The 66,068-nt window shown below is 45.7% G+C and overlaps 2 protein-coding genes across 5 annotated transcripts; both read right to left on the bottom strand.

Annotated features, from left to right (window-relative positions):
* Positions 1-23,099: 23,099 nt before the first annotated feature.
* NSFL1C (NSFL1 cofactor) lies at positions 23,100-43,525 on the bottom strand. Of its 3 annotated transcripts, XM_022592818.3 has the most exons (9): positions 43,298-43,525; positions 40,749-40,846; positions 34,784-34,858; positions 32,110-32,275; positions 31,406-31,498; positions 30,077-30,186; positions 29,535-29,672; positions 24,649-24,813; positions 23,100-23,501 (listed from the first exon to the last, which is right to left on the bottom strand). In XM_022592818.3, the coding sequence occupies exons 1-9, from the start codon at positions 43,400-43,402 to the stop codon at positions 23,339-23,341; spliced, it is 1,113 nt and encodes a 370-aa protein (XP_022448526.1). In that variant the 5' UTR covers positions 43,403-43,525; the 3' UTR covers positions 23,100-23,338. The 3 variants fall into 3 exon arrangements, with proteins under 3 accessions (XP_022448526.1, XP_022448527.1, XP_089752771.1); XM_022592819.3 differs by lacking the exon at positions 34,784-34,858 and having other exon boundaries at positions 43,298-43,524; XM_089896645.1 differs by lacking the exons at positions 40,749-40,846; positions 43,298-43,525 and adding an exon at positions 39,767-39,871.
* Positions 43,526-43,638: 113 nt separating this feature from the next.
* On the bottom strand, positions 43,639-60,352 carry SIRPB2 (signal regulatory protein beta 2). Of its 2 annotated transcripts, XM_022592823.3 has the most exons (5): positions 60,003-60,352; positions 53,359-53,724; positions 51,940-52,281; positions 51,340-51,405; positions 43,639-50,269 (listed from the first exon to the last, which is right to left on the bottom strand). In XM_022592823.3, exons 1-5 carry the CDS (start codon positions 60,187-60,189, stop codon positions 50,172-50,174), a joined length of 1,059 nt encoding a protein of 352 aa, XP_022448531.1. In that variant the 5' UTR covers positions 60,190-60,352; the 3' UTR covers positions 43,639-50,171. The 2 variants fall into 2 exon arrangements, with proteins under 2 accessions (XP_022448531.1, XP_089752772.1); XM_089896646.1 differs by lacking the exon at positions 43,639-50,269 and having other exon boundaries at positions 51,300-51,609; positions 60,003-60,216.
* Positions 60,353-66,068: the final 5,716 nt, after the last annotated feature.

The raw sequence follows: 66,068 nt of genomic DNA, 5'->3' as shown, positions 1-66,068 counted from the left end.
ACTCTTCTCAGCATCTGTGTCCCCTCTTTCCCTAGAATCTCAGGGAGCCTTGTGACTGCTTTGGCAATTTTCGCATTATTTAGGATATGGGCTGTAACGGAAACCAAATTAACAGTGGCTGAAATGAGGCAGAAGTTGGTGTCTCTCTCTTATAACAGTCTAGAGGCAGGTAGGACAGCTTGGCTTCACAGGCTGTCCAGGAACCCGTGCTCTTTCTACTTGTGCTTCTCCATTCTTAAGATCCTACTGTCATACGCATGGTCCAAGACAGCTCTCCAACATATTTGCATTCCAACCAGTGGAAAGGGGGAAAGGTGGAATATGATGGCATATCCCCCTCTCTTTAAGTGCATGACCTAGAAGTTACATACATCTCTTCCACTTACACCTCATTAGCAACAACCTATTGTATGGCCAAATGTAGCTGCATGGAAGGCTGAGGAATATAATCTTCATTTTGGGTGGCCATTTGCCCAACGGAAAATCAGGCATTCTGTGCCTACTGAAGAAGAGAAAAATGAATATTAAGAGACAAAGTTTAAAAGGGAGATCCCAGCACTTGCCAGGACACTATGCCACGCATACCCTCTTCACTGTACCACTACCTAGAGAAAGTCAGACTGCAGAGAGTTCTTGGGTCCAATATAAGACTTTGTTTACCTTTTCCTGTGGGGATTCACCAAGAACCTCATGTTTGCACCACCTCTTCTTCACTGCTTTGAGGAAAGGAAAGAAAACATGTGGTGCCCATTTGAGCCACCAGTGTTGATGTACTGGGTAGGCCTGAGGTGAATTGAACCCCAGAACTGATGCATGCTGTGCAACACAAGGGACACTTATTAAACATTTGTAAGATTTTTATAATAACTGGAAGAGTTCGTTTCCAAATTGGTTTTGATTCTATGTTCATAATCTATAGCCTTAGTTATTAATTTTTCCACAAAAATGTGGTTTATTTTCTTACGTGACTTAATTTGTTATTGTCGATTAACAACAAAATTGTTAATTTGTTAGTTGTTATTTTAAGCCTAGTTATTAGTTAATAAAAATGTTAAGTGTTCAAATCTTTTAAAATCACCTATTTAGCAACCAGAAGAACTTAGAAATAGTGAGTGACCCTAAGAGGTGGGACTGGGAGAAAGAACAGGAGATTTCACTTTTCCTTTAATATCATTCTTAACGGATTGACTTTATTTTTACTCTGTGTGTGTATTATTTTTATGGTTTATAAAGGAGACAGGGAGTAATTTGAATCTCAAAGTGTAAGCATCCCTGATGACAGGGTAAGTGATTCCTTCCTTGCAGCTCCAAAATCTGAAAAACGGGGCTTAGATTTCTTTGGGTTTATCTTGTTTGTGTTTCATTCAGCTCCTTGACTATGTGTTTATATCTTTCTACAAATATGAAAAGTTTTCAGCCATTATTTCTTTTAAAAATTTTTTCTGTACCACTCTATTTCTCCTGTTCTTCTCAGATTCTGATGACACAATCATTAGCTCTTCTGGAATTATCCTACAGGTCCCTGAAATTCTGTTCATTTTTCCAATCTTTTTTCTCTCTGATGTTCAGATTGGATAATTTTTATTTTTCTGTCTTCACTGACTTGTTTCTCTGCCATCTCTATTCTGCTACACACCCATCCAAGGAGTTTTAAAATCTTTGGTTATTTTTATTTTTCAGTTCTAAGATTTCCATTTTGTTCTTTATATGTTCTATTTATTTGTTTAAACTTTCTATCTTTCTATTTGTTTCTAGATGGTTTGCTGTACTTGCTGAAGCATTTTTATAGTAGCTGCTTTAAAGACTTTGTCAGATAATTCCAACAGCTGTGTTGTCTCAGCATTGGCATCTGTTGATTGTCTTCCCATAAAATTTGAGATTTCCATGTTTCTTCATATGTCAAGTGATTTGGAATATACCCTGGACATTTTGAATATCATATTGAGTCTTTTAAAAATCCTATAAAGAATGTTGATATTTCTGTTTTAGCAGGAAATTGACCAGATTGGGCTTAGGCTGTGAGTTTCAACCAGCCTTCTGTGGCTTTAATGTTATTTTTATTTCCAGAGCCTTTCCAATGTCATTTGGATCTTTCCCGGGTATGCAACACTCAGTGGTCTATCTGGGACTTGGGCAGTAGTTTATCCTGTAATAAATTCTCAAAGTCCGTGTGAGCTGTTTAGTACTTAACTCACACATGCAAAACAGGGGGAGGAGCCCAGAAGTTCATAAACAGTGCTATTGGGTAGCTTTCCTGAACTCTTCCCTGTGATTGCCTCAATAATGTTTGGTTCACTGGGGCTTCCCTTTTTGGTCCTCTAACCAGAAGTCTGGGATGTTATTTACCCTGTTATGTCAGTCAATTCCCATGACTGCACCTGTATTCAGGACCAAGCAGTGAGTGAAGAGAGAGAAAGAAAAAGCAGCAGGAGTTTGCCCTATGCTCTCGGGGCCATCTCTCCTCTGACTGGAGAGGAAGGTTCCCATCTTTCAGAGTTTTAGGCTCCTGCAGGTGCAGGCCATCGTTGCTGTTGCTTTAGCTGCCACCCTCATCATAGGATTTCCTGGGGGCTGCAGTGAACGTGAACAGAAAAAAGAAAGAAAAAGCTGGGAGATTGCCCTTATGCTGAGAATTAGGAGACATTTTCTTGCTCCTCAAATCAGAATTAGAGGGCTTCTCCTAGAGCTTCTCTGTCTGCCCTGGTGTATACTTCCAGTCTTTTGTTTGTTTTTTTGTTTTTGGTTGTGCAGCGAGGCTTGTGGGATCTTAGTTCTCCGACCAGGGATCAAACCTGGGCCCTTGGCAGTGAAAGTGTAGAGTCCTAACCACGGGACCTTCAGGGAATTCCTATACTTCTAGTTTTCAAGCTGCACTGAGTCCAGGCTGGTTAACTCACGGCTGGATTGGTAGTACCTCAATTTCTGGTCTGGTTCCTCAAACTACCTGCTACTACTTATTCTTCAGAGTTCTTAAATAGCTACTCTCTGCATTCTGTATGGGTTTTATAGTTGCATTCATTGGAATAAATAAAGTGCAGTGTGCTTACTCTGTCCTACCTGAGCCAGACCCAGTCCTGTTTGATTCTAGAAAGAGCTTTTTCCAGAGACAGAGAGGGAGAGTGATAAAGCAAGTGTAAAATGTTAACAGTTGGGGAATCTGAATGACTATAATGTGAAGTCTTCATACCAATTTTGCAACTTTTTTGTAAGTTTGAAATTATTTTCAAAAAAAATGTTAAACTGGATAAATGTGGCTGGTATGGAAAGTCCTCATTAAAAATGGTAATAAAAAATTACAACAACAACAGAACCATTTCTTTTTATTTAAAACAATCAGTCTGGGGGTAAATATTGAGACAACTCCTCAAAGCTATTTCTTGCCTCCCTATCCCCCTTCCCAAGATGGGGTCTGGGAAGGTAAAGGCTGAAGATCCTCTTGGAACTAGAGGCAGGGCATGCTGCCTTGGATGTTCATGTGTAGTACCCATGGAGAGGTGGCCAGTCTGATGTTCCTCTGGACATCTATGGCTAAAGATGTTTCTGGTTGTCTCTTGACCCCGAATGCAGTCCAATTTGAGCAGGGCTTGATGGGGAAAGCTAGTCTGTGTTCCATGCATTGTCATCTGGGGCAGCTTGAAGGCTGAGGCTGAAATCTTCAAAAGGTTCACTCACTCATATGTCTGGTAGTTGATGTAGACTGTTGCTGGGATCTCAGCTTGGTCTCTTGGCCAGGGTCTTAGTCAGCTTGAGCTACCGTAACAAAATATCATAGACCGGGTGGCTTAAAAAACATACATTTATTTCTCATAGTTCTGGAGGCTGGGAGATCTAAGATCAAGGTGCTAGCCAATTCTGTTCTTGGTGAGGGCCCTCTTCCTGGCTTGCAGACGGGCTGCCTTTCTGCTGTATCCTCACATGGTGGAGAGAGGAAGCTCTGGTGTCTCCTCCTTTTTTAATAAGGCATTAATCCTTTCGTGGGGGCTCCACCCTCATAACCTCATCTAAACCTAATTACCTTCCAGAGGACCCCCTCCAAACACCATCACATCAGGGGTTAGGGCTTCAACATATGAATTTCAGAGAGGACACGGATACTCAATCCATGACAGCCAGAATACCTATGTATGGACTTTCTATATGGCTGTTTGGCTTCCTCACAGCATGGTGGCTGGGTTCCTATAGGGAGTGTCCCAAGAGAACCAGGTGGAAGCTATATCACATTTTATGACCTAATCTTGGAACTCACATCACATTACTTACTCCATAGTTAACCCCCTTCCTCAGATTAAAGGAAAGGGAAATTAGACCCCACTTCTCAATGGGAGGAGTGTCAAAGTCACATCATTAAGAAGAACATGTCGGATGGTGGATCTTGTTCTGGCCCTTTTGGGATGTGCAATCTGCCACAAAGATCTCAATGATTATTAAAATACTGAAATACCTCCAAAACAGTTACTACATAGCAGCAGGGCCCCAGCCTGACCAGATGTGTGGGAAACTTCAGGAAACATTGTATGCCTCACCTAAGATGTAGGGCTTTACTTCCTGGTGTGACTTTTCTCCAGTGCTTTTGATTTCCCCCTTATCCTAACTAACACTGCCCTCCCCAAGATTTGTGAGGAAGCCAGGACACACAGACATCTACCCACCTGCCTCCCACCCTTAGTGACCCCCACCCTTCTCCCATAGTGGAATCTTTCTTCCCCTCTAGCAAGGCAACAGGTAGCTGACCTGATTGCAAGAAATGCAGTGATAGGTGCTTTGCATATAGTGGTTTATACAATCCCCATCCAAATATCACTTTTACCAAAAGGAAAGCTGAGGCTTAGTGACATTGGGTAAGTTGCCTATAGGTAGCCTGAAAAGTGGCCTCCCAAAGAAATCAGGTCGTAATGCCTGGAAACTGTAAATGTTACCTTACATGAAAACAGAACGTTCGCAGGTTAGGCTAATGTTCTTGAGATGGGGAGATTATCCTGGATTATCAGGGTGGGCCCTAAATGTAATCGCATGTATGTGAGAGGCAAGCAGAGGGAGACTTCACACACACACACACACACACACACACACACACACACACACACGAAGGGGATGGGATCATGGAGCTGAGAGATTTGAAGATGCTGGCTTTGAAAACAGGAGTGATGCAGTCACAAGCCAAGGAATATTAGCCACCAGAAGCTGGAAGAGCCAAAGAACGGTTTCTCCCCTAGAGCCTCCAGAAGAAGCATGCCCCTGTCGACACCTTGGTTTTACCCCAGTGATACTGATTTTGGACTTCTGGCCTCCAGAACTGAGAGAATAAATTCCTGTTGTTTCAAGCCACCAAGTCTGTGGCCATTTGCTACCACAGCCTCAGGAAACTAATACATCACATAAGGCCAGAAATGTGCCCAGGTCTGTCTGGCCCCAACAGCTCCGCTGCTTCCCGTGTACCGTGGAGCCACAGTGGAGAAAACAAATGCTCCCCTCCGCCATGGTGGCACTAATGGAGGTGGAGTGGGTGTGGAGAACCCACTTGGAACCATTATTTGGCTTGGGGAGCACGGTGTGCTTCTAAAAAATTATTGTTAAGTAGATCGACTTTGCTACATGTGGTAGTCTGAAAAATGCTCAGGCTTCTGAATCACTGGGGATCCTAATGTGGGTCCCCAGGATGGTGGGCAGGGACAACCCAGGGTGAGGGATGCGCCACAGATGCTCCTCAGAGGGGACAGTCATGCTGACCTGAAAGTAATACGGTCAGACAGGCTAATAGATTCCAAGTGTTAGGTTAGCGTGGATTTAGCAGATGGGAACACATCAAGCCCTGATGGATGGCAGTTGTTTATTGTTTACGTAAACAGCAGAAGCAAGATCAGCCATGCTGTCAGCTCCCTGCCTCCCTTGTCCACAGGATGACTTTGAAATGAAAAGGGCCAGACGACGTGCACCAGGACCGACGGGGTTTTACAGCCTGAGCTGTACCCTGCGGGGAGGAGGGCGCGCGGAAGCCCCACCTCATCAGAACCAGGGTAGTCAAGACAGCAGAACGGGCCTCGTGGCAGCTCCTCACAAGACTGCCTGACTTCCCACGTTCCGGCAGATCTCGCGGGTTCCACCAAGGCTTAGGTCAGCTGTGGTTAAGCCTTTCCTCTGTGGTCTAGGTGGATACGTGCAATGCTGTCGGGGCACCAGCACAGAGCATTTCCCTACAAATATGAGCCCTTCACAGGGAACAAGGAACCCTGTGAAAGTTTTCAGGGTGAAGTGGGAAGAGCTGTGGGCAGGGGGGTGGGAGTTCTGGGTTCTAGATCCAGCACTGCCAGTGACTTGACGTGTGACTTGGGTAAGTCCATCCCCCTCTGTGGGCTTCTGTAAAGAGAAGGGGTTTGTAGATGACCGCCAAGGCCCAGGAAGGCTGTAACGATCTGTGACTCTAGAACAGTTCCTGGCACATAGTAGAGGCTCAAATGTGAGTTGCTGAATGAAGTATAAGGGCGTGATCAGTGAGGGGGCAGGGGAAATGGTATGCATTGAGGCCTCCCTTCTGTTGGTGGAGAGATGGGGGCAACAGAGGAAGAGGCAGAATGTGTTCACCCCTCTAAAAAGCCCAGTGGTGCCCGAACACTCTTGGGAAGGGCTTAGGGACATTCCTCAGCCAGTGTGGGCTGCTGTCGATTACAGGAGAGCCGAAGTCTAGTCCACAGTTAATTTCCAAACTCTCTGTGAAAGACACAAGTTGCAGAAAGTTGACATCACTCTTGACAGTTCCTCGGAGACTGCCCTGTTGGAGGTGTCTGGCTCTCACTGAGTCCTCCAGGACCACTTTATCCTTCAGCCGCCTCTTCCTTGGATGAGCTCCAGACGAGTGTACTGTGTTTGTGTGAAAGGCAGACCCGGTCACCCCCAGTGCATAAATTCCCTCCCTCTAAGAGGTGAGGAATGGAACCTGCCTCTCCCCTGATGCCCTTTTGGGGAATTCTCCACTGTCTTTATGAATTAGTATAGTAAAATGCACTGATCTTAAGTGTACAGATAGAGTTTTGAAAAATGTATACACAGTTGTAGCCAACACCCCAAACAAGATATGGACCATTGCCATCTCCTTCGAAAGTTCCCTTATGGCCACTTTCCTGTCAACCACCCCACAAGAGGCAATCACTGCTCTGATTTTTATGCCTGCAGATTAGTTCTAGAACAGCACTGTTCCATAGAGCTTTCTGCAATGATGGAAATATTCTATAACTGATACACACACACACATTTACAGTATACACTGGCCACATATGGTTATTAGGCGCTTAAAATGTGGCAAGTGCAACTGAAGACTGAATTTTTTATTCTATTTAATTTTAATTAGTCTAAATGTATAGTGGATAACACTGTATTCTTTGTTTCAACATAATGCCCTTGAGATTTGTTCATGTTGTCATGTGCCTCAGGAGTAAGTTTAAAAATTTTTTTGAAATTTATTTATTTTTTATTTTTTTTGCGGTACGCGGGCCTCTCACTGTTGTGGCCTCTCCCGTTGCGGAGCACAGGCTCCGGACGCGCAGGCTCAGCGGCCATGGCTCACGGGCCCAGCCGCTCCGCGACATGTGGGAATCTTCCCAGACCGGGGCACGAACCCGTGTCCCCTGCACCGGCAGGTGGACTCTCAACCACTGTGCCACCAGGGAAGCCCTGAAATTTATTTTTAATTGTGGTAAAATATACATAACATAAGATTTACCATTTTAACCAGTTTTAAGTGTGCACTTCAGTGGCATTATGTACGTTCACATTGTTGTACAACCATTATCCACATCCACCTCCAGAACTTTTTTTAAAACTGAAACTCTGTACCCATTAAACAAAACTCCCTGTTCTCCCCTCTCCCCAGTCCCTGGCAACCACCATTCTATTTTCTGTTGTTCAGCAAGTTTTTCTTACTGCTGAGTTAGCCTTTTACTGCTGAGTTAGCCTATCTTTCCCTCCCTCTCCTTCTCCCTCTTCCTCTCTCTCTCTCTCTGCTTTGTGTATGAGTTCAATCCCTGACAGTTAAACGTGTGCGTGATACAATTCAACCACAGCCCTTGGGTTTTGCACGTTCTCCGTGATTAGAGGAGGCTTGTGGTGGCAGAGCCATGGCTCCTATTCCTCTGATTCCCACACTCTGGGTGCCCTGCTGGGTAGCTGGTACTGATACGATGTCTGCTGTTTGTGAGCTCCTGATGGGGAACTTGGGTAAGGGCACCCACACTGGCTGAATTCCCATGGGGTGTCCAAATCGCACGCATGTCCTCTCCATCATGTCAGCAAGTTCTCCGATAGACCAGGGTCTTCTTAACCCAGCTCGTCAGTACAGAACAGGGCCTAGATCTCAGACTGTGGTGTGCTCTCCTGGCCAGGCTGTGAGCTTCCCGGAGCACTGGGGAGGGTGCTGAGCATGTCGGGGTGCCAGGGGAAGAACGCAGGATTTGAGCGGGACTCCGCATTGCTTCTGTGCTCCTGTGTGACACTGGGCAGGTGACCTTACTCTGAGTGCCAGCTTCCTTCTCTGTGACAGGAGAACAGTAGGCGCTCTCATGCACCATTTGTGGGGACATATATATTAGAATGGCCTTGCAAGAAAGCAGTTCGGCCACACAAATCAATAGCCTTAAATATGTGCTTACCAGACTTGTGGTCGGACAAGTTGACATTGACCAATTTCTCCCTGCTCCTGCCTGTTGAGGAAGACCATAAAGCAAGGGGCAACCAGAGGAGCAACTCTGACAGGTAGTAGAGGAAGGTGAACCGGTTTGGAACCCCAGCACTGGAGGAACAACACAGAGGCAGGGCACCTTATGTCCCCCTACCCAACAGAGGAAGGTGACCTGGACCTATCATTTCCCGACTCCCAACCTAGCAACAGAAGGCAGCCCAACAGAAGGCAGCCCAGGTAGGCAGCCCTGGATGAAAGGGCAGCCCCTCTGCCAACATCAGGCGATCCCAACACCACTGGCAAGGGGGGTTGATGGGGAGTCCCACTAACAATAAGCACGCAGGGGAAGCACCCCCCTTCCCCACAGGGAGACATGGGGTGAGCAGGCGGGGCAGGCAGGAGGGATCCTGCCACAGCAAGCAACCACAGCAGGTCTGACACTTCCCTCCCCAGCAAGAGACACACAGCAGCCAGGCCCAAGGAAACCCCTTCCCCCCTCTTGGCAGCATAAGCTGAGGCCACTGGGAAACCCAGGAGCACCAGATAAACCAAGCAGAATAAAATAATACCACCAGAGGCTCTGAAAATGAAACTGTCAATGGAACCACAGCCTGCAAAAGTAGTCCAGGACCTGCACGTTCAGCCTAAACAGGGTGATTGGCTGCTAAAATAAAGACTATAACTAGGACCCAGAGTTTCCGAACATACTAGACAAGCAACTGACTCCAACGCTGAGTTGAATCCGATGTTAGAATTATCTGACAAGGATTTTAAAGCAGCCATCATAAAAATGTTTCAGTAATCAATTACAGAAACAAGGGGGGGAGGAAATAGAAAAAATCTCAGCAAGGTAATAGACCTTATAAAAAAGAGGCTTCAGTAGAAACTCATGTTTAATTTAATATAGATACAGATGGTTACCGATAGAAACATTTATAGGTATGTGTATATTATGGGTTAGTATGCATGCATGTATTTCTTTGCTCTGTTAGCTGAGATGGCCTAAAAGAAAGACACCCAAAGAGCAAAGAGCATACCTAACACCCGGATCTTGGTTTCTAATACCATTCTCCAATAAAAGAAATTGGGGCTCCTTGGATAAACGGTTGGTTCTCGAATGAGGGTAGAAATATACAGGATGAGGCTGGAGCATCTTGTAGTGATAGAAAGTTGAAAAGTGCTCAGGCACCCCCCACTCCCCGGAGAATCTGGCAAAGGGGGCTGGGAGGGGCCAGGTGCGTGAGAGTGGGGTATCCTAGAAGCCCCAAGGGGCCAGTGGGCCCAGGAGGACAAAGGCTCAGAGCAGTGGCCATTGGACTTGGCAGTAGAGGTGTTGATGAATTTGACCGAGCAGAAAGGTGGGACAAAATGATCATCACACCTGGGCTGCACCATCTTCACCAGGGCCAAGTGGCTCTGGCCAGGCTGGGCTCCACTCTGCCACCCTACTGGGGCTCAACCAGGTTCAGGGGTGGATGAAGCCTCATTTAATACTTTGGTGACAATTCTCCTCTGTCTGGATGTCACCACAGCCTCATGCTCACAGTCCCCAGGTCAGGAGAGGCATCTGGGGGTGCCATCAGGAACGCATGGCTTCCTCTAAGCAACAAGAGGAAGGAATGAGAGGCACACTTGGGCCTGGGTGCTCAGTCCCACCTCCGCACCTCTGTTTGTACATGACTCTCGCCTGGAGGGTCTTTTCTCCCCATCTCCCGCCTCTTCAAATCCCACTGCCTCTTTGAGTCCTGACTCAAGGCCTGCTTTCTCTCGAATGCCCTCTCTGCCCCCACTGATCTCTCCGTCTGCCCTGAAAAACTTTTGTGACACAGGGTCATCTCCTATGTGTCCTTCCCGACTTCCTAACTCAGCTGCCACCTCGTTGACGGAGGAAATAGTGACTACTTCTTCTGCCTCCCTACAGAGCCTAGTGATGCTAACAAAAACCACAATAATAATTGCTAACAATTATTGAACAGTTCCTATTATATTAACTCATTTCATCCCTGCAACATCTCTCAAAGGTGGGCTCTATGATTCGTCCCACTTTACAGGTGAGAGGACTGAGGCTCAGAAAAGTTAAGAAGCTGCCCAAGCCACACAGCTCATACATGGAGCCAAGAAATAGGCCAGCTGTTAGGAACCAATGGGAAAAGGTGTACGATGCACTTAGAACTGTGCCTGGGGTATAGAAAGTGCTCAGCCACCCAGAGAGCATTTACTGAGTGCCTACCATGTGCCAGGCGCTGTGCTGGGTGCTGCGGATTCAGCTGTGAGCAAAGCAAAGTCCCTGCTCTCCTGGTGCTCATAAGCTGTTCCTGCCTAAGCCCTCCCACTGCTGTTCCCTGGACCTGGAACATTCTTCCTCCAGGTACCTGCATGACTCGCCCCCTTGCCTCCTTCAGCTCTCTGCTCAAATGTCACCTTATCAGTGAGGCTTCCCCCTGAACTCACCACTTAAAATTGCAGCTTGATCTCCCCTTCCCTGCTTCCCCACAGCACACACTTCGGGTCCCTCCTGTGCTCTGCTTACCACTCACCTATGTGTAATGTCTGTTTCCCCCACAGACATCAGTTCTGCGTGGGTGGAGCTTGTTGTGTCTGTCTTTTCCCTGCTTCAGCCCCAGTGCACAGAACTGTGCCCGGCACACAGTAGGGCCTCAATAAATACATGCTGAATGGATGATTAATGTGACAGGTGGAGGAAATTGTTATGAAGCAAAACGAAGCTGGTTGAAGCTGGGGGTCGAGGAGGCCACTTCCAGGAGGTGACGTTTGAAGAGACCTGGATACAGTGTGTGTGTGTGTGTGTGTGTGTGTGTGTGTGTGTATGTGTCTATGTGGAGAACAGGCCATGTAAAGATCTGGGCGGAGTGTGTTCCAGGCAGAGAGAAAAGCATGTGCAAAGGTGGGAGGGTGCTGGGTGCATCTGAGGAACAGCAGGGAGGCCCAGCGTGGGGGGCAGGGCTGGGGGGGCCCTCAGTCCCCCTCTCTGTGCCCCAGTTTCGTCATCTGCAAAACTGAGGAGACAATGGTACACCCTTCATAAGGTTGTTGTCAGGATTTAATTTCTCATTCTGCTGTGGAAAATTTTCATTTAAGCACTCAGAAGAGTGTTTGGCAGGAAGTAAGCACTCAGTGAATATTAGCTGTCATCATAGAAAAATGTCGGGGAGGATCTGCATTAAATGACACATTGCCCCTATCTTGGATGGTGATAGTGGATTATGGAGGCCAGTAACTTTACCTGTGTTTTTTTTTATGTTTCAAATGATTAGGTATACCCAGAAAAAATAGCTATTAATATATTTCCTTAAAAAAAGCGTCCTTGTGCAGTGGGGGCATTCTCAGATAGCTTAGGTTTGGAAGAAATAGGGATGATGGTTGTGGAAATGGAGGGTGGAGGAGGGGGAGATGGAGGAAGGAGGGGGAGGGGGAGATGGTGGAGGAGGGGGAGGTACAGATAATTGTGGGGATGGTGGTAAAAGTGATGGCTGCTGGGGGAGGAGTGGTGGAAGACGGTGGTGCAGGCAGTGGTGCATGTGGCTTGGAGCGCTTCATCTTGTGACCACTTGGAAATAGATACCTTGTAGTGGGATCCTCCGACCTCTCTAAGGAGGGAGCATATTTCACTTTCCATAGAGAGACTACATTGAGTTTCTTTGTGAAACATCAGTTTCCTGTGTCCACCCCCTTGATTGTGGTACAGATGGGCCCCAGTGGCCCACACCGGAACCACCTGGCAATGGCCCGCTGAGTTACTATAACTCAGCCCGCCCTTGACCTAACTTCTCCGAAAGCAAAGGGCTGTGGCCCCGGAGGACATCTATTCCACCCCTTCTCATTCACTGACCTTCCTGAGGCCCAGCTCCAGAGCCCTGACCACTGAGAAAGGCAGGATCTGTCCCCACTCTGCCCCCAACCAGCTAGACCTGCCAGGTTCCATAAAGCCACCAGGGCTCCAGTGACAAATCTCAGAGGCACAAGGCTGTGTTTCTCTTGACCAGATAGGTTCCCAGTGAGTAGAATTCCTCCTGGATTGAGCTCCAGGTTGGGCTTTGTGAAATGAAAGATTCCAGATCTTTCTTGTGAATCCAGACCCCTCCAGCCACTTCTCTGCATGACGTTTTTCCTGCACATCTTGCAGGCACTGCAAAAGCTGAGCTTCTCATACTCCCACAGGCCTGTGTCTCCCACCAGCTTCTCCATGTCTCTGATGGCACCACCATAAGCAGCGGCCAGAAGCGGGGCACCCTCCTGGCTTCTCATGCCCCCTTCACCAATTGAGAAAATCCTACTCCCTCCCCACCCCTCAAATCACCCACTTCTCCCCACCCCACTGCCAGCTCCGCAGGCCAGGTTCCATCACTCTCTCATCTCCCACCCTGCCGATTGCAAACCCCTCCATGCTTTTCGCTTTTTCATTTTAAAGTCGTTTACTCATGTGTAACATACATATAGATAACTGCAAAATCAAAAGTGTGCATCTTGTTGAATTTTCACAAACTGAATACACTTGAGAAACCATCACCCAAACAAGAAATAGCATATGGCCAGCCTCTAAGTAAGAAGTCCCCTTGGGCCCTTTCCTTGGCTCCTTTTCTTTTCCCAAGGGTACCCTCTATCCTGACTTCCAACACCACAGATTAGTTTTATATAAATGGAATCATGGGGTATTTGCTCTTTTGTGTCTGGATTATTTTGATTAGCTTTATGTTTGTGAAATTCATCAGTTATTTGCAGGTAGCAGCCATCGGTTCACTTGCACTGTTCAGAGTATTCCACTGTGTAAACATACCACGTTTATTTATATATTCTACCATTAATGGAAACTTTGGCTGTTTCTGTAAAAAAATTAATAAACAGAAACCGCAACTAAACAGAGTGGGGAGACCAGTAGGGGGAGCTCTCACACCCTGCAATGACAGCAGAGCCCAACAGGAAGAAGGACTCCTCTTCTCTCCTGGCAAGGACTCAGCCAAGGAAAAGCCATTGACTCTTTGTTTACTACAGCCCTCCAACTTCCTTTTCCCCTCTATAAAAGCGATCTCCTTTCCTTGCAGTGCAGGGACTTGCACGTGGCTCACCATGGTTGCAGACCCTGAGTTGCAATTCTCTGCTGATCCTGAATAAATCTATCTTTGCTGGAGAAATATCTGGCAGTCTATTTGTTTCATGTCAACATTTCCAGTTTGGGGCTATTGAAATGCCTTTTTTAGACAAATGTGCTCATTTCTCTTGGGTACACACCTAGGAGAATTTGTTTTCCAGGGTGATCCTAACAATTTACACTCTCATCCACAGTGTATGTGTTACCAACCCATTCCCTTCCCCCAGCCAGCATGATCTTTAATAGACAATAAAAGTGCACAGTTCAAAATTCTAAAGTTTAAAAAAAACAAAAACAAAAACAGTGTAACCTAAGTCCTCTTACTCTGTCCCTGAGCCGCACAGGTGCCTCCTCTCCCCACAATCACCATTTGGTGTGTCTTTCCAGCGTGTGTGTGGTGTCTATACAGATACAAGCAAATACATATTCGTATCAATTTTATTTTATATGGATGGAAGTGAAGGAAAGCAGAATATGTCATCCCAAAATGTGCCTCTTTGACATAAAAATTATTTTAAACTGAAGACAATTAAGGAGCAGCAAACCCAGAAGAAGCTTCCCCCATTTTTCCCCCTAAAGGCAGGATATTCTCCTTTTATTAGAGACAGACTTTTCAGCCCAGAGATGACACCAGAGGAATCTGCGAACAAACCTTCTTCCATTTGTTCCCTCCCATTTATTTACTTTCCCACAATCGCCATCTTTGGAAGACTAAAACTGCTTTCCTCTGTCCTGTCATTTCTCTACAAACTTACTGTTCTTTGTTGAAGATGCTGGAATTCTAAGCTACCATTTTGAATTACAGTAATTTCCCTACATACGAACCTTCAAGTTTTGAACTTTCAAAGATGCAAATGTGCGTTCACATGTCTGGCATACATTGTCATGTGTGTGCATCCTCTACAAGTGGTTGTACTTTTGTGTACTTTACTGTACAGTGCTGTATATAGTAGTACAGTATCTTTTTTCTTTTTTGGCTGTGCTGGGTCTTCGTTTCGGTACACAGGTTCTTCATTGCAGTGTGCGGGCTTCCCTAATTGCGGTGCGCAGGCTCCAGAGTGCGCAGGCTCGGTAGTTGCGGCACGCAGGCTTAGTTGCCCCGTGGCTTGTGGGATCTTAGTTCCCCTACCAGGGCTCGAACCTGTGTCCCCTGCATTGGAAGGTGGATTCTTAACCACTGGACCACCAGGGAAGTCCCCGTACAGTATCTTTATTTCAAGCCCAGGATGTCTGGAAGCAAGCATAAAACCAGCAGTGATGTAGCTGGTACTAATAAGAAGAACCAAGCTATGACGATGGAAACAAAAGTGAAAATAATTGAGAGAATGGAGCGAGGCGAAAAGATGGTAGTCGTTGCTTGTTCTTGTAACATGAATCGTTCAACCATTGGCAGGATTCTAAAGAACAAGGACAAGATCATGGAACATGTGAAGCCTGCTGTGCCAATGATGTCAACAAAAATATTGAAGAAGCATAGAAAAGTGATGGAGAAGGTGGAGAAACTTCTCAGTCTGTGGATGCAGGATCGGCATCAGCATCGAGTCCCAGCTCAGCTTAATGCTGATTCAAGAGAAAGCTAAAAGCCTTTATGAAGGCTTGAAGAAGAAACGCAGTGAAGAAATCAGAGGGCGCATCTTTTACTGTCAGCCATGGCTGGGTTCATCAGTTCAAGCCTAGAGCCAACCTTCAGAACGCAAAGTAAGTGGTGGGGCAGCGAGTGCAGATGCGGTAGCTGCCAGGGAATTTCCTGAAATGCTTTGAGAAATTATTGATGAAGGCGTGGATTTACCTGAGTAGGTTTTTAATGTGCATGAGACAGGACTGTACTGGAAGAGGATGTCAGACTGAAGTTACATCAGTAAGGAGGAAAAGTTGATGCCAGGTTATAAAGCAGCAAAGGATAAGCTAACTCTGTTGTTTGGTGGCAATGCTTCTGGGGATATGAAGCTGAAGCCTCTCTTAGTTTATCATTCAGAGAACCCAAGAGCCCTTAAAAACATACCCAAGGACTCTCTTCCTGTTGTGTGGAAGAGTAACTCCAATGCACGGGTTACACAGGCCATTTTCCAGGAGTGGTTTTTCCACCACTTTATCCCAGAGGTAGAGAAATATTGCTTGGAGAAGGACGTCCCTTTTGCTGCTCGACAGTGCTCCAGGGCACCCCCCATTCATGGACAACTTTCATCCCAATGTCAAAGTCAAATACTATGTCGCTTATCCAACCTATGGACAAGGGAGTTATAGTGACTTTCAAGACATTATTTACATCACACTTTTCATCAGGCTGTAAAGGCGAGTGACAATTCAGGAACAACATTTTGACAATTTTGGAAAGACTATAACATCTACAAGGCCATAGAAACATTGACTTTGCTTGGCATGTGTTTATGGCCATCACCATGAATGGGGTTTGGAAGAACCTTTGCCCACAGTTTGTTCATGATTTTTGTGGATTTGAGAAGGTGGATTAGGAGTCCAAAGAGGTCTTCATCCACTTAGTGACCCTCAGCGAGAAGCTGGAGCTAGATCTGCAAGAGGACGACTTCACTGAACTCCTTGCCGTGCAACACGAGGGGCTTACTAATGAAGACTTGATGGAATTGGAGGCCCAGAGAAAGGACCAAGAGAGACAAGAGGGAGAAGACGTAACTGAAGAACCGAAGAGATTCATGAGGTGGGAAATGGCAAGGGGATTTTCTTTATCTGAGGAGACACTGTTAGTTTTTGAGGCATAGGACCCGAATGTAGAACGGTACACGAAGCGGTTCAGAATGCAATCCAGTGCTACCATGTCATCTATGATGAGAAAAAAAGAGCTAGTACCCAGACATCACTGGATCGTTTTTTTCAAGGGGTTAGATAGAATTGAATCCAGCAAGGAACCAGAACCTGTGCCATCAACGTCACGTGTGAGTGAAATTGCAGCTTGCCCTCCGTCTCTTGTTGCTAATGATCCTTCAGCTCTACCATCTCCCACCTCCTCTCCCTCCTCCAGTCAGTGACTCTTCTTGCCTGTTCACTCGGTGCCAGCCCCTGTGTGCCAGCTGTTGTACTGCACTACTGTACTTTCAAGGTACTGGACTGTGAGACTAAAAATGTTTTCTTTATTTTTTGTGTTTGTTTTTATGTATTATTTGTGTGACAAGTATTGTAAACCTATTAAAGTACTATACAGCCAACTGTGTTAGCTGGGTACCTAAGTTAACCTGTTGGACTTAACGAACAAAGTGGACTTACAAATGTGCTCTCGGAACGGAACTCGTTCATATGTAGGATGAGTTACTGTACTATTTGTTAGGTTTCTCCTGTGTGATGTGCACTGCACGCATTAATAAACTGTTTTTCTCTTGTTTATCTATTTGTCAGAGTCCTAGCTAAAAACCTAAGACGGGGAGAGGTAAAGTTTTGCCTCCCCTACAGAAGCAAACTACACGTTCCAAGGGAGGGTGGGAAATGGTCCAGCAGACATTCTGGAACCAGGTCCTCATGTTCACACCCCGCCTCCTCCACCTACTGGCTGCATGGCCTTGGGCGAGTAATCTACACTCCATGTTTCTCTTTCTTCTCTCCCTAATGGGGTCGGTGTGAAGATCATGGGTTAGGACTTGTGAAGCACTGAGAACAGTGTCTGGAACACGGTAAGCCCTATTCTTGGAAATGACTTATAAGGCGTCTTGGAGAACATTCCTTTTCATGCATGAGCACTCTTTCTTTATAAATGGCTGCATTGTATTCACTGTGTGAACGTGCCATAATTTACTTAACCATCTGGTTAAATCCATTTAGAATCTTATATTACAAAGACTGATTCAAAGCTATTCATTCATTCATGTGTGCGTACCTCACTTGGCTCCCAGAATGCACTACACACTCTGGGGCTTCCTGGCCTTTGCACCTTCTGCTCCCTCCTCCTGAAACATTCTTCACCAGCTCTCTGATCACTTGGCTGAATCCTGCACCATGTCCAGCTGTCAGCACCAAAGTTCTCTCCTTGGGGAAGGCTCTCTGGCTCCCTGACAGGCCATGTCTACCTGTGACAAGCTCCCGGGGTCTGTCTTGCCCCTCACCTTCCTCAGTGTCCTTTAATTACTGTCCCTCTCCCCTGCAGACTGTACATGGGGTGAAACCTTCAAGGAACCCCAGTGGTGCTTACCAACCTTGTTGACTGATGGCTACTGTGGGCTATATTTCTCACTTGTTTTAATCTCCTAAACCTGCAAGAAACCTAGATTTCAGAAAATGTGTTTCCTTGGGCTCAAGATCTCAGCTGCGCTTAGCAAGCTGAGGTCTGAGGTCACGGCTTATCTGCTTTCTGCCCTGATGCAGGCAACAGCTAACACTTAACGAGTGTGTGCCTATACACGTTGTTTGATTTAATTCTCACAGTAACCCTCTGAGGCAGATATAATTATTATCTTCCTTTAGAAATGAGGGCATTAAGGCTCAGATAGAGGATATGGCCAGTAAGGGGTGTGGCAAGATTCAGACCCAAGTCCAGCTCAGGGCACTGAGCACTTTGTCTCTTGGTCACTTCTACCTGTGCCCTTGGGGCTTCAGGAATTTGGTTTAGATAATTGTCTGGCCTTTGCAATAACTCTCACCCCCCAACCTTCCCCCCCCCCCCGGCCCCTGCCAACTTTAGATCTCTGTCATCTGGCTGGTGAGCTGAGAGTGTTCAGATGGCCAAAGTCTCTCTTGAATTCTGGCCACAACTGGGGATTTGGGGACCTGTCTGGCCTGCCTGGAAGGAAAGCCGTCCCATCTCCATGGGGTCACGTGGTCCCACCTGCTAAGAGCCTTTGGTGTCTCTGCTGATTGGGGCCTTGCCCTCCAAGTTCCTGTTTGAAAATCATCCAGAAAAGGACAAAGCCCTGGCCCGGGGAGAGAGGTTGCAAGCTGAACTGCCATCTTATCAGTCTGAAATCTTTGGATACACCCCATCACTTTCAGGGAGTTGAGGTGTCCCAAATCTGCCCTGGAGGCTGAGTGTTGTTGTCAAAACTAACAGTACTGGCTGATCCGGGGACACAGACACTCACAGGTTTGGGAAACAGTGTTACTAGCATACAGTAATTGTTACTAACAATACAATAATTTTGCTGAGAGCCCATTTTACAGATGGGAAAACTGCAGAGCAGAGAGGAGTTGAGTTGAGGAGGAAGGGCTTGACCCCAGGGCTCTGGAGTCCATTCTTGGTTTCCTTAGTCTTCTCTCATCCCACAAGTCCAGAGGGGAACTTAGTGTTGTCCCTCAGTAGGGACAAGATGCGGTCCCTGGCACTGGCTCCAGGGACTTGTCCAACGTCATACCTGGTAAAAGATGGAACGTAAGTTCAGAGCCGGATCTGCCTGCCCCACGCCTTCACAAATCCTTTGGGTTTGTCTCTTGAGGAAGGAAAACTCTTTTCCTCCTTGTTAATGAACATTCTTCACAGCCCGGCTCAAGGGTGCCCTCCTCCCAGAAGTCCTCCTTGATTTCCTGCTGTCCTTCTCCCCACGTGTCCCAGTCATTCCTCCTACCGCTGTCCTTGGGCCTGTCTTTTTCACAGCCATAGAGCTTGGTGGTCAAGGGCTGTGGCTTTGGAGTAGGGCAGCTGGGGATTCAAAGCCTTGGTTCTGACTTTTACTTGGTGTGTGACTTCAGGCAAATCCCTTCACTGCACTAGGCCTCAGTATTTTCCTCCACAAAATGGGCTACCACGGTACCTTTGGGTGTTGTCAAACTACATGAAGTAAGGTATATACAAGGTCTGGCACAAAGTTAGTGCTCAAATTATGGTGGCTGCTATTATCATCAGTAGAAGCTAAAGAACTGGTCCTGGCATTGAGGATCTCAGGTGCTCACTGTGGAGGTAATTGGCCCTTAATAACCTTCCTAGTCCAGCCCAGGCAGGGTGGGGAAAGTGCTGGGGGGCATTCCCTTACACCCTGGACCCCCTCCCCACACACACACCTGTCTTTTGTTCTGCCTAAGTGTCTTTTCTGGAAGAGCCTGAAGCTATAGCACCCTTTAGAATGATGCCCCCCTGTGGCTGAATGGGAACCTGCTTTGGGAGGAAGGGAGTAGATGGGGAGGTCTTATCTGTTTCACAGGTTCATCCAACAAGTTATTTGTTGAGGACCTACTATGTGTCAGGCACTGTGCCAGGTACTCAGGGTACATGGGTGAAGCATAAAAAAAACCCTGCTTCATGGAGCTTATAATCTAGTGGAGGGACAAAGGAATCAGAATGTATAATGCATCAGCTGGAGATCAGGATAAGACGGAGAATAAAACAGGACAGAGGGATTAAGTGATGGGCAGGGGACAGGTCCTGCAGGGCTCTTCAGGCTTTAGAAGAAGTTTCTAGGGCTACTGAGGAGCTCCTGAGGGCTTTAAAAGGAAGAGAGTAATGGATGTGGTGACTGTGTGTGAACAGACAGGGGCAAGGGCAAGAGCAGGGGGACCAACAAGGAAGTCACTGCAGTTGTTGACATGAGAGATGGACGATGGGCCAGGGAGATAGTAGGGAGGGATGATAAGTGGCTGGGTTTAGGACGCATTTGCAGCAGAAACTGGAGGACTTACTGAGGGACTGGACGTGGGGTGAGGCATGAGGCTACTGAGAGAGAGAGAGAGAGAGAGAGAGAGAGAGAGAGGGAGAGAGAGAGAGGAGAGAGAGAGAGATGCAGGCACATGGCACAGGAGCTTGCTCAGACCGGGAACCAGGCTGGACACTAGAAGTCAACAATGTTTGCTGCTCCGCTTCCCTGGCCTGGCCTGAGAAGGCAGAGGATGTTGAAGGGGGGAGGGGAGGACACAGTCATAGCCCTTGACAAGGGAGCAAAGCCCATTTTAAAGAAGGAAGACCTCCTTACTTGGCCCTGGGAGGGAGAAGTCCTGACACCAGTTTCCCCCTAAAATTCAGTTCGGATAGAGAGAGCAGCAGGGAACCCACATTTCTGTACCAACTTATTCCCCCATGAACTCAAAGTCAGCTTTAAGGAGTTCCTGGCAGGGATGGGCACACTTTATACTGTTGGTGGGCATGGGAAGGGGCCCTGTGGCTCGGAAGGGCACTTTCTCACACCCAAAGCAATCTCTTGAGGAAGCAACCAGACGTGTCCCAAACTGTACCTACAGGGTTTTGTTTAGCATGGTGTGGTTTACGAGACCAAACAGGAACAACACACGTTGCACAGTAGAGACTAATTTAAAATGTACTCATTAGGGCATCATCATGACAACTAACTTGCATTTTTCACTCAGTGATGAATTTTATGTATCTTTCCATTAGGACATGTCCTAATGGACTTCCTTGTTGGTCCCCCTGCTCTTGCCCTTGCCCCTGATGGTCTGTCCCTATATGTTGCAATATATCCTTGGCCCAGCCTATTTAATGCTAGGAGGATCCCACTCACCAGCCAATTTTTGGGATGATCCAAAATGCCTCAACTGAGAACTGCCCTGAATTCAGAAACCCCAGAACCAGTGGCTGTTGAGTATCTCCCCCACCGCTTTTTTTTTTAAACCTATGAAAGCCTATCTGGATGGCTGAACCTTTCCATCTGGGCCACCAGCACAAAAAACTAGGGCTGAAAACACCCTTACTTAGCCTTGAACCAGACTAGTGTGGTCCCTGGTTCTGTGGCTGGCAGTCCTTCTGAACTAGAGCCAGGTACCTGGCTGGTCTGTACTGTGGTAGCTGCAACAATTACACCAGCTGCCTCACTCACTTCCCAGGGCTGGGTGGGAGGCCAAAGAGGCCTTTGTAAATTCTACACGATGCAGGTTTTAAGCGTGTTTTTATGCTTTGTTCTGGTTCTAATAAACATAGCAGAAACCCTGAAGAGGGGTGGGGAGTGTCGAGTGTATTTATGTATACAGGGCTGGGGTTGGAGTGCACGTATATGTGGCATGATGGTTAAGAGCAGGAGCCTTGGGGGGCAGATAGGCCTTACCACTTACTGTGTGGTAAGCTGTGTGACCTGGGCTTCAGGGGTCGGCACTGTACAATGGGACCGTTGTGAGGCACTGAAGTACTTACAATGGTTGCTGTCATTACACAACTTCTTCAAAGCAACCCATTAGAAAGTACAAAGCGCCATTGTCCTCATTCTGGTTTTTAATGGTCAAGGTGACAATAATCCAGTTTCTCCAGACCAGCACTTAGTTTCATATTTACCTCCAACTGTGGCAGATGCTGCAGCCCCAGCAGCCCCCTGTCACTTTGGAGTCAGAAGCACCAAGCCAAGTCCCTTTCTCAGGTTGGATCCCCAAGACCTCCCCCACTCTGGGTAGAAGTAGTGTTGGCTCTTGGCTCATTGCAGGGGGTAAAACAGAAGAGAGAAAGTGATTGGTGATGACTGCCTGGAATGAGTACTGAGGCACGCTATGATTCAAAGCCAGAAAGTTCTGAGTCAGCGTTGATTCTAAGTCTGTGACTCACTTAACAGGGGGTGGAAAGGCTTCCATCCAAGACCCCAGTGATCCTCCTCTCTCAACCTTGCACACTTACAGGGGGAGGGTCTTGCCCTGGCTGGGACTACTGCCCACGTTGGTGCAAGTCAGAACTCAGCGGGCAGAGAAGAGCGGGGTGAAGCCTGCACACCAGAGCCATCTTTGTTACTCACCCTAACTTCAGTCAGCAGAAGCCTCCTGCAAATGCTACCACAGTACAAGGAGCTCGTAGCACAGGGAACCCACCCCTTCTTCAGTATGTGATTTGCCATGCGTCATCAGTGCTCAGTGGTATTTTGATTGTTTCTCTTTCAGACCAAGATACCCTGACTCTGAATTCATCTGGGTTGGCACAAGCTGTTTCCCAGTAAAAAGATACCCTGTGTACCTCCTAGGTACAGATTTCTGCATGTGGAGTAAATAAAGCAATGACAGAGCAGCCTGGATGATGAGGGAGGAAAGCGCTGAAGCAGGAGGTGTAGCTAGAATCTCAGCTGGCCAAGGCCTGGAGAGTGTAAACCTCCCAGGGTTTGAGTGAAAGGAGCACAGGGGCTGTGTGCCTCTGGATCTGACCTCATGCTTCAGGGGACTCTTGTTGCTGCTCAGTTTTATCCAGGCAAGAGATCTGTTCTTGTGGAAGTGAGTGGCTGCAAAAGCCTTTTTCTGTAAGTCCCCCCACTCCCTTCCCTACACAGGGGAAATCCTCCACTAGTCATCCTGGGGGCAGCGGGGGGACACACTAGTGGGTGGGTGTTGTGTGCCACATGCAATTTTTACGCAGAGGGGATGGAAAACTCCTCCCCACACACCTTAGACATAAATATGATTTTAAGATAATCAAAGCCTGCCTCAGTGGGAGAGGTTCTGTATAACATGCTGGTGATATTCCATTTTTTTGGTTGTTTTTATTTTTTTCTTTAAAGTCCTTTGATCGTCACAAAAACCCAGGAAATGCAACTAAGGAGAAAACAAATGTCCAACTGAAATCTAAGAACGCAGAGCTATGGAGGAGACGTGGCACTGGACTGCAGGGTGTGCAGGAGGGGGTGGAGGGGTGGTCTCCACGGGGCAGCTGGCCGTCGGGGACACAGGAAGGAGATGAGGCTGCTGGCTGGGCCAGGCAGTTATGTTAACCGCTGCACGATGACGGCATTGAGCAGGTTGGCTTCCTTCAGGGTCTGGCTCTCGTCAGCCAGCTCTTTGTTTGGGAAGGTGGTCATGAGGACAAAGCTGGTGGCAGCCATGGCCGGCCGGGCGTCCACGATGAAGAGTCGGATGTCGCTGATCCTGGTGGAGTGGGGGGAGTGGGGAGGTGGGTGAGCAGTGTTCTTCTCTGCCGCCCCCACCCCCTGCTTCAGGAAGCTGTATCATATCCCCAGGTCCCCTCCCCTGCCCAATCCTTCTCCACAGAGTGTCCAAAGCTCTCATTTGGAACCACATGAGCTCATGTCACTCCTTTGTCTAAAACCCTTCAGAGCTGCTCCCCCTTTCCTTGGTATAAACAGCCATCTCCTGACTGTGGTCCTGAGGCCTGCCTAATTTTACACCACCCTCCTTCCCCCTGGTCTCCTACCTCCCCATTTCAGTTCCTCATCATGCTGCACTCCCTGCCCACATTTGGGTCCCTCTTCCTAGAGGCTTCTCTGCCGGGCCCCTTTTCTGTAACCCTAATCAAACTTGTTTCACAACTAACCTCACGTGAAGCCTGTCAACACTCAAGGATTGGCAAGCCAGCCCCTGGGCCCCACATGTGGGTTCTGCTTTATATGGCCTATGATTGATGAAATTTAGACCCTGCTATTCTAGAAAAAGGAGTTGCCAAATATCTTTACTGGCAACAGTCCTCCCCTGCTAATCCCTTCATCACTTTGTGCCTCAGTTTCCCCATCTTTAAATTGGGGAGGCACATTTGCTTTGATCCCAGATGATCTGAGATGGAACAGGTATTCTAGAATTCTCAAAGTCCAGATCTAGAAGAGACCTCAGTAGCCTAGTGGTTTTCAGAGGCTGCTGGCGGGCAGGGAGGTAGAGGAAGCCAGGTGGGTGGGAGGGTGCACTGCATCCCCTCTCCCCTCCATCAACCACAGCAGTTCAAATTTTATCTGTTCTACACTTGGGCTTTAGCATGAAACTTCCTTTGAACAAATTGTTTGGTGGCTAAAAAAACCCCTCTGAGGAATCCGATCCCCTAATTTTAGAGATGAGGAATGAGACCCACACAGGGGAGGGAGCAAGTCACTGGCCGCACTTAATGGAAGAGGGGACCAAACCAAAGGCTTCAGACTTCCATACCTTCCTATCGCACTGCCTCCTCTGGGGAAAGCATGGAGTGCCTGCTGGTGTTTAGGAGGAAGAACTGCTCCCTACTTCTCACCTGTCCGTGGGAGTTTCTGGGACCCTCTTAGAATAAGCCAGGCCACATAATGCAAGGTACCTGTGGCTGTGGTTAAATTTCTGCACCAGCCTCCCGCCATCAGCAAGCCGTATTTGGATGTTCGTGGTAGGCTGCGACTCATCGACTGAGATGGAAGAGCTGGCTTTGGCCTCATTTTCTGCCTGTTGGGCTGGAGAGCTGGTATTCAACACCGGGGGTGCAGTGCTGAGGAGAGAGGATAGCGTCAGGACACAAACAGAAACAAGGCCCCACACAAGAGGGGAATCCTGTCTCATATTTTTACTGAGCATTTGTTACGTCTGGTGCTGTTTGTTGCTACTGATATAAGGAGTGTCCAAGACAGAATCCCTGTCCTGATGGAACTTAGAGGTCCAGCGGAATTCACCTCAACCCCCAAATTATTGCTAGCTCCCTCACTCCTGGAGTTGGGCAAGTTACCAACACCCTTCTTTCTTGGTGTCCACAACTGAACAAGGGCTTGAAGGGAGGAAAGCAGTAGGCACGACAGCCTGGGCCAGGAGAAACTGGGATCTGATGCTGGAGGATCCAACAGACCAGGGTAAGTTTTAGCCTCAGTGAGAGGCTGAGGGCAGAATGGGGAGGGGGCACTCCAAGTCTGCAGCTGAGGTAGGCATGACACAGCTTGGCAGGTGACTGCTGGAATGTAAGGGACAAGTCCAGGCTCTTTTCCTCTGATGGGAGTTTTCAGGCCTGCCTGCCCCAGTGCAACCTCACTCATGTGAGTATCTCATACTCATGTGTCAACTATCAGGAGGTGGTTGAGATTTCTGGAAAGCCAACTAAGTGCCGGCACCGCAGGGATTAATTATACAATATGAACAGAACACAGTTCCTACTGCAGTGTTGAGGGCTCAGATCTTGGAATGAGACTGACCAGGGTATGAATTTACCCACTAGCTATGGTAGTGTTGGGCTAGTTATCTAAGCTCCCTGAGTTTCAACAAGGGTAGTAACAAGGTTCTTTAACAAGGACTCTTGTGAGGATTAAAGGCGTGCTACACTCAGGGTGGCTGACAAACACAAAATGCACACGAATTCCCAATTCTCCATAACCGTTGGAGGCTTCATCTCTCTCCTGTATACCATCTATGTATCTCATTCTCAGCCTTTCTCTTAGCAGATATCTTGGCCTAGACCTATGCAGAGAACAGAGGCCATTGGATGAGAACTCCCTTGCTTCCGCCCAAAGCCTCTAGTTACATTAATCCATACACCTCACCGTTCCCTCTGATCCTTACAACCTAAAAAGGGTATTCTTAGGAAATCCAACTGAAAGTGCTTTCCTAAGTGTGTTCCCTGGGACCCTAGTCCCTTGAGTTATCTCCAGGAAGGTTTTGGAAATGCCACATATTATACCAACAGCATCACAGGCCACTAACATATTAAAGAAGGCCTTGAGAGATCGTGGGGTTAAGGCAAACTTATTTGATCACCATGTCCTTTCTTTCATGTTACGCTTGTTAACCTCCTGCAGATTGTTTCATGGAACACAGTGAAATGTTGCCCCAGGGCAAATAATTAGCAAGGAAGAACTGAAAACTGAACTTACGCTTTTCTGTAAACATGAAAAATAGTGGCTTAGAGAATTACAAAGTGGAGCTCAGAAGAGAAACCTGGCCACACTTATTGGCTATGAGAGGAGCTTCTATGGATCAGCCTCACAGCACGTGGGACTCAAATGTGAGCTGAGACACAGATAAATTACACCATCGCGGGCCTGAGGAGATGCTTGGAAACAGTGGAAAGTTAAATGTTGAACCTGTAAATGCCTAAGATCTACTCTGTTCTGTTCATTAGTTTTAAGGGCCTTAGGTCAACTCTCTAATTAGACTCTAGGCAGCCTGTCCCTCAACTGTTTATAACAATTCCAAGTACATGATGGGTACTCACTGATGCTACTGCCTGCCAGAAAGGCCTGAATGAGAGAGAAGCTGAATTACCTGACTGCTCATTTCCTTTGTAGTGGGAATAAATTGGGCACTAAGGTGCTTTGTTGCCACAATGCTACCTCCTGAGACCCTGCCACCTGCTTTACAAAGATGACCACTACAGAAAGCATGGTGAGGGGACAAAGCTCATCCTGGCAGCAGTGTCACCCTTCACCCCCATCCCAAGTGCACTCTTGGTGTTTGGTACTCAAAATCAAGTAAATGCAGGCTTCCCAAATCTTGAGATTAGTTCCCATCCAAACAAACAAACGCAAAGCCTAAAATAAAGTTTCATGCAACTGAACGAACTTTTTCAAATTTCTTAACTGAGAAAAATCTATTCATTCACTTTATTTTTCTAGGTAATTGGAGAAAAAACAAGCATTGACTGATTTTTGAGGCAAACCTGAGAAAAATTTCTTAAACTTTTGGCTTCCTGATCATTTTAGTTAACAAGAAGACAATGGAAAGCATAGTAAAATTTATTGGAAAAATTAAAAGGGCTGTCCATCTAGTTTAGACTGAAAAGCTAACGTTCCATCTCCCTTAGCTGTATAAAACATTTTTTAGCTCATTTTTCATTAAAAGCTAGAACTGAAATAAAATCAAATTGGTACTGGCAATGAACATTTATTTAGCTGACAAGCATCACATCTGATTATCAAGCTCTGTCTCGACTTGCTGATTCATCACCTGCACTAAGTATTCCCATCCTGCTAAAACAGACTCCTTAAAAACATCTTAATTTTTTGAGATGTGGAGTCTTCATACATAATAGAGTTAGACTTTCCAATAGTAGAAGCATTTTCTGTTAGTATCATGAAACCAGACAAACCCAAACTGCACAGTGCTCTGGACCCTTCCTTAAAACTACTGGTGGGTGAAAGACGGATACAACCTTTTTGAAGGGCAATTTGACAACATCTTAAAAATATGAAGATCGTTTGAGCTAGCAATTTTACTTCTAGTACAACATTAAGGGGTATATAAAGATTTAATTAGAGATATTCATCGTAATGTTGTTCATAATACTGGCAGCCACCTAAATGTTTAACATCAGGGACTGGTTAAATTATGGCACATACATAAGATAGAAACGTATGTTAGCATTAAAAATAATATTGTAGGGCTTCCCTGGTGGCGCAGTGGTTGAGAGTCCGCCTGCTGATGCAGGGGACACGGGTTTGTGCCCCGGTCCAGGAAGATCCCACATGCCGCGGAGCGGCTGGGCCCGTGAGCCATGGCCGCTGAGCCTGCGCGTCCAGAGCCTGTGCTCCGCAACGGGAGAGGCCACAACAGTGAGAAGCCCGCGTACCGCCAAAAAAAAAAATGTAGAAATACACCTACTGATCTGGAATGACAGCCATACTACACTGATTAGGCAAAATAACAGGTGATAGAACATTTATTTTTATACACACACACACACACACACACACACACCCATACATATATACAGACTGGAAGGATACTTCCCAGATACTAACTGGACATATCTGGTGTTAGGTTTAGGGACAGTTTTTATTCTTTATCTGTATTTTCTATTTTTTTTTAAAGATAAACACATTTTAGTTTAATAATATACGGAAAAAAATTATCTGGTGCTCTACAAAGCTTACCATAGCTGACAGGTAAGTCACAGATGGATCAGAGAACAGCTGTCCTGGACTAACCCACAGGCCCCGAAGTGGTAGATGAAATGATGAGCAGGGTGGACTTAACTATTTTGGTCCTGGTAAACCACAATCTATTGGTCTCTAATGTCCTGAGCTATGACCCTTGCTCCTGATGAGGCATGAATGGCCAGCAGGGAGGCAGGGGATTCTAGGAGAGGGCCAGCCAGAAGCTCAAAGAGCACAGCTGTTGGCAGACCACACTCTGATTCCTGCAGATGGTGGTGAGGTGAGCAAGGGCAGTGCCTAGTTCAAGAGCTGCCAGAGCTAGGTCAGAAACGGTGTCTTGCTGTGTAGGAGTGTGGGGAGAAATGCCAATCAGAAGGCCTGATTCCAGTCCCGGCTCTACCATAGGGAGCACCTAAGGGTATCCCTTAAAGCCCAAGAGCCTCAGCTTTCCCTTTGTAAAATAAGGATGGTACTGGCGGGGAGGGTCACCATGCTGAGTGCCTCTCGTGTGCAAATCTCTCTCTGAAGGATACTGACGAAGTGACCCCATGCATGGCCAAAGCTGAGTGGGTCCCTGAGAGAAGGCTGCCTGTCTGTGGGATGGTCAAGGATCTGGCGTGAGAACCCTGCCTATCAGAGGTAATAGGGACTATCAACCAGTCAGATCCTATTAGGGGTTTGAATGCAAGATGGAGATAGTGGCAGAGGACACGTGGCAAAAATTTCACAGGAAATGACAAACTGAGTCTCAGGCAGGACCAAAGAAATAGAGATAAGAGCTGCCATAACAGTGGAGCAGCAGGCTGCAAAGGGGCAACAATGTCTCTGAGCTTCCCTGGATCCTAAACGATGCCGCTGCAGGCTGGCCGGCAAGAGTCCAGGATTCCTTTCTCCTCTGAATCTCCATTTCAAGTGACCTGAATACACGTGTCTGTTTCAGCCTTGAAGCCATGCAGACGGTTATCCCTGCCCGGGACACCCTAGATTACCGAGTCAAAGCAGCAATGTGTTACCTTTACTGATCACACTGACTGCTCACTGTGGGGCAGTGCTCTACGTGCTCCTCCCAGCAGTAATCGAGGAGGTAAGGATTCTTATTAGTCCCACTTTATAGTTGAGCAAATTGAGCCTGGATAGTCCAAGGTCAAATGGCTAGAAAGTGAAGAATAGATTTAAACTTAGGTTTGTTAATGCCAAAGCCTATGTTCCCCATACTCTTCCTCCCATAAAAATAAAATCTGAAGTACTCTGTAATAAACAGTAAAGAGCTATACAAAGTGAGCCTTACACAGGGCCTGTCGGGCCCGACAGGAGTGACCCACACAGTCCCACTCCCACCTGTGCTGCTCCTTACCTGCCCAGTTTCTGACCCTCACCAGTGAAGGCTCTAAAGGCTCCCTTGGGCTTCACAAAGTCCTCGTCCCGATGGTCCTCCATGTCCAAGTTCACCTGCCCACCATGCGCTAACCTCCGCAGCTCTGCTGGCACCTCTCTGTGGGAGAAAAGGCAGTTCTGGGGCCCACAAAGAGCAGTATGGGAATGACAGTGATGCTACAAAGGGAGGAGAAACTTCTCAGTTCCAACTGTGAAGTTGGGCTTCACAGGGAGTTGACTGCTCCAGTCGCTACCTGTCCGCCTCCCCCTTCTCTCATGCCTGCTCAGAGTCAAGACTGGAGACCTGTATCTTATTTGGTGACTTGGCTCTGTCCTAGACCCAAAGGGGAAATGCAGATACACAGAGTTTTGGGAGCAGATCTGTGAATCTGTAACTCAACTGTGCTAAATCTGCTTAAAAATGTAAACTTCTTAAATAATAAATATTTGAATCAGCTTCTTCTTTCCCATCTGCCATCTCACTCACTGATATGGAATCCGAAGGAGGGCTTTTCTGCTCACCCTCTGCGGATAGACTCCAGAAACTGGGCATTGGATGGGTCTTGGTAGCTTCTGAGTTCACCATTATCCAGGCTGAATCCACTCTTCCAGAGCTTCAACACTACATGAACCTGTGACAACAGGAGGTAAGCAGTCTATACATTGTCAGGAACCTGGCAAGCACACAAGCATGAACTTGCAAATTAACGAGTTTTTACTATTTTACTGTGTCATTATTAAAACACCCAGACAGACAAAACATATACTCATGCACAAGGAGATCAATCAACAACCAATGAAATAAGTATTAACCTAAAATAAGAAGGTGATATGGTACAACTTAAGAGAATGGGGCTTTGATTTAAGCAGACCTGGGTCTGCATCTTGATTTTGCCACTCACTAGCTAAGCGGCACTGAGCAGATGACTCAACTGAAGCTGTGGCTTCCTTATCTATAGGGTTGCCAGTGTGCTTGGCACAAAGCTTGTGCTCAACTAAAGTAGCATGGCAAATCTTCCGTGGACTATTTTGCAGCCATTAAAAATGATATCTACAATTTCTGTTAACGACTCCCTATATATATATACACAGAAAAGGGTCTAGAGGACTAAAGACCAGCATATTAGCAGCTGCTACCTCAGGTGGATAGGATTTTTATTTCCTCCTTGCTTGACTACTTTACTTTGGAAAAAAACCCAAAATAATTAAAAACAAATACATTATGGAGACTAATGGTCACAAGGTCATATGAAAATATTTATGGCACTGAAAAAGTATATATATATATTTATAGCTGAGTCACTTTGCTGTACAAAAGAAATTAATACAACATTGTAAATCAACTATACTTCAACAAAATTAAAAAAAAACGTTTACGATATAAACCTCAAAACTGACTCTACAGTATGATTATACTTATTGGATAGGGGGGATCCCTATGTGCAGGGAAAAAAGGACTGGAATATAATACGGAAAAAGTTCAAAAAGTACGTTTCAGGCCTCCTTGGGGGGGATGTCTAAAGACCAAGTTCTTTAGGCACATTCACACCACCAGAGAACCCTGGAATCACTATCCCTCTGCCTGAGATCCATGGAATGCTCAGAAAACTCCATTATTTGTCCATCCGCTCTGCCTGTCCCCACTCATGAGCCACCCCCCTCCCCCCACACCCAGCCAGATGAGAGCTGTCTTTGATTCTCAGGTAAGCTTTTCCATTCATGGAATACAGCAAACCTGCTGCCTCTTCCCTTTCGGAGGCTGCTGATTCACGTGTAACATGGGACTAATTTCTCCCCCAAAATGATAAAACAGTACACGAGCTTCCCTAGAGAAGGTAGGTGCACACTCACATCTTGGCCGGAATGCCGCCTCCTTTCTCCAGCCACGTAGGCAGACTCTTCCTCTGGTGCTGCTCCAAGGCGGTAGCCACCTCCTGCAAATGGCTATAAAAGACAAGTTCATAAACACCGGAGAAGTGGGTCAACAGTTATCAGGTTATCCAGATATAATGATGTTATCTCAAGCTTGTTAACTACTAGGTACACTTTCTCTGAGTAGGAAACTCAGAGACTGGGGTAAAAACTGGAATGGTGGTGGGGGGGTATTGCCTGGTTAAAGGGAATGGCTGCTACTAAGCTCTAGTTAATCATGACCATTTCAGAATCTAGGTGCAGGATAACACTAAAGACTTTTTGATTTTCACAAAGAAAACAGAAATCCTGACTGTATGTAAAACAGGTGGCCACCGATTCAATTAAAACAAAAATAAAGCAAGACACGGAGTAAGTCAGGTTGGTTAGGCCAAACAAAACATGTTTGCAGAACCTGATCCAGACCATAGGCCATAGGTTTGAAAACTTTGCCCCAAATCTTGATTTCATGTTAAAAGGTAAGAGAAACTGCACTGCTCTTCTGCATATTAGAGGGAGTGAGCAAATGAAAAACAAAACAAAAACAAATTCAGTCACTACTGGGGTGAGGAAGGCCTCCTTTCCTCTGCTCTGGAACCTCAGTCCTGTGGACACAGACAACGACACCGACCCCTTATGCTCACTCTTGGTTTACTTGTCTCTCCAGGGCTCTTGGTCCCTCGCTCCACAGCTACGGCTCCATGTTCTTTGGCACCTTTAAAGAGATCGTCCACCAGTTCGTTGGGACTTTTCTTCCTGGGAGGGCCAACAATCTGCTGTCCACTTCTCTCTGAGCCCCCGGCATAAAACCTGTGCAGAAAATACACATCTAACACCAAATATACTTAGAAAACAAGAACAGAGCATGTGCCAGGCTCTGGGCTAGGAGCTGGGCACAATGAGGCAAAGGGTACAAATGCCCATCTTTAAGGAACTTACTGTCTAGGTGGGGACAGATTTAAGAGGCAGACAGCCATACTGCAGTGTGAGCCACAGGAGAAGTCAGTAAGGGGTGCTCTAGGAACACAGAGCTGGGGAGTGGGGAGTACAGTCAAGGGTTCCTAGAAGGGTATCTTCTGGGCTAAATCTTGAGGGTGAGTTTATCAGGTAAAGGACAAGGGAAGGGTATTCCAGGCATGCACAACAGCACGTTAGCTCTGGGAATTCACCATCCGGCGGCCAGCACCTTTCCAGCAGACGATCACTATGGTCAGTTAGAAGCAGCTACCACTAGCAGCCCTGGATTAATGGTGGCAGTGGTGTGGTTAGTACAAGCAGCTAGGTTCCACTGTTGGCTCTGCCACTGAGTGAACTAGGCAAGCCAATGCACTGAGCTAACCTCACTTTCCTTCTTTGAAATGGAAGGGAAGGATCACATGCCCTACCTACCTGTTCCTTAAGTCAGGGCCATCAGGTTCAAATCAGCGGAAGTATGCAAAAGAACAAGCACAGAGTAATGCACACATGTAAGGTGTGATACAGCACCGAGAGCTCCCAAGCATCACCTAACCTTGCAATTCTTGTGACATACACCGGGCAGATGCAGAAGAGTGGGTACTGGAGGAGGTCAGGGAAGCTCAAATACAAGCCCCAAGATACCCATACCTGCTTTGCAATAGGCCAAGCATGGCTTGAGATGAAGTTAGCGCTTTTTTTTTAGCTGCATCTGAAAACCTTCAGTCATGTAGCCTTGGCTAGCTGCCTCCTTATCACTCCTATTCACAGCTAAGTCAATAGCACATCTCAGTGAGGAGAACTGAGAACCTATAAAACTGAGCCTCAGCCTTCCATTTCCTGACATTCCCCAGAGAATGCAAGGCAAAACCCTAGGCCTTGGCATGGACAACAGTACCAGTGTCATTAGGTCTGAAATGCTGAGGGACCAGAGATGTAACCGGGATGTGAAGTAAAAGAAGGTCACCGCCTGGAGGATGTGACAGGACAGGAGAAGTAGGAGGAGGTCATTTAGGAGTTGGGCATTCACTTACTTGATGACACTGCCTTTCATTCAAGGAGTATTAAAACACTGAAATTAACATTTATTCCTGAACTTTGAGTGTATCTAAATAGAAGGCTCTGAGGTAGTGTAAAGGTCACTACGTGGATGAAGACAGAGAACAGAACACACATAATTTCTCAGCCCGCTTCCCAAAGAGTGACCACGATGAGATAACTGCATTTCCATAATGGTTATTATACAATGTTCCTTAGGAATGTTTGACAGACCAAGACAGATTCCATGGACAACCAAAACCCATGAAGTGAGGCTGCAGCCAGTTCATCCTTGTTCATTCCAGGTAGACAAAGTTCTGTTCAGTGGACTGTAAGATCCTTATTAAGGGATCTCAAAGCCCTGGCTTACAAACTAGGAATCTGTGATCAAATGTCTTAAAAATATTCATGCCCTTAACCCGGTATTTTCATTTCTATAAACTATCCAAAATAATCTGAAATGTAGTCAAAGATTAATACACAGAGATGTTCACAGCATTGATATTTAAGGTGGCAAAAAACTGGAAATGATTTAAATGTCGAGCATTCCATATGATGCACCATTATAGTCACTGAAAACACTTATGAAGAATCTTAATGACCTGGAGAAGTATTCAAGATGTAGCATTAATCCTACAAAAGCAAGAAACAAACATCTGGCTTTCACCATGTAAAATACAATATAAACAAACTATATTTACACACAGAACCAACACTTAGTGGAAATATGCCAAAATATTAACCGTAGTTACCACAGGGTGGATAAGTGTTATATTTTTTTTCATTACGCTATTCTACATTTTCCACAACGGACACTAATTTTATTATAACATTCCTAAAGGTTAAAAACAAACCAACAAAAAACACTACTGTGTCTGTACATTGGAGGAATATACATTTGTAAGCCCTTTTTTTCTCTTTATTATGTAATATATTGCTTTTTCAATTAAGGAAAAGCTGGAAGGAAATACACCAAAAATATTATTGATACGTGGTTACCTCTGGGTTGTATTACGAATGGCTTTTTTCCTTATAGATTTATTTCCCTTCCCCTAATATTCTTCAATAAATACATATTATCTTAATAATTAAAAATGAAACAGAACAAAAACAAATCCAGAATACCCCAAAAGAAAATAAAATAGTAAGAGGACAGGGATCACTTCTAAGCACAGGGAGTGGAAAACCGTTTCTAGTATGCATATGACTAGCCCACAGTAGTAATGGCTAATGATAACCGAGCATGTTTATCCTTCTAGGCTGTTCTAGGTGATTTGTACATTACCATGGACTTTCCTGTGGACTGTGCCCCCAATAAAGACTCACCTCTGACCCTCCTCATCCTCCTCGTCCTCGTCTTGGTCATGAATAAGGTCTCTGAAGGATGTCACCCTATTATCGCTGGAGACACAGAAAGGAGCAAAATGGTCTCAAGGGGAGTTAGAGAAAGGTGATCCGCAACATCAGCTGCTAACAGTTGAGGACACTGAGGTTAGGGTTTTTGGTGGGGCAGGAAGAGGATCTATGGGAGGAGGGCTAACCTCTCAAGTTTATAATGCAAAACAATGATATTTATTCAAGGTCACACAGGACTAAGAATAAATTAGAAAGTGTATCAAGAAGTAAAATGAAATCCAATTTAAGCTCTCCTAGAGGGGGAGGAGGGAACCGGATAGGGTCTGTACTACTTTAAAAACGTACTACTGGATAGCGATTTTCATCATATAATTTTTAAATATTGGGGGAATGCCTGTGTGCCAGGCACTGAACTGGATGCTAGGTCTATAAAATGATCAGGCACAGTTCTTACCCTTTAGTTGCTTACAGGCTAGTGGCTCTTTGGCCAGGAAACCATCCATTAAATACTGTGCAACAGGGGCTGTGACAGAGGGAAGCACATGGGATGTGAGAACAGTCTCCTGTTCTAGGTGGGGGTTGGGGAACACCAAGAAAAGCGTCCCAGAAAAATGCAACATTTGGACCGAGTGCTGACAAACTAGTAGGGGACCATCAGTCAATTGGATAAAGGATGGTGGGGCTGGTGGGGAAAGGGGACCAACAGGGCATTACAGGAAAGCAGCACAGGCACATACACAGAGACTAGTGAAAGTAACACATTAGAGGAAGGATAAATCATCAAGAAGTAAAAATGAAATGAATATATGAGTGAAAAGGCCTCTGTCTGCTTCTGCTGTAGGTCAGTCAAGTATTTATTAGTGTTTAGGAAAAAAGCAGGGTTGTGTGGGGTGCGGTAGACAGGGCACACTAAACATGGTATGACAAGGGTTAACTCCCTCCTCTGACACTGTCTTACACTGCCACTTTTTTCCTAGTTTAGGTTTGTCCTTAAGGAATAATCTTAGTTTTTCAAGTATCATGAGACACACCATTTTCTGTATTCTTTAGGGGAAAAAAAGTTGTTTCTCTTTAATATGGGGGGAGAGGGTAATGGAGATTTAGTGAGGCTAGAGAAGGAGTTGTTTACTCCAGCTCAGCCTTGAAGAAAGATTTATTTCAGGGAGACAATCAGAGGACAGAATAGGCTCTGAGGCTCCACCAACTAGAAAAAAGAGGACAAAGATCAACCGATGTAGCAAATACATTCCTGCGTAAGTGAGCTGAGAGCAACCTCCTGGGCATTCCTTCATGCTCTACACAACACGGTTCAAAAGGATGCAAGTGATAAGATCCATACCAGTGCCCTAAAAGGCTAATTCCACTCATTACTCTTCCCAGGGGAGTTTTCCACAGATGCTTAGCTTAGCATCTATGGAAAAAAAAATCCTCTGTCTCTCTGTCGTTAAACACCTTCAAATACACATGTGTATACCTGCTTGAGCAAACCACTTGCTCTGGCTATAGGTCTGACTCTTTCCCCAGAAGTTCTTACACCTAGACTCTGACAGTATCTAACACAGACTCTGGTGTCCATTTACTTGGTTCCAATGCCAACTTAGCCTCCAACCCTGGGATCTTGGGCATGCTAATGAAATTCTCTAAGCCTTCATTTTCTCATGTGAAAATGGAGACAGTCAGCACCAACCTCGTGGGCGTGCTGTGAACAGTCGGGGTGCTGACGCACGGTGTAGCACATTTCAAGTACTACTCTGGAGCAGCAGTTCTCAAAGTGTTGGTCCTTGGACCAGGAGCATCAGTATTACCCTCAAAATTGTGAAAGATGCAAATCCTCAGCCCCTACCCTAGACCTCCTCAATCAGAAACCCTGAAAGGAGTGTCTACCAATCTGGTTTTAAGGAGTCCTCCAAGTAATTCTGATGCATGCTAAAGTCTGAGAACAACTGCTCTGGAGTAATGCTCTGAGAGTTACCTTAACAGTATGGATGTCCTGGGGGCATTACCAATTTCAGAATACTCTGTCTTGTATCTTCCACAAATTGGCAAAATGTCTCAGAAATTTCAATTTTTCAGCATCAGAACTCTATCTCCCAGGCACCCTGAAGTGGCACAAAAGTGCTTTGTCAGATCACATTTTCTGCAGTGACAGGAATGCTGTACCTGCACTGTCCAATAACGAAGCCACTAGTCACATGTGGCTATGGAGCATTTAAAATTTGGTTAAGTGCAAATGAATAACTGAATGTTTTATTTTAATTAGTTTAAATAGCCACATGAGGCTAGCGGCCACCATATTGGACAGTATAGTTTTAGAGAATCAGACAACGGTGGTCCCTAGAATTCTAAGAAAGTACAGTTTGGTTGAATGAAAGAAGAAAAAACAGGAAGAAAAAACAGCCTACCTCTTGCTCGACCCTGTGCTCGGTACAGGGGTGGGAGGTACTGCACAGAGAGGTAGCTAGCACATGGCAGAAGCAGCAGCTTTGGATTTAGACAAATTTGGGTTTGAATCCACTATAACAGCAAATGTGTTACTCAACCTTTCCTGAGACTCAGCATCCTGACCTGTGAAATGGTGAGCACCTGACCTACTTCCATGGTTATAGAGGTATAAGAAGAGAACATATGTAAGAATATCTGGCAGAGCCAGACAGATGGTGGGTGCTCCTGGAATACTAGCCCTCCCACCTCCAGGAACTTACAACTTACTTAGGGAAAAAAATATTAAGGTAATTACCAGGAGAAGAATTCAAGACAACACAGGAAAGATGTCATACAGTAGTATGTGGATATGGGTTGTGACTGGAGTTCATGCTGCCTATGGGTTGGGGGATAACATGCTCAGTAGAGAAGGTGGGGAGGGAGCTAAACCTGGAAGGACACAGAGGATCTGCACAGGTGGAAAGGAAGCAAGAGAGTGGGCATGTCCAGTCAGATGAGAGGCTCAAACAAAAGCAGAAGAACCAAAAACAAGGCAGAATTGAGACACCAAACAAATCAGTTTGGTTGAAATAAAGATTTAAGAAAGAAGGAAAAGGGGGATAAGATGAGGATGGCAGGTTCACAGCAAATTCTGGAGGACAGTGAAAGTCCACAGGGAGAGGCAGTACATCATTCTGGCTGAGAGCTGAATGCTGGAAGCAGAAACAGATCTACATTTAAATCCTTGTTTTGCTAGCTGTGTGATCTTGGGAAGATGCCCAGCTTCAGTGTCTTCATCTGTAAAATGGGAAGAATAACAGTACCCACCTCACAGGGTTGTAGTAAGGATTAAAAAGATGTATATATATCAGTAAAAGCTTAACCCAGTGCCTGGCAGCTGGTTAAGTGCTCAATAAATGACAGCTGTTATAATTGAGGAGTTTAGACTTTCTCCTATAGCTATGGTTAACCTTTTTATGTCCCACAGCCCTTTGAGAATCTGATAAAAGTTATGAATTTTCTTGCCAGAAAAGGTACTACATATATATAAGTTTTTACCTACAATTTCAGGTAATTTATGGACCTTCTGACATCCATTCCACAGATTCCTCCTAGGGGGTTCAGGGCCTCCACGTGAAGAACCCCTGTTCTAGAGTCAGAGGAGGAACTCACTAATTGAGTGCTGTGCCACAGAGGCAGTGATGACATGAAAGGGTATGTGAGAAGATGACAGTGGGGTCGGGGAGAGCTCAGCAGCAGGCTAAGTGTCCTGCAACAGTCAGGTCAAACAGGGGAAAGGCAGGCCCCACAAAGGATTCCTCTGAGGTGCTAGCACAAGCCTGCCTTTTCCTGAGAATGCAGTCAGCATTTACCACCTGGACAAGCACAACGATGTAACAAACAGTGCCTTCCCTCTCCCTTTTCCTTGGCTTCACCTAAGCCCAGTACCAAGTCTGAGGCTTAACCAAAGCAAAAAAGTAAGACCTTTAGGCCTGCATGTGTGCTCGGTCTTTTACTCCCCGCAGTCTTAATGTTAAACTCTATTCCCTTGAATTTTTTTACTTTTAAGAAACTTTTTAGAAACTTTTTAACATATAGACTTGCTGTGGAATGAGACAGGGAACAAATAAGAAAAGAATGGGGAAGATGAGAATGGATGCTAATAATGGTAATAATAAAATGACAATAATAGCAGTTAACACGTTCTGTGTTCTAAGTGCTATGTAAGTGTTAACTCATTTAATCTCGCATGTGGTAGGCACTATCATCATTCCCATTTGACAGAGGACGAAAACTGAGGGACTGGAGATGTTAAGTAACCTGCCCAAGGTCACAAATCTCTAAAGTGGCACTGCTGGGATTTGAACGTGAGCAGTCAGGCTCCTAGCCCAGCTTCTAATAAACCATTGTCTTTTTTTTTTTTTTTAAAGATTTTTTTGAGGTGGACCATTTTTTAAGTCTCTATTGAATCTGTTACAATATTGCTTCTGTTTTATGTTTTGGTTTTTTGGCTGCGAGGCATGTGGGATTTTAGCTCCCCAACCAGGGATTGCATCTGCACCCCCTGTATTGGACGGTGAAGCCTTAACCACTGGACCGCCAGGGAAGTCCCATAAACCACTGTCTTGACAGGACTTTGGGTCTACCAGAGAAGACAGGTATGAATATGTGACTGACATCAGAGGCTAAGTTTCAATTTCGTCTCCTCTGTATTTTTTTTTTCTTTCCTGCGGTACGCAGGCCTCTCACTGCCGTAGCCCCTCCTGCTGCGGAGCACAGGCTCCGGACGCGCAGGCCCAGCGGCCATGGCTCACGGGTCCAGCCGCTCCGCGGCACGTGGGATCCTCCCGGACCGGGGCACGAACCTGCGTACCCTGCATCGGCAGGCGGACTCCCAACCACTGCGCCACCAGGGAAGTCCCCTCCTCTGTATTTTTGTGCCAACACCCCAACAGTAATCTGGGGTACCTGTGAAAGACACACCCCAGGAAATCAGCTGTCTCTATCAGCAGCTACAAGTAAAGCCCTTACCTTATCAACCAGGTCCCAGGCAGTAACATCTTGATGTGCCATCACTGACACCTCACAGGTGGGCATCTATGAATAACTAAAAGATGTCCTGCCTATTACCTCTTTCCTCTGGAAATGCAGGTAGGGGAAGAAGTTAAGGAAGCAATGAGAACTGGGGTTAGTGTTCCTTCTAGAAAGGGAGGAAATGTAATTTAAATCTCAGATGCCCTTAGAGAGAAACACAATTTATCACTTCACCAGCAAAGAAACACTATATCTGTATTCTGGGGTTGAATTCAAACTCAAATAAACTGAGAACATACACCAGAGAGTAGAAACAAATCAGGCTACGGCAGAGAGGGGAGCTGTAGTTCAGACACTTTTAAAGGAAGAGGCCCTGCCTGTCTCCCAGAAGACCTGCATTATCCCACTCTGTAGATCACAGCAGTGATCGGCTGTGAGAAACTTGGAGCAAGGGTGGCCAGGACAGGGGATGCAAATGGGATAGCAAAGGTTAACACTGCTTCACAAAATAAGACAAGGTCTCCCTAATCAATTTGGGAAAGGATGGGTTAAACAGGTTTATTTTCTCTAAGTCTTCTTAATAGGGTAATGGGCATCCTAAAATATTGAGAGCCTTTTTAAAGTCACCTGGCCTAATCTTTTACATCTACAGCATCCCTGAAAGGAAGTACTTCGGTTTCTACTTAAAAACTTCCATAAATGGAGAGGCTACTCCTCATATTTCATAAATAAGAGACCCCCCTCCCCAAACATCTTAAAAGTTGGTTCTGTGGTTTCCTCCAGGATTGCATCATATACCACACACTCAGTTAAGAATCCCAAATCTCTACAAGAAAGGAATAAGTCTTGCAAGAAACTACTACCCACCAGTCAGTCTATCTTCCTCCCTCAAACCCACTGGTCCACATCCCCAGCCCTGAATCCTCTGTCCCATTGCTGGAAGCACACCAATGTAGCAATAACTGAAGTTGGCCCTTACCTGGGGGCTGTGCCTCTGGATACTGAACTGGGGGTTGCCTGCGAAATGGTCACAATGTCTTCGTCCCCTCCATCCTCATAAAAGCTTGCTAGGGCAATCTGAAACAGAGAGGTAGTAACTTGGGATCCTTAAACAGGCCTTCATCTAACACATCTCCTTTCATCTCCTTTGAACACAAAGAAGCAAAGACACAAAAATATGGCCCACACTTACAAGGCACTCTGCATTTGGGGGGGGGGGGCCATAGAAAATAAGACCAAAAGGTAATGGCCCAAGTACTTGTTTTCATATTACCTGAAAAAAATTCCACCTACTAAGGGGAAAAGAAGGCAAGAAGGAAAGTTGGGATGGTGACACTCCTCCTTCTCATTTTCATTAGGAAATGTGACCTAGTAAAAGCAGTGTACATTTATTGAGCACTTATTTATGAGCCATGTTGTTCTGAGTACAACTCTACCTGTGTTAACTCATTTAATCCTTAAAGAACCCTATGTAGTTAGTGCTATTATCATCTCATTTTATAGCTGATAGAGAAGCACCGAGAAGTTAAGAAAGCTGTCTGAGGTTACACAGTTGGTAAGGAGTAGAGCCAGGCTCGATCCCAGTCAGTCTGCTCGGACCCTTACTCTCAGCATTTAGGTGATAGCCAGGAGTTGGGAACTGTGAGGTCAGTCCAGATTGCTACTTTTACTTTCTCTCTGATGCTGTTTCCTAATCTGTGCAATGGGGACACCCATCCCACCAACCCTGTAAAACGGATGAGGATCCATTAACATTTATGCAGTCATGTCTTAGCTCTATACATACAGAAGGAATAAGGGCCTCTTTTGGCCATTTGTAACTGGCTGTTTCTCGCATGGACTCAATGCACAGGTATTTACTTATCACTTACTTTGCACAAAGAAGTAAGAGAGCAATAAGGTCTACAGAGGTGAAAAAGACATGGCTCTTGTCCTCAAGGTCACCACCTTTTAGGAGGCAGTGAGCTGCTGTGGGACATAACCAGCCTGTTGGAAGCAGCGTGCCTTTACAGAACACGCTTTAGCAGGCCTGCCAGGAGGCAGTAAGCTGCCGTGGGACATAACCAGCCTGTTGGAAGCAGCGTGCCTTTACAGAACACGCTTTAGCAGGCCTGCCAGGAGGCAGTATGCTGCCGTGGGAATGCACTGAACTGGCATTGAGGGGTGTCTACATTCAAGTCCTGGGCAAGTCATGTCACATGCATGAGCCCGTTTCCCCACTAAGAGCATGAGGAGACTGGGGCTGATGACCTGCCACCTGTAACACTGTGAGCTTTCAGGTCTTTCAGGCAGAAGCTGCATTTTGTATCTCGGCCCAGCACAGGAGCTTTACACTCTGTGTCTGTACAGGTGTGATGCTTTATCTAACTCTTACACTTTCGGGAAGCATATAAATGGTGAAGTCGGCAGACACAGTTCAAATCCTAACCCCTGGGTGTGTGACCTTGGGCCTATCACTTGACCTCTGAGCTTCCAATTCATCTATACAACTGAGGAAGTTTTCTGTACCTCATAGTGTGGCTAGGATTAGCTGAGCCATCATATGTCAAGTGCCAGGGCACATGGTGGTTAAGAGCTTGGGCTCTGGTGTCAGGCAGAACTGAGTTCAAATGCCATCTCTTCCACTTGGCAGCTAGTGGGGCCTTGTGCAAGTTACTTAACCTCCCTGAACCTCAGCTTCAAAACGCACAGGTTAAACGACTTACGACACCTAAAGCAGTTAGAACAGCACTCGGCTCATGGCAGGCACTCAATAAATATTCAGCGTCATCGTCTACCTAAGACACAGGCTGGCGAACAACACGTACGCAATTCTTCCTACCATTAATTACTGAGTGCCTATTACATGTCAGGCGTTTTTCCAGGCACAGGGGATTCAACAGTTTACAAAAATCCCTGCCTCGTGTAGCCTACCTTACTGTCTTCTTAACTAATAAATATTTAACGTATACTTAATACATGCTGGTGAACTAGACGATAAGCTCCACGAAGACTCCCATTTTACAGAAGAGTTACTTATTACAGATGAATAGGCTCCACTACCCAGTTTCTCCCAGCAATTACGTAGGAGGGGGTGTGGGCCAAGTCCTAGGCTGGGCTTCTCCCCTGTCCTGAGGCCGGGGCTGCGGAAATGGAAATGAACGAGCACCTAGTCCCCAGCGCCGCTCCACCGGGGAGTTGGTCAGTCGGGCCGGGCCTGCAGCCTTAGACTCGGCGCGGCAGCCACGCCCCCAGGCTCTCCCTCTTCACGCGGGCTGCGGCAGTGCCCAAAATCTCGCTGACCCGAGAGCCAGGCAGAAGGGGAAACTGAGGCCGGGTAGAGCAGGTAGGGGCCGGAGCTAGCCCGCGTTTCCCCACGCCCAGGCCAAGCTGGCGACGCGTGGCAAGCGGCCCCAGGACCCTGAGGCCTGGGTCGGGCCGCGGCCCGGCGGGATGACTGTGCGCTTCGGCCACCGCGGGCTTGTCGCGCCAGGCGCCCGCGCCCCGCAGTCCCCAGTCCGCCCTACGCGGCCCGCCTCGCGGCGCTACCTGCAGGTCCCAGCCGGCCGACTCCAGGAAGAAGCGGGCCCGGTCCTCCTCGGCGCCCGTCACCGCCACGAACTCCCTCAGCGAGTCCTGTCGCTCCGCCGCCATCTTAGCTCCGTGCGCCGCCCAAACCGCCCCGGGCGCCGCCGCACAGCCTCAGCCCCGCCGGCGCGTTCCGCCCACCGGTCAGCCCTGTCCAGCTGAGCGGCGACCGCCCGCAGGCCCCGCCCCATGCGGTGCCTCACGCAAAACCTTCCGTGCGAGAACTCCGCCGCTCCGCGTCCTCTGGCGGCCGTAGCGTGGACCCTCAACCTAACAGCGGGGGTGGGAGCGCGGGGAGGATGAGAGGAGGGGCGGGTCTTCCGCTGTGTACCTGTGGGATGAAAGATCCCGGGAGGAGTCAGTTTCACAATTATTCATTGAGTCACTTCCTCATTTCATTAATTTATTCATTCGTTCGTTCACTTACTTGTTCAAATATTTACTGAATGGAATCAAGGGCCTGTTGCTCTTCCACGGCTGGGGATCAGCAGCGAGCAAAACAAAGTCCCTGCCTTCTTGTTGTTCACATTAGAGAGCCTTGAACAAGTCACTCTTGTCTCCCAACACTTCCGTGGCTCCCCATCTCAATCTGCTTAAAAAATGTCTCAGGGCCTGCAAGACCCCTGCGAGATGTGCCAGCTCTCCGTCTCATCTCCTAGGCTTCTCAGTATTTCCTCTGCTCCAGGCACACTTCCTTTCTTGCTGTTCCTTGAAGGTGCCAGATGCGTATTTGCATCAGAGCCTTTGTGCTCCCTTTGCCTGGAACACCTTTCACTCTCTGGTGGGCAAGGTGCTCCCTCACTTTCTTCAGGTCTCTCAGACACAATCCCGTCTTAGAGGTCCTCAGCTTCTTTGCCCTCTTGCCTCTCACCACCCTGCCTGAAATGCTCTTCTCTTCTTCTTCCCCTGGTCTGCTCTTGCTTATGCTTCTGGTCTCAGTTTAGGTGTCCCCTCCTCAAGGAGGCCTTTCTACATACCCAGGCTCTGTCAGACGGTCCCCAGTGTATGCCCTCTGGTGCCATGTTAAATGTCTGCCTTCCCCAAGGGCCACGATCCCTGTGAACAGCAGGGTTTCTGGCTGTTTCCAGCACAATATGGCTTAAGAGCACATGCTCTGGACTCAGCCTGGGGTTGAAGCCCAGCTGTTACTGCTTGTGTGATCTTGGGCAGATTATCTCTCTATTATTCAATTTCCTGATGTGTAAAGTGGAGCTCCTCGGAGTTCCTACTTCAGAGCGATGTGTGAGGATTCAATGTGAACTGCTGAGAGCAATGTTTGATACTTAGTGGGGCCCCAGCAAACGTTAGCTGTCATTTTATCTCCCGTGACCTGCAGTCACTGACATTAAACAATCACTTACTGACTCTTTGCTGAATTAATAAAGGAGTGAAAAAATGAAACCTTGTGTGTTTGCATATCCAGGTGAGAAATGCAGGGATCAAAATCTGAGGACAAGGATGCTGGGCAGGTTCCTGGACCCCCAAGGAGTATTGAGCTGACTGTGGGATATGACCTAATTTCAATAAATAAAAATTTTCATTTTCCATAAAACAGATGCCTTTGTGGCTAGGAAAAATGAGAGACCCACAAACATACAGTCTTGAAGTGACGTGGCTACAGAGTCGCTGCCTTTAGTGTTCACTATTGTTGTGGGCTGGGCTCTTGCTGGACAAGCTGGGTGACGAGAGCAGGACTCTTGCCCTCTCTGGGCCTCTGGGCCTCTGGGCCTCAGGGCCTACATTATACAAGGTAGGAGGTTAGAGGTGGGCCAGCCCAGTGTTCACAGCCTTCTCAGACCCATTTTCATAACAAACATTTTGTATCACCCCTTTACTGCCTTAAATGGAATCCAGAGATAATAAAACTGACCTACATGCACTGAGAAAACCAATATCGTGCCCTAACTGGAGAAAAGAAAGGATAGTAATTGGGATAAAATGATCTGTATTTCAATCCTCAGGTATAAGAACAGTACAAAGCAAAATGAAGCCGTTACATGCTGGCCTCTACGTACAGGGCTGTATTATGGTTGATTAAAAATGTTGTTAGTGTGCCGCTGTGGGTGATGTAATTTTTCAAAATGGTTTAAAAAGAAGCCTCAGTAAGATTATGAACAACACAAAGTTCAGTCTTCCCTTGATGGACACAGCAGTTGCATTCCTAGGAAATTTGGTATATATCAAAACCGTGCAAAAAAATACTTTTAAGTTTATATGTTAAATGAATTAGGGTCTAGGTTCACTTTATTAACAGCAGGTTTTCAGCTGCACTAGGTCCTGGCGGGATGTGTGGGAGGAATGACCGTTTTTTGTGATGCAACTATCCCCTTCCCATTGCAGGGCACCCAGCACCAGCCCTGGTTCCCAGTCCCTCCCCCTTCATTGCTGTGTCCACCCCAGATGCCCTCCAACTTCCCAGAAAGTCCAAGAGCCTGGGGGCTCACTCTACACTATGCTCATGCTCAGCTGCAAGCCAGGTCTTTCCACCCTGGAAACTGACTGATGACTTGCCCCAGCTTAAAGGTCTGAAGGTGATCCGCTCCCCATGATCCAGCTCCTCAACTAGTATTTGAGTCCCTGATTCCAGCTGTCACCCCTCTTCACTTTTGTGCCCCTGGGAAAACACTTTCTTATGCCAGGGCATCCCTGGCCCCTCCTCCAGAGGCCTCTGGGTATCCTTCCCCTGTAACACTACCTGATAGCTAATGTTTATTGAACACTTACTATGTCCCAGACACTCTTTTTTTTTTTTTTTTTTTTGCGGTACGCGGGCCTCTCACTGTTGTGGCCTCTCCCGTTGCGGAGCACAGGCTCCGGACGCGCAGGCTCAGCGGCCATGGCTCACGGGCCCAGCCGCTCCGCGACATGTGGGAATCTTCCCAGACCGGGGCACGAACCCGTGTCCCCTGCACCGGCAGGCGGACTCTCAACCACTGCGCCACCAGGGAAGCCCCCAGACACTCTTAAAAGAAACTTAAATACACTAACTTACTCATCCTCATGACAACTCTATGAAGTGAGTTCTATTATCATTTCCATTTTATAAATGGGGAACCCTAGATTCCTAAATGAGTTTGAATCCAGGCATCTCAGATATGAGCCTTGTGTTCCCAACCACTACACCACCCCTGTCTCTCTTTGACCTATAGGACTGTGCTTCCATGGCTGGTTTCTGGACGCAGCTCCAGATGATCTGACTGGAGGTATTTAGGGCCACAATTTGATTAGAAGGGAATGTGAGGGTGTGAAGTTGAAACTACATTTTCATAACATTTATCTAAATATCCTTAACAAAACTGGGTGAGGGGTGGTGCTGAAGGCCCCGCCACCTTCCTACCTCTACCCCTCCCTCCGCCCACCTCCCCCCGCCCCGCCTCCACCCCCAAGTCCCACAACCACTACCAGCTCCAGGCTCCCCCCAACCTTGAAGATCCACCACCACCTGCTCCTGACCCACCCAGCCCCACCCCTTTCTCCCGTAACCCCACTCCCAGTACTACATGCTCCCCCACCCTTCAAAGCTCACTTCCTCCCCAAGTTTCATCCCAGTCCCCTCCAATTTCATCCACACCTTTGTTCCCATCCTGGCCTTACCCCGGTCCCACTCTCTAGTTCCACCTTCCATCACCTGCCTGGCATGTTGTCAGCCTTCAACTACTTTTTATGTCGGAATGTAAGGGGCTGCAATAGTGAAAAGTTAGGTTCCTGCCCTCAGTGAGCTCAAATTCTAGTGGGGACAACTAATAATCATCAAGGAAATAAATACACACGCACTCACACGTACACGTAGCAGTAAGTGCTGAGAAGAAAACTTAAGGTGCAAATGGGAAATGAGAAGGAGGAAGATGTCGCGGTGGAGGGGGTGATCTCGGGAGGCTTCTTGAAGGAAACAGTTATGTAGAGACTTGGCTGAATTAGGGAATGTGTGTGGCCAAGGCCCATGTGGGTGCCAGAGTGGAGTCAGTTTAAAGGGTGGTGTTGGGAGATAAGATGGGGGTGTGTGTTGCGGGGAGCAGACTATGCAGGACCCTGTCAGGTGAGGAGATTTTCAGGGGCAGAGAAGGCAACCACCTCCAGTTATTTCAGAGGCCCAGTTCCATGCTATTCGTTTCCCATGGCTGCTGTAACACATTACCACAAATCTGATGGCATGAAACAACAGACATTTATTCTCTCCTATTTCTGGAGGCCAGAGTATGAAATCAGTATCACTGGGCTGAAATCAAGGTGTTAGGGGGCCATGCTCCCTTCAGAGACACTGGGGAGAACCTGCTCCTTGCTTCTTCCAGGTTCTTGTGGCTGCCAGCATTGTTTAGCTTGTGGCTGCATCACTCCCATCTCTGCCTTTGTGGTCACATTGCTTTCTCCTCCTCTTCTGGGTGGAATCTCCCTCTGTCTCTCTCTCATCAGGACACTTGTGATTGCATTTAGGGCCCACCTGAATAATTCAGGACCACTGTTCCATTTATAGATCTTTAATCACATCTGCAAAGTCCTTTTTGCCATATAAGGTAACATTAACAGGTTCCAAGGATTATGACTTGGATATCTTTTGTGGGAGACATTATTCAATTTATTATATCTACCCTTTCTTCTGATATCTGGTAATTCAATGATTTATTCAATTCTCAGTGCAGTGTAAACCTTGACACTTGTTTCTTTTTCCTTTTTTGTAATGCGATTATCTGATTTAAGTTTTGATTGTTGAGGCATCCATTTCAAAGAGGCATCCCCTTCAATGTGTTTATCTTGAATAAAAACATTGCCAGCCACAGGGCTAGATAAAGAGTCAGGCCATCTTCCCCCATAGAGCTTCCTTTGTTTTAGAGATCTTGTTTGTTTTCAGTAACTGATCATTTGAGCTACCAGTTGTTGTTTTTTTTCTTCTTCCTGGGCTTTAAATTCCCACCCTTAAGTTTTAAATTTACCAATAAAGAGTGAGCCCACAAAATCAGCAACCCCAATAAAACAGAACCCCAGGTGCTGTCTCTCTCTCTCTTTCTCTCTCTTTCTCTGTGACCTCACTGTGTGGCCCCAGGAATGCTGTGTAAATTCCAGGTCTTGTAAAGTAATAAGCCTCTGTTTTTTCAAAGTTCCCTGATGGGTATCACTGAAGGGCATCTTGCACTCATAATACCAACCACAAGGGCCAGTCCAACTATAACACTGGTTATCGATATGCTGAAACTGGCACAAAACACTCAGACTAAATTAATGGCCCATTAGACTTAGTATTATTCCAGCTGCTTTTCTGTTTGTTATGATGAAAAACATCCAGACTAATCCACTTCCCGACCTAATAGGTGCTAATAAATGTTTGTGTGGAAAGAGGAAAGGGAGTTTGCATGCACTGAGTGTACACAGAGCACATAGCACATAGTAAGCCCTCAGTGGATGTTGAATTGAATTGCTTCTTATACAGTGCAGAGAGTCCACGTGATTGTCCTCGACGTTCCAAGAGGTGCAGTTTGTTACTAATGGTGGTCAGGGAGGGAGTGGGGGCTTCAGGATTAGAAACCGGGCATGTCTGACTCCAAGGAATGCGTGCTTTCCCCTACACCAGGGTTTCTCAACTTCGGTACTACGGATATATTGGGCCAGATAACTCTCCGTTGTGGGGTATGCCCTGTGCATTATAGGATAATTAGCAGCATCCCTGACCTCTACCCACTAGATGACAATAGTACCCCCCAAGTTGTGACAATCAAAAATGTCTCTAGACATTGCCACATAACCCCTGGGGGGCAAAGTATTCTCTTCTTGAGAACTACTGCCCTCCATTATGCTGCCCTAGTGGAGGGGGAGGTATAAAGAGATGCCATTTCATCTGGGAATTGAATCCAGGTGTCCCACGGAACAAGTAAGAAACTGTCTCTATGCCACAGAGGTGGAGATCACTGGTTATCTACTGATGTTTACTCTCTGATTCTCTAGTGACTGATTTTAGCTGGGCGCACCTTGCTAGAATAAAGACTACATTTCCTAGCCTTCCTTGCAGCTAGGTGTGATCATGTGACCACATTCCAGCCAATTAGAGGTGATGTGGACAAATTCCCAGCTGTGACCTTGAAGGGAAGTGTCATTCTCCCCTTCACTACTTCTTTCCCTGGTCTTTCTGCCTGGGATATGGACCTGGTAACAACAAGATCAAGGAATCCTGGGTCTCAATACCAGGGAGTCCCGAATTGCCTGGCCAGCTTATACTGGAATATTACTAAAGAAACCAACTTTCTTCTGATTTGAGCCACTGTTATTTAAGAGTTTTGTTAAAGTTGCCAAACCTGCATTCTAACTGTTACAGCCACCCAAGTCAGCCACAGTGGAGAAGGAAAGAAGGCAGGAAAGGAGGAAGGAAGCATGTAGATGGAGGGGCACAGGTGGTCTGGTTGGGCTCAGAGACACTCAGGGAAACCTTCTGGGAAAGACTCTGAGTTGCATCTTGAAGGAAGAGAAAATGTGGAGTGGGGAGCAAGGGGGCAAGCCCTCCAGAAGGGGCTACAGCAGAAGCAAGGGCCTCAAGGAGAGACCCGGGCAAGGTCTTGAAGGACAAGGAGGGCTTAAACAGGCTGAGAAGAGAGAGGAAGGCAAATCAGAGGGGAACCCAGTGCCAAATGGGGAATTTCGCCAGGTGAAAGGAAATCGGGTGTAGGGAATCTGGAGTTCGTCATAAGGCCTGAGGGCAACTGGAGGCTGGAATTGGAGGCAGAGGAATGATTGGGGAGTCCCTGGCCCTCTCTTAGAGGACCCACTCTAGGGCTGAGCAGTCATCCATACCCCATGCCCCATGCCAAGATGAGCATAGCTCTGCTGGGCCTGAATTTTTGACATCTTCTTGTCAAGGGTTCCTCCGGTGGGCAGCCAGGGCCAGCAGGAGTGCAGCCAAAGTCACTGCTTTCAGCCCCAGGACCACAAGAGTGAGCACAGACAGGAGGCCTGGGGGACACAGAGGAAAGCTCAGGAAGGACCCCAGCTGAGCCCCCAACAGCCCACACCTCAGTGCCTCTATGGTGGAGTTGGGTCAAGCTTCTGTATAACCTCTGGGGCCTCATCCTTTTTACCCTGGAAGAGATCAAAGACCTCCCATCCCCCTGTCCCAGGCTCGAAGAGCCTTTGCCCAATATCCTACCTGTACCTTTAATCATCTTGACAGCATCTCTGACCTCTGATAACAATAGAAAATTGCTTTCGTTATATACTGCTCAGCTCCTCTGTCCCAGGCCCTGAGCTAAGCACTTCCTAATTGCCTTATATAATCCTCAAACTAATCTTCCAAGGTAGGATAACAATCCAGCTTGTATAGATAAGGAGACAGATCCAGAGTGGGGAAGTGATTTGCTCAGGTCTACATGTGTCAAAGTAGTGATGGGACCAAGTGGTTTGGCTCCCAAGAATGGCAGGAACAGGGCTGAGCATCAGGGAAGCTAACCTGGTCACCTCTATTCCAAGTTCGCCCCAGTTATCAAGTGCCCTTGAGTGTACCTTGAGGTGATGTGACAGGCACAGTTCTGGGCACTTGACACATGTGGCCCCATTGGATCTGTACATAACCCCATGAGGTAGGTTCTCTGTTTCTTATCTCCCTTCTTCCCCCTAGATCACAGAGGAGGGCACCAGAGATTCAAGGAGTAAGGCAACTTGTCCATAATCTCACAGCTAGAAAGGGGCTCAATCCAGGAAGCCTGGCTACAAAGCCATGTTCTTCAGCACTGTTATGCACATCTTCATAGTGTAGCCTTGCTCTGAATCACGGGGAGCTCACCACCTCGTAAGCAAGACTGCCCACTGAACAGTTAGTACTGACTGTTAGAAGGTCCTTCCTTTGACTGAGCTTTAATGTGGTTCTCTGGGTTCTGGTTCTGCAGCTGAGATGGAGTCCTGGGAACTGTCTTAGTGGCAGAAGGGCCCTAGAAGTCTGGGACTGCACCTTTCCCATGGCCAAGCCATCTCTGGCCCCACTTACCTGTGGGAGCCTGGTTAACGCCACTGGAGATAGGTACACTCACCTGATGGAAATACCTTGGCTGCACGTTCACTGGTGAATTCTGACTCTTGGAGAGAAGTGTGCTTTGCTGCCAGGGAGAGAAGTGGTCTCACACTCCTCTTTCTTTCTATTACTCCACTTCCTGAGTCCCTGTGTTAGGAGCTGGGGTCCCTGAGATGAGTCTGCCAGTTTCTGCCTGGGCTGGGGGCTAGAAGTCAAGCCCTGTAGTTAGAACTGCATGAGCCTCTCTGGGGTAGGGACAATGCTTGCTTCATTGCAGTGTCTGCAGCACCTAGTACAGTGTAGAGTAGTCAACAGGCATGCAACAGATGTTTGTTGAATCATTAACAGTCTATAAAATGTTCTGTGGAGCTCAGAATGGGGATAAATTAACTCTGCCTGGGAGAAGGAGAAGGTGTCACAGAGGAGGGGCTATTTGTGCTGGGCCTTGAAGGATGAGTAGAAGTTCTCCGTAGAAAAGGAGAAAGCATTCCAGGCAGAGGGAATAGCTTATGTAAAGGCCTTGAGGCTAAGAAGAGCTAGCTTGTTTGGGACATGATGAAATTTTCCTTGTGGACCACCTCCCCCTCTCCCCCAACATCTCCTAAACCACCTGTCTCACCTTTGACTCTCAGCCTGGTGCCCTGTCCAGATAGGTATTGCCCGTTGGGTTTCCTCTGAAACTTTACACAGTAATAAGTGCCTGAATGCTCAGTGGAGATGCCACGCAGAAGAATGCTGAAATCATTGTTGGAAGCCCGGACCGCTGTCACATTGGGGTAGGAGATACCTCTAAAGTTGTAAATGGCCTCCCGGCTCAGACCAGCTCCCCGAAACCACCTGATGGGTCTGGGGGGACCATCTCCAAGCACCGTGCAGTTCAGTAAGACAGTGTCTCCAGTGGTCGCCAACACCAACTCCTGGGGTTGGATGATCCAGAGGTCTGGCTCTGGGTCCCCAGCTCCTGCAGCCAAAGAGAGGACTTTGTTGTTCCCTCTCTCCCTCCGTAGTCCAATCATTTCCTCCCTCATATCTACCCTCCCTTTGCTTCCCCTGTTTTCTTCACTCAGTCACTCCCTCCCGCATTCCCTTGTTATTCACTAATTGATTCACTCAGTAAAGGAATTCTCAGTACCTACTATGTGCTGATGCTAGGATTGGGGAAAAGGAAGCTTGCTAAGACCTACAAATGTCCTGCCCTGGAGAAGTTCTCAGTCTGGGGGTGGAGATGGTCCAGAAAATCCCCCTGAGGTTGGAAACCCAGAGGACTGCAGGACTAAGAGAAGCTTGGAAGGAGTCAGAGAAGACTTCCTGAAATGCTTGCATTAAGTTAAAATGAACCCCCCTCCCCACTCCACCACACATAATGTGGATACCCTCCATGTCAACGGTTTACAGGGGTTTCACAAACATCAATTCTTCTATTTCATCACCTGAATATCCCTTGAAGTAGGAATTTTGTTGCCTATTTTGCAAGTTCAGCACTTGAAGGAGATAGAGCTGAAGTGACTAATTTAAGAACACATTTCTACTGAATGACAGACCCAGGATTTGGGTGTCCAGGTCACCAATGGTGGACTTATAGATAGTATGACTGGTTACTTGGGGATTAAATGATCAGCCCCAGTTCTTGACTCTCCTCTGATAGTGTGGCACATCCATACTCTTGCTGTGGATTCATGGTGGCCAGGTACACTTCCTTGTCTCTTAACTTTGACCTTAGCCATGTGACTTGCTTTAGCCAATGGGCTGTTAGCAGATATTATATGAGTAGAAGCTTGAAATGTGCTTAGGGTGTTGGGACTTGCCCTCTTGTGCTTCTGCCATCTCCATGAGAAATATGTACTCTGGCCAGTCTGGGCCCTGGAATGAGACATGTAGAACAGAACCACCCCAGCTGCCTGTAAATGTGTGAGTGAGACATACTCATTGTTATATGCCATGGAGATTTTGTGTGTGCAGCATGATTGTGGATAAAGGTGACTGATGCAGGGAGATAGATCAGAGCAGAATGCTATGACCTGCAGGGCCTGATACTCACTCTTCACAAGCACGGAGGTGCCCTCATCCAGCTTCTTTCCTGAGTGCTCATTCAAGCCATCAAGTCTCACACAGTGGTAGGTTCCAGCATGTTTCGTGGTGACATTGTGGATATAGATGGAATAGTCGCAATTAAGTGGTTCCAGTGTCTTCTGGATCATGGGCATTACCCCGGGGAAGAAGCCATGTTTGAAGTTATAAATTTCCTGCTGGCCCTGGTTGCTCACCTTGACCCATTGTATCATGTCATCAGTGCAGGAGCCGACTACTGTACACCTCAGCAGGAGTGTCTCACCTTCTGCCACCAGCATGGGGCCCTCAGGCTGCAGGACCTGCCATTTACCCCCCTTGCTCTGCTCAGAAGCTCCTGCAACAGAGGAAGAAAGGCCTTGTGCTGGGCTGGAAGGACTTGGAGCCCTAAGAGGCAAACTTAACATAAACCAGCCATCAGCTGGTCAAGAACAATTGCTTAGAACACTTGAGGGGTGTTGTTGGAGAGGGAAGTAAAAGAGGAGATGAGGCAGCTGGCTGGAGAGAGAGAGAGAGCAGGGCTATTAAATGGATTACTTATGAGTAATAGATGGCACTTGAGTGCTCACCATGTGCCAGGCAACGCATGTATTATCTCATTTATTCCTCCAACACTCCTTAGAGGTTGGCAGCATCATCCCCATCTTACAATAGAAGACATTGAGAACCCAGAAAGAGTTAGGTAGCTTTCCCAGGATCACTGCTAATTGGGCTGAATTTTGCCTCCCCCACAAATTCATATACTGAAGTCCTAACTCCCAGTACCTCAGAATGAGACTCCATTTGGAGATAGGGTCTTTAAATAGGTGATTAAGTTAAAATTAGGTCACATAGGTGGGTCCTAACCCAAATATAACTGGTGACCTTATAAGAAGAAGATAGATTGAACTATTGAGTTTGGCTTGAGACTGGGCACAGAGAAGGAAGGCCAAGCCCTCCCAATGGAAGTTCTTCTACACCTGGGTTATGAACAGCAACTCAGGTACTCCCTCCAAGAGCTCTGTGAGGTTCTCCATTTCTGAGAGAAAACTAATGCTCAAGGAGGTGCAGAAACCTGAGGGGAACCATGCATTCAGTAGGTGTCATGGCCAGGATTTGGACTCAGATCAACTGCCTCAAGATTCTGCTCACTACAGGTCATCAGCTTTGTGCCTCGAGTTTCCCTTCATCTGTGCTTCCATCAGGCCTTGGGAATAACTTGGTCTCATTCCAAGACTTAAGTTTGTATCGCGGTGTTTCTCAGTTGGGAGTGAGGTAGGGAGTAGAATGAAGCAAACCTTCCCTTCTAACAGGATCTAGGGAAGGGTTGTGGAATTCTAAATTAATTTCCCCTCATCTTCAGCTAGGCATGTGCCATTAGCCACTAAGAACTGCCTCACAGCTGTGACCAAGTGACACCCCACATTCAATCCTAGGAATTTCGTTTGTCCTTAGTTCCGGGAAGTTCAGCAAACACCCACCCCCAAACACCATTATTTGAGTCAGTCAGACCTTGTTCTCTCTAATTCTTTCTAGTCGTTCTTCCCCTGGCCTCAGGTAGTTTCCTCACATGGATGTGCTAAACTGTGCCCATCACTCAGCACAGGGCTGAGAATAATGCCTGCTCCCACCTGTAAAACTGGAAAACCTCATGATCGACAGGGCAATGGGTAGACTACACAGAAGGGAGTACTCTACCTAGAGAGAGGTGCTCTGGTCCCACCTAGCAAATCTAGAAAGCAAGGTCCCAAAATAATAAAATATAGTAACATTCTATTGTGAGGCTTATAATGCATGTGTAGGTAAAGTTAAGGCAATAATAGAATAAAGGCTGGCGTGGGCAGAATGTTAGTATACCATCATAAGGTTCTTATACTATATGTGAAATGGTATGATATCGCTTAAGGTAGATGTTGATAAATTACAGAGGTATATTATAAACCCTAAAACAACCACTAAACTTCAAAATAAAGTTATAGCTAATAAGCCAATAAAGTAGAGAAAATAACTTTATAAAAATATTAAATTACCAAATGAAAACAGAAAAAGAGGAAAAAGGGAACAAAGAACAAGTAGAACAAATAGGAAAGTAATAGATTTAGACCTAATCATATCAAAGATTACTTTAAATGTAAATGGTCTAAATATTCCCTGTAAAAGTTAGAGATTGTCAGATTGGACAAAAAAGTAATATCCAACTACATGTTGCCTACAAGAACTCCACTGTAAATATAAAGATAAAAATATGTTAAAAGAAGAATGATGGAAAAAGATATATCATAGTAACACTAATCAAAAGCTGGAGTGACTATATTAATATCAGATAAAGTAGATTTTGGAGCAAAAAATATCTCCAGGAATAAAGAATGACATTTGACAATGATAAAGGGGTAAAATAATCAAGAAGACATAAAACCCCCAAGCATTTATGCACCTAATAACAGAACTTGAAAGTATATGAAGCAAAACCCAACAGAACTGCAGGGAGAAACAGACAAATCCACAGTTACAGTCTGAGATTTCAATATCCTTATTTCAATAGTTGATAGAACAAATAGGCAGAAAATCAGAAAGAATACAGAAGATTTAAAAATACTATCAACAACTTAGTCTAATTGATATTTACAGAAAATTATATCCCCAAATAGCAGGATATACAGTTACTTTCAATTGTACAAGGAACATTTATAAAGATAGAGCATGTTCTGAGTCATAAAAAAGTCTCAATAAATTAAAAAGAATTCAAGTCATGAAAAGCATGAACTTTGACCACAATGGAATTAAATTAGTAGAATCAGTAACAGACAGATGCCACGAAAACTTCAGATGTTTGAAAACTAATACACGAGTCAAAGACAAAATAAAAGGGTAATTAGGAAGTATTTTGATCTGAATGAAAACGAAAACACAGCATTAAAGTTTGTGGCATGTTGCTTAAGCTGGTGGATATTTTAGCATTAAATGCTTATTTAGGAAAGAAGAAAAGACTTAAATGAATGCCCGTAGTTTCATCTTAAAATAGAAAAAAGGAGCAAATTAAATCAAAAGTAAATAAAAGAAAGGAAACTACAAGGATCTGAGTGAAAATCAATAAAGTAGAAAACCAAAAACAATAGAGAAAATCAACAAGAATAAAACCTTTGAGAAGATCATTAAAACTAATACATCTCTAGCCCTTCTGAATAAGGAGAGAAGGAGAGCGAGAGAAAGAGAAAGAGAGTGTGAGAGCCATAGATAGGTATCAGGAATGAGAGAGGTGACACCAGTACAGTTTTTACAGATATTAAAAGGATAATCAGGCATTGTTATTAACAAGTTTCATGGCTATATATACTTAACAACACAAACAAATTTCTTGAAAATCACAAACTACCAAAGCTACCTCAAGAAGAGACAAACAGATGTTTCTATCGATTTAAAACATTTAATTTGTTTTAAAAACCTTCCCACAAAGAAAACTCCAAGTCCAGATAGCTTCACTGGTGAATTCTACCATATATTTAGATACAACACCAAAATCTTGATTGATAAAAGAACACGTTGATAAATAAAAATTAAGAACTCTTAAAAGGAGTTCAAAAGACACTTGTGAAAGAAGAAAAGACAAGCCACAGAGTAGGAACAAATCTTTGCAAAGCATACATCTGATAAAAGGTTTGTAACCAGAATATACAAAGAATTCTCAAAACTCAATAATAAGAAACACAATTTAAAAATGGGAGTTGAACAGACCCTCATCAAAAAAAGTGCACATGAAAGATATTCAACATCATTACACATTAGGGAAATGCAAATTAAAACTACAATCAGATATCACTACACACCTTTTAGAATGACTAAAATTGAAAAGGCTGACTATACCAAGTGTTGGCTAAAATTGAAAAGGCTGACTATACCAAGTGTTGGCAAGGATGTGGGGGAAATGTTATCCTCCTACATTGATGATGAAAATGTAAAGTGGTACAACCACTTTGGAAAACACTTTGGCAGTGTCTTAAAAAGTTAAACAATCACCTACCATATGATCCAATCATTTTATTCTTAAGTATTTTCCCAAGAGAAATGAAAGCATATGTCCACACAAAGACTTTTATATGAATGTTCAAAGATGCTTTATTTGTAATAGCCCCAAACTGCAAACAACCCAAATGTCTGTCAATAGGTTAGTGGAAAAACAAACTGGTTTATCCATAAGGTAGCTAGAAATGAAAAGAAATGACTATTGATATGTGCAACAATATGAATGAATCTCAGAATCATTACAATGAGTAAAAGAAGCCAGGCAAACAGGAGTATATACTGTATGATGTTTGTTGTATAAAGTTCTAGAAATTGCAGACTACTCTATAGTGATAGAAAGCAGATAAGCTGTTGCCTGGGGAGGAGGAGGAGTGGAAAGGGTGAATCACAAGGAAACTTTTATGGGTGTTTGAGGTATTCCTCATCTTGATTATCTTGGTGATAAGTTCACAAGTGTGAAATGTCCAATGCCCACAAAACTTGTCAAATTGTACACCTTAAATATGTACAGTTTATTGTATGTCAATTATACCTCAATAAAGCTGTTAAAAAATTTATAAAGATGAAGCTTCTGTGTGTGATGAGAAAGGGAGAACTAATGGAGAAGAGGCAGTGGGAGGAGATGAGGGCTCAGAAAGTCTCATGATTCTTATCCCAGTTGGGGTGAGTCTGGGAAAGTGAAATAGCAGGGAGGAAACTGGAGCCTGGAATAAGGCCCCGTGCCCCACACCCCTCTCTCTCTCCCTTTCTTGATTCTCCTTCTATGTTGTCACATGGGCTTTGGGAATTGTCCTGGGTGCTTTGTCTCTACCTTAGCTGTGGAGCTGGACCATTCCCTTTCCCACAGCTCTGGGATTTCTTTCCACCCATTTTCCATCTGCATGCTCTTGTTTTTCATGATTCCTGTTGAGGGGTTCCCTTTTGGAAGCATGATAGAAATCAATATTTTTCAAAAATATTTTGAATATATTTTATTCCGGTTAGTTTAGATATATGATTTCCTAACCTAGTGCCTAACATGTAATGGACACTCAAAAGTCTTTGTGAAACAAGTTAATAAGAATTACGATTCACATTTTCCTCGAGAAAACCAGCTGGAAGAAGAGAAGTGGTGCCCCAAGTCACAGCCAGTGAACGAGGGAGCATCCAGGTCTGACTCCACACCAGGGTCCCACTGGGGCCTCTCTTGGGGGTGACAATTCTGGAGGACCCTAGGTGTGATGAACAGAATCTAGACCTCAGTAGGGCTTGGGGCAGAGACCCACATGGGCAGGCGGTGGAATGAGCCCACTGATAGCCATGCATCTTGTCTGGTGGATCAGAGGGTTCTGGGCTCAGAGGGTGAGTTGTACCCAGAAGGCCCAAAACTCAGGAGCTAAATCAGCCTGATCCTGACTTAGAGGAGACATGGGTATGATAATAATAGCCAACAGTTATTAAATCTTTACATCGTGCCAGGTATTTATATGCATTATCTCATTGAATCCTCCAAACAAAGAGGTGGGTCCTAGGATTAGTCGCATTTTGGCTCATGGATGTTTGATTTGTATCGTCGCACAGGGCCCAAACCTTAGACAGGCCTCATGCTTGCCTTAATGCTCTACTGCTGCTGTCTTAAAATTCTTAATACTTTTTTTTTAACGTCTTTATTGGAGTATAATTGCTTTACAATGGTGTGTTAGTTTCTGCTTTATAACAAAGTGAATCAGTTATACATATACATATGTTCCCATATCTCTTCCCTCTTGCATCTCCCTCCCTCTCACCCTCCCTATCCCACCCCTCTAGGTGGTCACAGAGCACCGAGCTGATCTCCCTGTGCTATGCGGCTGCTTCCCACTAGCTATCTATTTTACGTTTGGTAGTGTACATATGTCCATGCCACTCTCTCACTTTGTCACAGCTTACCCTTCCCCCTCCCCATGTCCTCAAGTCCATTCTCTAGTAGGTCTGTGTCTTTATTCCCGTCTTACCCCTAGGTTCTTCATGCCCTTTTATTTATTTATTTATTTTAATTTTTTATTTAATTATTTTTTTCCTTAGATTCCATATATATGTGTTAGCATACAGTATTTGTTTTTCTCTTTCTGACTTACTTCACTCTGTATGACAGACTCTAGGTCCATCCACCTCACTACAAATATCTCAATTTCGTTTCTTTTTATGGCTGAGTCATATACCTTGAGAAAACCATAATTCAAAGAGTCATGTACCAAAATGTTCATTGCAGCTCTTAATACTTTTTGAACAAAGGACCTGTACTTTTATTTTTCACAAGGCTGGGCAAATTATGTAGCTGGTCCTGGGCTGAGCCTCACCATTTTTATATTTAATACAGTAGCCCTAGAGAAAGGCCCCAAAGAGCAGTTCTTTGTAGATAGGCATACAAGTGTCTGAGCCAGAACCCGGCGGTATGAGCCCAGAGCCTGGGAGCTTAACATTCCTGTGCTGCCCAAGAAGTTCTGCTTCTCTCAACACTTGGTCTGCACTCTGCTGGGATCAGGAAAGTTCTCAGCTCTCCCCTCCCCCTCCATCTTGGTGGGGTCAAGCCCCTCCTGGCACCTCTCTGTGGGATCAGCCAGGGGTGGATCCTGTTCTGTCCCAGATCCTACTCACCCCAGAGGACGAGGAGCAGTGCCAGCAGCCAGGAGCGGGGAGATGAATGAGCCAGGTGGGTAGGGGTGGGCATCACTGGGGGCAAAGTGTGCCTCCCGTGGTCTCCTAGACTGGCCACCATTCCGTTCTCTGATCGGTGTTGGAGTCTGAAGTGAGATCTGTGGGCAAGGCTTTTTCTGCTTCTCATGGCCAAGGCTACTTGGGGAAATATTTTCACTACAGCAAGACAAGGCTGCTGGTGTAAGAGGAAGAAGCTGGGTGGAGAGGTTTCCGGCTTTCGTGTCTGAGCAGTAGTTCCTGTAATCACTCTGTCAAAGACTTAATGACCTTTTCCAGACCCTGTCCTTGGCATCCTGGAAGGGAGATGAGCTTGGCTGTCATACTGTGCCCTCAAGTCAGCCCGAATTTGGATCAAAAATCAGGTCTGCCTCTTCCTGGCTGTGTGACATTTCAGAGTCACTTGTCATCTTTGAGCCTTTGTTGCCTCATTTGCAAAATGGGGACAGTAACAATCCCTTCCTAAGAAAGGTGTTGCAGGAATGATATATGTGTGTGAGGGCTTAGCATAATGTAAAGGCTAAACATATTAGCCATCATTATTCATAATATGTAGGAAATAGAGGAGGTGATATTTGCTTAAGAAGGATTTATTATCAAGCTTCCCAGAGGCCTCCTTTTAACATTGCAGGGTGACACACACTCTCTTCCTAATTGTGTAATCATGGGCAACTTTATAAACCTCCATTTCCTGGGGTCCAAATGTAACACACTCGGATTGTGCAAAAATCTGTGTTTTGTGGTACCTTAATTTTCTGTAATTGATCTAAACTTCCTTGGGACCCCCCCGCCCCCATTATGCTACCTATCAGGAAGGAAAAGATTAAGTGTGCTAATTAATCCCAGGCTCTTCCAGGTCTGACAGCCTCTTTAGCTGCACTGTTTGGATTCAAATCTTGGCTTTACACAGATCTGGCTGTGTGACCCTAGGACAATCACTGATCCGTAAAATTAAAATAAAAATATGCTTGCAAGTATGGGGTGGAGTAAGCACTGTATATGCTGCCATCATTCTCTCTTAGGTTAACTCAGTCTTTTCTAGAAAATAAAAGAAGCTCAAGCTTTCAGTGCTTCCCTTCTTCTTTCCTAATGCAGATGGTCCTGGGTGCAGAGGAAGCTGAAGTTTCTTTCTGGGGTGGAATAGCGGGCCTTGGGTTTGAACACTGTCTTGGGGTCTGGGTCTGTCTTGGAGGTTGGTCTAGTTTCATCCCTGAGCACTTTTCACTGGGTCTGTCAAGGTGTGGCTGGTCCTGTATGGCCTTTGGGACCTTTCATTGGCACCACTGCTAAATTGCATTGCTTCCTCTACTTGTTCTCCTGTTGAGGAGGCCCATCTATTGGAACCTCTTTGAACAGATCACAGGCCTAGAAAATTCCGCCAGACTCTCAGGACCTCCATGTCATCCTCACAGGGGAACTTTTGAATCAGCCACTTATCTGTGTGAATTCCATTCTCAGCTATTTCTTTCATTCTCAAGTTTTTTTAAAATTAGTTTAATTTATTTTAATAGGTAAGGCATTGTATTGGTTAGCCACTGCTGAGTAACAAATCATACCAAAAATGTTGTGACTTAAAACAATAACCATTTATTTAACTTGTGATTCTGTGGGTTGATAATTTCATCTGGGCTCAGCTCCATTGTTCTTCATATCTCTGCTGATTTTTGACTGGTATTGCTATGCATTCAAGATCTGCATCAAGTTGGCTAAATTGCTTTGCTACTGGGGTTGGCTGACTGTTGCCTGGGCCACCTCAGTTTTCCTCCATATGGTCGCTCATTCTCCAGGAGGCTAGTCTGGGCTTGCACAGTTGAAAGGGACAGTTTTGAGAAAGAGCAGAAGTTCTAAGGTACAATGTCACTTCTGCCACATTCTTTTGGCCAAAGGAAGTCACAAGACCAGACCAGATTCAAGGGATGGAAAATAGACTTCACCTCTTAATAAGAGGAGCTGCAAAATCAGATCGCAAAGGGCATGGATACAGGGAGGGGGTAAAGAATTATATATATTTTTGTAATTTACCACAGGGATCCATGGGGTTCAAAATTCACATGATTTAAAGTCTCCTTCATAGGGCTCCCTAATATTATGTTCCCTAGGGTTAACCATGGTTGCAAGCTTCTGGAGACATTCAGTTCCCTCACTATTTCTGATCTGTTGCTCAGATGTCAGGTTGAACATGGCCCCTTGTGTGGTCTGTGGCACCCTAGGAAGGTTCCTGGACACCCTAAGAAGCCAGGTCAAATCCCTTCTTCCCTAGGATTTCTAAATACACTTGGGGTTTATATATGCCATTCTCACCACACCCCAGAGTTTTGACCCCAGGGTATGGTTGCCAGGACCCTAGCATCTCAACTCCTGCTCTTTCTCCCCCTTACTTGCCACCCTCATCAAATCATAGGGAAGACATCCCCTTCTTTCTTTCTGTAGGGACTTTCCTAACCTCAACTCTCTTCTGAGCAGATGGTCTTCTTTGTTTTGGCTGGAATCCCTTTGGCCCCCTCATTGAGGCAACAAGTCTTAGGCTCCATCTTTGATAAGGGACAGAGCTGCACAGGAAGGACTGGACTACTGTGAGGAGGAAAAATGCACAAGGAAGTACATAAAAAATATTAAACTTGTCCCTTCACCATAAAAAGGGTGCCATATGATTAGCATGTGGGGCACTGGCTCCCAGTAATTTCTCAGTATCTAGGAGCAGTGATTCTCCTCCTGGTTTAGTGGACTTGGTACTTGGTTGTTGCAGGAATGGTGATGTCTATTACTAGCTTGAGGAGTTAGTCTAAATTGTTTTCAACAGGGGCAACTGAGGTATATATAAAACACAAGTCCACACTTAACATTGACTTTTTTCTCTCTGCAAAAACGGAACTTTGTAAAACAACAGCTTCTTCATTGTTTACCACAAAATGGAAAACCCAGTAAGCAAATCTAGGGAAAATATTCAACCTCATCAGCAAAAACAAACAAACAAAAAACAAAAAACAAAAACAATTTAAAAAACAGCACTGGTGTTTTTGTAATCAACATTTATCTCCATTTCTTTCTCTGTTCTCCTCTTTATCAGAGGAGCTAAATCCTGGGGACCACATTTTTCAGAACTCCTTGCCAGGTTTGCTTGGGATTCAGTTCTACTGAGGAGAGATGCTTGCATTAGATTTGGAAGGTGAAAGAGAAGGAGAGGCATGATTGCCCCTCTAGAAATGGAGAGGGGAAGATGTGTGGGCATCAGAAGGTGACAAATGTGAGGTTTTGCAGTGGCCCCCACCATAAATCTTCCATAAATCACTTGTAAATCACAGGCAGCTGTGACCACTGGTGGTGGGTTCCTATGAATATTGCAGATTCTTGGTTCTTCAGAAGCTAGGAATAAACTAGGGAGGTAAAGCTGTGAGGATGTCCAGTGTTCTGTATGCAACAAATCTCCCAGTTTCCATGAGAATAAAGCAGGATTGCATGGCTTTTTTTCTTTTTTTGACCTCTTGAATTCATCTAGCATAATTTCAGCCATTTTCTTTTTCTTCCTTCCTTCCTTCCTTCCTTCCTTCCTTCCTTCCTTCCTTCCTTCCTTCCTTCCTTCCTTTCTTTCTTTCTTTCTTTCTTTTTTCTTTCTTTCTCACTCTCTGTCTCTCTTTCTTTCTCCCTCTCTGTCTCTCTTTCTTTCATTTTTTGGCTGGGCCACGTTGCATGTGGGATCTTAGTTCCCTGATCAGGGATCGAGCCCACGTCCCCTGCATTGGAACAGCAGAGTCTTAACCACTGGACTGCCAGGGAAGCCCATTCTCTTTATTTAGAAGAGCATTTGGTGTCTCATTAATACTGAAGCCTCTAGGTCCTTGAACCTGACTCTCTGCTGTTTGCAACTTGTCCTGTCCTGTGGCTTGATTCCCCTTTTTTGTCTATTTTTTCTTATTTTATGTCAAATCCCATGACATGTTTGTTGGTATTGTTTTAATTTTTGTTGAGGTATGACTTACAGAGCAGTGTATGTAAGGGAACAAAAATGTAGCTCACTGAAATTTTAGATTTTTAAAATTTCTGTATACACGCATGTAATCACCACCTCAAGATATTGAGTTTTTTTTTTTAAAAATTAATTTATTTATTTATGGCTGTGTTGGGTCTTCGTTGTTGCATGCGGGCTTTCTCTAATTGTGGCGAGCGGGGGCTACTCTTTATCGCAGTGTGTGGGCGTCTCATTGCGGTGGCTTCTCTTGTTGTGGAGCACGGGCTCTAGGCGAGCGGGCTTCAGTAGTTGTGGCACTCAGGCTCAGTAGTTGTGGCTTGCAGGCTCTAGAGCACAGGCTCAGTAGCTGTGGCGCACAGGCTTAGTTGCTCTGCAGCATATGGGATCTTCCCGGACCAGGGCTTGAACCCGTGTCCCCTACATTGACAGGCGGATTCTTAACCACTATGCCACCAGGGAAGTCCCCTGCTCCTTTCTATTCAATCTCTGACTCCATAGGCAGCCACCAATCTATTTTCTGTCACCATAGATTGGTTTTGCAGATTCTTGAATTTCACATAAGTAGAATTATACGATGACTGGTGTCTGGCTTCTTTCACCCATCTTAAAGCGTTCTTTTGTGGATTATTTTTCTTTATTGTGGTTAAAAATATCTCCTACCAATAAATCTACCATCTTAACCCTTTTAAAATGTACAACTCAGCAGTGTCAAATATATTTACATTGCTGGGCAACAGATAACAGAAAATTTTCATCTAGCAAAACTGAAACTATACCCACTAAACATTAACTATCCAGCCTTGTCCATGGCAACTGTCTTCCTACTTATTGTTTCTATGATTTTGACTACTTTAGATACTTAATATGAGTGGAGTCATGCAGTATTTTTCCTTTGTGGCTGGGTAATTTTGCTTAGCATAATGTTCTCTAGCTTCAACCAAGTTGTAGCATGTGACGGGATTTCCTTCCCATCTGAATAATATTCCATTGTATGGACATACCACATTTTATTTATCCATTTATCTGTTGATGGACATTTGGGTTGCTTATCTCTTGCTTATTGAGAATAATGCTGTGATGAACATGAACGTGCAAATATCTCTTCAAGATCCTGCTTTGAATTCTTTTGGATATATACTGGAGGTGAGATCGTTGGATCATATAATAGTTCTCTTTTTAACATCTTTATTGAAGTATAATTGCTTTACAATGGTGTGTTAGTTTCTGCTTTATAGCAGTGAATCAGCTATACATATACATATATCCCCATATCTCCTCCCTCTTGTGTCTCCCTCCCATCCTCCCTATCCCACCCCTCTAGGTGGTCACAAAACACTGAGCTGATCTCCCTGTTCTGTGCAGCTGCTTCCCACTAGCTATCTATTTTACATTTGGTAGTGTATATATGTCAATGCTACTCTCTCACTTTGTCCCAGCTTACCCTTCCCCCTCCCTGTGTCCTCAAGTCCATTCTCTACGTCTGTGTCTTTATTCCTGTCCTACCTCTATGTTCTTCAGAACATTTTTTTTTTAGATTCCCTATATATGTGTTAGCATACGATATTTGTTTTTCTCTTTCTGACTTACTTCACTCTGTATGACAGACTCTCTTTTAAATTTTTTGAGAAACTTCCATACTATTTTCCATTCCCACCCACAGTGACCAAGGGTTCCCATCTCTCCACATCCTTGTCAGCACTTGTTATTTTTTGTTCTTTTAATAGTCACCATCCTAATGGATGTGAGATGATATCTCATTGTGGTTTTAAAAATTTAATTGAGTTTTTAATTGAGATATAGTTGACATCTAACATTATATTAGTTTAAGGTGTACAACACAATTAGTTGACATTTGTATATTGAGAACTTTTAAGATTTACTCTCAGCAACTTTCAAATATTCAGTAGAGTATTATTAACTATAGTCACCATGCTGTACATTACATCCCCATGACTTACTTATTTTATAACTGGAAGCTAGGGCATTTTGACCTCCTTCACCTATTTTGTCTCCTGCCCCCACAGGTTCTGGCAACCACCAAT

Source organism: Delphinapterus leucas, chromosome 15 (genome assembly GCF_059928025.1).
Source record: "Delphinapterus leucas isolate spDelLeu-1000000601 "Yukka" chromosome 15, BTC_Dleu_Yukka2, whole genome shotgun sequence".
In the NCBI taxonomy this organism is placed as follows: Eukaryota; Metazoa; Chordata; class Mammalia; order Artiodactyla; family Monodontidae; genus Delphinapterus; species Delphinapterus leucas.
The sequence above is the reverse complement of the archived record's forward strand: the minus strand, read 5'-3'. Positions and strand labels throughout refer to the sequence as shown.

Excerpts from the sequence above, each read along its gene's own strand:
- NSFL1C (XM_022592818.3), bottom strand. The coding sequence starts at position 43,402 with ATGGCGGCGGAGCGACAGGACTCGCTGAGGGAGTTCGTGGCGGTGACG. Across the intron at positions 34,859-40,748 it reads TCCAGAGGCACAGCCCCCAG|CGATAATAGGGTGACATCCT; the intron begins GTAAGGGCCAAC and ends CTGTGTCTCCAG. Across the intron at positions 30,187-31,405 it reads GGCGGCATTCCGGCCAAGAT|GTTCATGTAGTGTTGAAGCT; the intron begins GTGAGTGTGCAC and ends CTGTTGTCACAG.
- SIRPB2 (XM_022592823.3), bottom strand. The coding sequence starts at position 60,189 with ATGAGAAGCAGAAAAAGCCTTGCCCACAGATCTCACTTCAGACTCCAA. Across the intron at positions 52,282-53,358 it reads CACCTCCGTGCTTGTGAAGA|GAGCTGGGGACCCAGAGCCA; the intron begins GTGAGTATCAGG and ends CTTTGGCTGCAG. Across the intron at positions 51,406-51,939 it reads CACCAGGCTGAGAGTCAAAG|CAAAGCACACTTCTCTCCAA; the intron begins GTGAGACAGGTG and ends TCTCCCTGGCAG.